This window comes from Impatiens glandulifera, chromosome 6 (genome assembly GCF_907164915.1).
Source record: "Impatiens glandulifera chromosome 6, dImpGla2.1, whole genome shotgun sequence".
Taxonomy (NCBI): Eukaryota; Viridiplantae; Streptophyta; class Magnoliopsida; order Ericales; family Balsaminaceae; genus Impatiens; species Impatiens glandulifera.
In genome coordinates this window covers 22,412,395-22,484,483 of record NC_061867.1, presented here as the reverse complement: position 1 = coordinate 22,484,483, position 72,089 = coordinate 22,412,395, and the positions used below count along the sequence as shown (strand labels likewise).

The 72,089-nt window shown below is 32.1% G+C and overlaps 3 protein-coding genes and 1 non-coding gene across 5 annotated transcripts; 1 reads left to right on the top strand and 3 right to left on the bottom strand.

Moving 5' to 3' along the window:
• Positions 1–30,608: 30,608 nt before the first annotated feature.
• On the bottom strand, positions 30,609–32,767 carry LOC124942604 (BTB/POZ domain-containing protein At5g03250). Of its 2 annotated transcripts, XM_047483137.1 has the most exons (5): positions 32,228–32,339; positions 32,013–32,084; positions 31,293–31,916; positions 31,161–31,230; positions 30,609–31,080 (listed from the first exon to the last, which is right to left on the bottom strand). In XM_047483137.1, the coding sequence occupies exons 3-5, from the start codon at positions 31,349–31,351 to the stop codon at positions 30,835–30,837; spliced, it is 375 nt and encodes a 124-aa protein (XP_047339093.1). In that variant the 5' UTR covers positions 31,352–31,916; positions 32,013–32,084; positions 32,228–32,339; the 3' UTR covers positions 30,609–30,834. The 2 variants fall into 2 exon arrangements, with proteins under 2 accessions (XP_047339093.1, XP_047339092.1); XM_047483136.1 differs by lacking the exons at positions 30,609–31,080; positions 31,161–31,230 and adding an exon at positions 32,510–32,767 and having other exon boundaries at positions 31,564–31,916.
• Positions 32,768–35,739: 2,972 nt separating this feature from the next.
• LOC124943365 (UPF0481 protein At3g47200-like) lies at positions 35,740–37,143 on the bottom strand. Its single transcript, XM_047483877.1, has one exon. The coding sequence runs from the start codon at positions 37,141–37,143 to the stop codon at positions 35,740–35,742; it is 1,404 nt and encodes a 467-aa protein (XP_047339833.1).
• An 11,750-nt stretch (positions 37,144–48,893) lies between these two features.
• Positions 48,894–56,344, bottom strand: LOC124942717. Its single transcript, XM_047483266.1, has 3 exons — positions 55,569–56,344; positions 51,781–55,481; positions 48,894–49,298 (listed from the first exon to the last, which is right to left on the bottom strand). The coding sequence occupies exons 1-2, from the start codon at positions 56,313–56,315 to the stop codon at positions 54,906–54,908; spliced, it is 1,323 nt and encodes a 440-aa protein (XP_047339222.1). The 5' UTR covers positions 56,316–56,344; the 3' UTR covers positions 48,894–49,298; positions 51,781–54,905.
• A 5,692-nt stretch (positions 56,345–62,036) lies between these two features.
• TRNAN-GUU lies at positions 62,037–62,110 on the top strand. Its single transcript has one exon. It is a non-coding gene; the product is annotated as a tRNA-Asn (tRNA).
• The last annotated feature ends 9,979 nt before the right edge of the window (positions 62,111–72,089 follow it).

Sequence of the window (72,089 nt, the reverse complement as noted above, 5' to 3'; positions counted from 1 at the left end):
AAACAAATATACAGACTCACCATTCCGTTCTTTCTACTGAAATAAACAACTAAGAAGTATCACCATAACATCTTATCAAGTTATTTGCACTAAATAAATACATTACTTAAGAAATCCAATAAAAACAAACAATATTTGAAGTCAACTTTTGTTTTCTCTATGGACATCATCAAATAGATAATTGCAAGAAACCTGCAAACTTAGTGATACAGATGAAACCAATTTGTGGGAAAAACTCAGAAACATACCTAGAAAAGTAGCAACTTCCACGACCCGCATATCAAGGCAAGCCCTAATGGTCAACGTTGTGCACATTTGATTCCATAACGAGGCCGAGTTCTAAAGAACGTCGTTAGAAAGACATTTTGTTTCTTCACATTCAATCGAAATATTGTCTTAAATTAAGAAGACATCTCTTAATTCTTTATTTCTAATTTGACTTTCTTATCGTTTCAAATTAATGATCAAATTATAAATGAAAGATTCAATACATACTAATAAAAGATAATTCTGATATGGAGGTCTTATATAAAACATCATGTTCATTTCAGAATTTAGGTTAACATCTTGAAGGTTATAGTGACATAGTATTATTAAAAATTCGAGCTACAATCTACCATCTACAATCTACAAAATATTGTTCCTAAAATCGTTTTCAAAGCCATACTTTCCAGATTGCATACTTCGACATATTACTTTCAAAATAGTGTTGGATCAAAAGTTTGGAATATGTCTAACTCGTGATTTGGTTCAGCAACATTCTGGTGCAGTTTTAAACATAAACTAATGACCTTAAAAATGCACTAATTTGGTTTAATAGTTTAGGTATCTTTCTTTAGTCTATTCAAGCAATATCTATTTCAGAATGCATTATACAACATAAACAACTTGTTAACATTAACTAAAAACGAAGATATTAAGATCATTTTATCAAATTCAAGCCTTCTAAAGTGAAATATGAGATTAGCTTTAGCTCACATAATCATCAAGGTCTGTTTCTCAATTTTAAATAGGTCATTCCATAATATCAGTATGCTAAAAAAATCACTAAAGGAGAGGACTCGCCTCAAGTAAAAAAGAGAATCCAAGCATTAAACAAATAGGCACAATGAAAAACTCATACAAATCTAAGAGAAAATAAGCGGGTGAAGGGACTATGCTATACGAAAACCTTACCATCTATATCTTTATCGAAGAGATTGTAGGCTTCCTTGAATTCAAAAATCTGGTCATCGGTGAGTTGATCTTCCATTTGAACTGACTTTGGAGAGGGAGAGAGCAAGAACAATCGTGGGGAAGAAGAGCATCTGAGATGAACTACGATTTTTTTTAACCTAACAAAAAAAATTGTCATCGGTGAGCTGATCTGCAAGTTTGGAATATGTTCCCATTTAAAACTATTGTTAGGTTAGAAAATGAAGAGTCAGATGTAGTCTCATTGATTAGGTTAGAAAAATAATGGTATTGGGTTTTTATTTTTATTTTTTGTTTGTATGTATACTGATTTTTAATAAAATTAAAAAATAATAGTATTGGGTTTTTCGATTAATAATAAAAACAGGTATTGGGCTAGAAATTTTATATGTATAATAAATCTTTTTTTTTTTTGTATGTGTACTGATTTTTAACAGAAACAAAAAATAATAGTATTAGGCTTTTCGATTACTAATAAAAACAAGTATTGGGCTAGAAATTTTATATGTATACTAAATCCTAATTTAAAAAAATATATATAAGTTAAAATTTTATATTTAAATATAATATAATGTTTAATATATTTATTTTTAATTTATATTATATTTTAATTTAAATTTAAATAAATTTAAATAATAATTCAATAAAAGACAAATAATAATAAAAATAAATAATACTGTAAAAAAATTTATTATGTCATATAAATAATAATAATAATAAAATTTTAATATTAATAAAATTTTAAGTCAAATTTAATTTTAAAAAAAAGGAAAATATAAAGTTTAAAATTAAAACATAAAAAATATTAAAATTTAGAATAGTTAGATTATAAGTTTTTTTTATAAAAATAAAATAAAGGTGGTATTATATATATAAAGGTTGGCAAAAGTTTTTATTTTTTATTTTTTACCCACGCATAATATGCGTTGGCATATAAGCGTCGCTGAAAGTATATTTTGTTGTAGTGAATGCCCAAGTTCCTATACCGATATATTTATTTATTTTTATATTTTCTCGTAGCTTGTTTTTGAATATTCTTCTTTATAGTTTATATTTATTTTGTATGCTTTCTCTGCGATTTCATATTTTTTTTGTGAAAGACGACGTATCGTCAATATAATAAAAGCCATAAAAAGGAAAAAGAGTTCCATGAGTTCAAATGAAATCAGAGTAAAAACAAACTGAATGAGGTACAAAAAAAAGATAAAAGATGACAAATGAGAATTGAGAATTAAAGTGCAATAAATCAGTGGTTAAAGTGACTTTCTCGTAAGCAATTTTCCAGTTTTTATAGATTAACCAGTTCTTCTCGCCTGTGGGAATACGTCTCCACGTTCGGATGAGGAAGTTGTTGTTGGTGATAATATTGTTCCAGTCTGTATCCGCATTGTTGCAGACACCTGAAAAGGCTTTAGCGTTCCTCTCCATCCAAATGTGATAAACAATGTTGGCAAAAAAACACTTGAAGGTATTGGAGCTGAAGTCGTTGCCCTTGGTCTTTTTGATGGCGAGGTCCTTGATGTCGGTCCATTCGTTTGGGAAGCTGAGGAGACTCATTGATGCGGAGAATCTGCGTCAAAGCAAGGAGGCAAAAGGGCAGTTTCCCAAGGAGGTGTTCAATGGTCTCCTCATTTCCCAAGCAAAGAAGGCAATTAGGATATAGAATGCTCATGTACTTCTTTATCCGATCACGGGTATTGAGTCTCTCACGAAAGGCGAGTCATAAAATGAATTGGTGTCCGGGGATCACTTTTGTAGACCACACTAAGTGGGACCATGGGACAACGTCCCCATGATCACGAACACAATCCCAAGCAGACCCTAAGTTGAACCTACCATTGTTCTCGACACTCCAAACACGAGAATCATCATGGTTATTCAGATGATAGGATGAAAGTGCGTCAAGGATTCTCGCACCTTATGGAATACTCCTTAGAAGGTGGTTCCAATCGTCGCTATTGACTTGTTGAACTGTGGCTAATTGAAATTCTCGCCTGATTTGAGTGATGGAGAAGACACTGTTATGAAGGATGGGTCTGTTTTCGAACTATGGGTCATGCTAGAACATAGTGTCATTACCGTTTCCAATTTGAATGTTGATCATCTTGCCCACGTAGTCTCTAAGCTTCCGAATTTTTTAAGGGATCACGCCATATCCATTCTGACTGCGCTGCGATTTCATACTTATATCTATTGCAGAGTAGACTTTAACCAAATTTCTTTAAAAGGTCACTCGAACTGCTGTTGGGTGGGTCCTAATTTAATGTGTGAAAAATTAAACTCTGAATGTAGTGGAAGCTTACCTTAATTTGATGAATCATTAATCTTCTTTTTCTTAGACTTGCATTGATGAAATGATTCTTTAATCTCTTTCCTTAAACTTTCCTTATATGGAATGGTTCTTCCATTTGATGAGTACGTCAATATGTTTCTCTCTCTGTTGATGGGACGCAAAGGAGAATTGTCCGTACTTCAAATGGGGACCATTACCGTTACATAACCAACCTTAAGTTAGTTATTATAGTTAGGTCATTTCTAATTAGACCCTTCATAAAATTAAAATTTTCACTTAGGTATCCTCACTTTATATTAATGACAAATACACTCATAAGTCATAAACTTAATTTCACATTAGATCACATTATTTTGGCTTATATTAAATATGACATTTGCACAATTATTTATTATACTAGTGACCCTATAAATTCCAACAATCTCCCACTGGGTCACATATGTACAAAAATAAATGTATCAACCATAATGCGCATGAAGTTTTATGTCATCTCAATCATATGTTGTGTAAACAATTTTATCAATTAAATATATCAATATATGACCAAATAACTTTTCGTTGTATTTAAGCACAACTAGACCCAACAATGATCACATAAATCAATACAATTAATTGAAAAATCATATCATGAATGTGAGGAATGAAAATTCCATACAAGGTGATCTTTTCATGTCAATTTTCAACTAGTCCTACTTAACTTTAGTGAGATCATACTTCAAACATAATTATACAAAGTGTAAGGAACTAAATAATAATTAATTTCTGATCAGAATAAAAAACCTTATAAAAATCTATAAAATAACTAAACTGAAAGACAACCAAACTACAAACTCCCGCTGAAGTTAGAGATTATTGATTTCTATGACACTCATACGAGCAATATTCTTATGAAAGACACTAGACGATAAACCCATTATCAAGATGTTCATAACCATAGAGTTTGTAAGTAAATGTTTTATAGAATTTTATCCAGTTTGTATCATTTCTTTCATAACAATAAACTTGATGTCAATATCACTTAATTTGATGTCTAGTAACATGTCATAAATTCCGCTGCAATAGTGGATGACGCCATAAGTGTTTGTTTGACACTTTTTCAAGAAACGACAAAACCATCCAGCGAAAAATATCATCCGAAGTAGATTTAATATTGTTTTGGCATCTAGTAAGATTGGAGTCAGAATACTCAATGATATCAAGACTTTCCGACTTTTTATATGTGAGCTTTTAATTCTTAGTTCTTTTCAAATATCTCATAACTATTGGCTACCTAATATCAAGATAAATTTGTGACAAATTAACAAAATATCACCCATATATAAAACCATAAATAGACGTTTACTCCCACTGAATTTGTGATACACAAATAATCAATTAAATTCACCTCAAAACCAATAAAGAGAATTGTTATTTTGTAAAATTTATGGTATCACTAACGAGACGCTTGTTTAAGTCTATAGATGAATTTCTTTAATTTGCAAACCATATTAATTTGGTCTCTCCACACAAAGTTTTCTCATTGCACCAAATTGTTTCTCAATGTCTTTATTGAAAAATCTCTTAACATTTATTTTGGTGAAGCTCCATATCAAAATATGCAACGAGTACCATAAATTATCCTTAAAGAGTAATTCAATTAAACTGGATTGTCATAAATACACTTCATTTTAAGGTTATTGAGTTTGTACCTAATGAATTTGATCAATATTGTTTTGTTACTTTTAATTTTTTGAACATTATCATCAATTTCAATAAAATCCTTACTAATGTCAAAAACATTTGAGATATAAATCAAATATTTCACAATAAAAATTATTAATCTAAATCATTTTTAAAGAAAAATCATTTCTCCCCTCAAACTCAATATCCTGAAAAAAATATTGCAATCTCGTCTAAAAAAAATTTCTTTAACTTGACATAATAAAAAATTATAGCATTTAATCACTTAGAATATTCAATAAAGTAGTTGCTCGCATTTATAAACTTAAGTAACAACTAAATTCAAATAATGATTTATCTCATCTCAAAATACTTAATGCAATATTAATATCAAGTATTTGGACAGTAATATTAATTGCTAATAGTATTTTGGTGTAATGATCCAATATTAATAATAAGACATGTCAAATAATCAATCTATCTTTGGATGGATTAATTATTCACATAAATAAGACTTTATAATTATTACATGTTTACCATCACAAGTATTCAATCACATGAATTACGCAATACTACCATTCAAAATTTTCTTAAATTAATTTCAACAAACATTATCACTTTGGGGATTATTTGTATCAATCAATACAATTTAAATAATGAACAATAATATCATTGATTTGAATTTAAATGTCATATTATTATATATAACCCAAATTAATAATATATAATTTAACAAAGAACATGTAATTTATTTTCTTATAAAAAATAAAATTATAACGTAGGACTAATCTTAGTTTTTGAATTTGAAATTGGTAATGTTTCAAATTAATTAAATAAAATAAAATTTATTTGACCAAATTTCAAATATTCTTATTGACACAAATTCAATTATTCATTAATTTATTAATAATGAATAACTTAATCTATTAATCCTAAAATAAAGTATATAATTAAAATTTTATTACATATTAATTTATGTATATATACTTAACCATAAACATTATTCTTTAATTTTCTCTTTAATTTATAATATATATTATATATTATTTAATCCCAACAAATTCCTCTTTTAAATAATACTTAAAGTGAATAATTAATTAATATTCAAAATTTATTGCGAAAAAAATCTTCAATTTCCTCAACATAAACACATATCAATTTTCTTCAATTTCCTAAATTTAAATAGATACTTTAATCATAACTTTAAGCTATAGTGAATCTTGATGATATATAAATATTGTAATCAATTATCTTCAATTTCCTAAATTTAAATAGATAATGTCATCATATATTGATAATTGCTTAACTTTAATCTATAGTAATTCTTGATTATATATAAGACCACCCACAGCAAGCAAGGGATTAAATGGTGCAGCAGGGTACAACTGGGTATCAAATTTTTAGGATTAAAAAATAGGTATCAAATTTTGATACCGGTGCAAATTTTATTTCCAGTTGTCGTGGCCCATTGACAGCGCGCCAAGTGGCAGCGCTGGTGGGTTATTGTTTTGTTTTGTTTTCTTTTTTAAATACTACTTTTGTATAATAATTGATTAAAATAAAAAATATATATATCATTTTTCGAGATCTATAAATAGAGACTTGGTTTGTGTCATTTGGACACCAAAAGATTTCTGAAATTTGGAACGTGACAAAACACAACATATTCAATTGAAGAAAGATCTTGTCATGCACATTTGGAATAAATTTGGAACAACTCTCGATTAGAGTTTTAAAAACACTACTTAATAAATTACCAATGTTTAGAGTGTGTCTTCTTCTTCGTTTTAAATAATATTTGTATGTTTGATTTACCTAGTGATGAATAACATTGTTTGTGGTTTAAAAAAATGAAATTATGTGTGTATATGCTTAAATGATGTGGAAGTGAGAGAAAGTGAAAAAATAATTTTGATACCTTGAATAACACTCTACTGTATGACATGCTAAAAAGTGAGTGTTAAAATAGGTGTTAAGCTGATGTGGCAAGGTATTAAATGAAAAAATTTGATACCCTGCTGTGGATAGTCTAACCGTTCCTCGTTCCTCTTTAACGGAACTTAAATACGAGAGAATCTAAATATCCATAACTTTAGGAACTTAAGAGATAGAATTTAAATATCCATAAATTTAGTAACTTAAAAGATAGAATCTAAATATCCATAAAAATCAGAATATCCATAGGATAAATCTTTATATCTTTATATTTCATGATTTATGTTTATAAATAATCTATAATTAAATTAATGTATATATATTCTTGAAATATCCATAAATCTATAGTAATCATATAACATCATAAAATTTAATCTAAATTCATAATATATGAATCTTATTTAGAGATATATCTTTTCGATTAAAATTTTCCAATCTAAGATATATATATATATATCTTTCATCAAATTTATTATCAAAACATCAATATATTCATAATATTATGGTTTGAAATTATGAAAACCAATCTATATAATCCGAAAATATCATTTGAACTTAATAGAACACAAATATCCCTAAATCTATAGATCTTAGGAGATGTCAAATATCTCTTCATATCAATCTTCATGATAAATTATACAATCTAATATAAAGATATATCAATCTTAATGAAATATAAAATATATATTCTCAATATTATTATCAAAATCAATATATTTATTTCTAATAATATTATTGATATGATTTGAAATTGTCAATATATATATTATTTGAACTTATCATAAATTCATACATATATATCTTAAGCCAAATGATATATATATATATATATATCCTCACAACATTAATTAGGAATGTCACTTAGGTATCTTCATTTTATATTTATGACAAATACACTCATAACCCATAAACTTAATTTCACATTAAATCACATTATTTTGACTTATATTAAAATATTTGCACAATTATTTATTATATTAGTGACCCTATAAATTCCAACACTGGTGAAAAAGGGGTCAAAACCGAGAGTAAAAACTCTCGGTAATGATCCTATATCTTTCGGTATAGACCTAATAGCGAAAGTTTTGATAACTCTCGCCATTCCTCGGTATTGACACTTTCGGTAAATATAATTGGGTGTTTACTGAGAGTTATCGAAGATTTTTCGGTTTAGATACCCGAGAGAAAAACTGAGAGTTAATTGGATAGCTTTCAGTTTTTCTCTTTCAAGAAAAACCGAAAGCTTTCTAATTAACTCTCGGGTTTTCCATGAAATAAAAAACCCCAAAAGATTTCCATATAACTCTCGGTTTTTCCGTTTCAAATAAACCCGAGAGGTATATGAAAAACATTCAGTTTTTCCTTTTCAAGAAAAACCAAAAGTTTTCCATATAACTCTCAGTTTTTCCTTTTCAAATAAACCCGAGAGTTATATGAAAAACTTTCGGTTTTTCCCTTTCAAGAAAAACTTTCGGTTTTCCCTTTCAAGAAAAAACGAAATCTTTTCAAATAACTCTCGGTTTTTCTATTTAAGGAAAAACCGAAATCTTTCCATTTAACTTTTGGCTTTCCCTACAAAACATACAAAATATGTCGATTGTTTTGTGCGCAACCAAAACCTATTTAGCCAAACCAATATATTACAAATAACATTCATAAACCAAATGACCACTATCATTCCAAAATTCTAAACTAAACCAATCATCCAAACAACATGTTATCATTCGAATTAAGACATACTCAATCATTCATAAACCTGTTATTAGTCGAAACAATCAATCAAAATGTACTAGAATTAGCTGGTGGGGGGAGGGGGTGATATTGTCTCATAAACATTTCAAATTCCTCCATTCTTGTCCTCATTTATATCTTTTCCGCTTGTATTTCATTAATCGTTCGAGTTATTTCTTCATCACTCTTTTCCAATTCCTCCACTTTCATCGCCAATATCTAATTCTCCTCAAACAACTGATTAGTGGATCGTTGTGAATTGTTGTCACTTTGACGATCCTCTCGAAAGTGTGTGGGTCGGACGCTTGATCCCATACCGATCACTCTCCCATGCTTTTGGCGTCCGAACACTCTCTCCGTCAAGTGGAAGTCAGATATATCGGATTCATTGCTTATTACTTCCTCCATCTTCGCCTGCACATTTGAAATAAATTTTCATTTATATAATAATAAGATAGCTTTATGTAATTTATTTAAATTCAATTAACTTACAATTTTTTCATGCGCTCGTTCATCCAGGATCGGGGTTGGGTTTTCTTTCGTTGGTTTTGGGGTACGGGTCTTTTTGAATACTTCAACCACGGAGGGGTCCGTCCCATTTCAAGCGTCTATTGAAATAAATGATTTATAAAATTAATAACATTATTTATATATTAAGTTATTGAAAATAATGTACATACCAACTCTTCCTCCACTTGAGCAAACGGTCTACTTCCAGATTGATGTAGGAATTTCAGCTTATTTATGTTAACAACATTAGTACGACAGTTTTGTTGTATTTGAAATAAAAAATTAAGTTAGAATAATTGATATCAAATTTTATTTGAATTATGAAACCGTACCTTAAATTTTCCATGAAGTAATGTTTTCGACACACGAACTCCCAAACATTCGATCGTAGTCTTGTGGAGGATTGGCCAGTACCGCCGCCTCGTCTCCTTGATGAATGCGGATATAATCTCTATTCAAATCTCAGCGTCATCTATCCCATATCTGTTTGGCGTGTGCCAATCCGGACGTTCGATATTGATCAATAGAACCATCAGTACACTCAAACGGATCCTGAAAAATAAATCATTCAAATGTTATAAAAAAAGTATTGAATGATTAATGTATAATAAATTAATGATTACCGTCATAGCAATCCAAAGTGAATCCAATTGGTCAACACTTAATGTCTTCCACTTCAGGAGACGGTGTGAGACGGCTGAGGGGTCCCTCACAACCGACCCCAAATGTCTAGACCACATTTTTCTTCCACCACCAACACCATCGGGCCTCCCATCTACCTTTCTAAAATTCAGAGCAATTTTTGTCCCCGGTGGCCTCCTAGATAGCGCGATATTCTTGTTCTTTCCCTGTCTCTTGTGGGCGGAAGATTCTTCAAAATTATCAAATTCATAATTATATGTAAATCAATACAAACAATAACTAAGTATAAACATGTTACCTGTCGATGATGGGTCGGGAGTGAAACGGTGCTCATGATCCTCCTCGTCATCCTCCTCGTGAGTCTCCTTGTGGTTGTCCTCGTCATCCCCCGCTGATGCAAACGTACTCTCAATAAACTCTTCAATCTCAGCATCAATATCATCATCATGTGTATCACGTGCTAGGGGAGCAGTAGCTAACGGGTCCACAACTAATGGTGCGTGATCTTTAGAAGACTCTTCTTGGAGCCTTAGGTTTTCTGAATGTACAAGTAGGTTTTGGTATGGCCTCGACAGTTTGCTGGGTGTTTTCCTCATACTCTTCAAAGTAGTTTTCGGACCTTCAGACATCCTTAATGCATACCATTAATAAATTGGAGAATAATTGAAATAAAGTAGTAATAAGAATAAATATAAAGTAAAAACATAAAAACTACCTAATTAATCCTAACTATATATTCGTAAACCGATGATTTATTTTTGTCACGATCTTCCAATTGGGTCGTGCTGACATATCAGGGGCGTAAAATACTTGTTTTGCTGGACTCGCCAATATATACGGGTCCTGACTTTGAATTTTCAAAATTCGGTTTACATTTATACTTACGAAGCCATATTTATCCACTTTCACTCATAATTTTCCCGAGTGTGTATCAAACCATTTACACTTAAATAAGACAACTCGTTTGTGAGAAAAGTATTGTACTTGAATTATATCCGTTAAAACTCCATAGTATCTGACCCATTGTACCCTTCAACAATCACTCCACTATTTGGAGTGGTCAAACCTTCGTCGTGTTTTTATGTACAGAATTTTATCCGTTTACTTTACACCAAACATACATACACGAGTACATACTTGGACCTTCACCTAAGATCTGGAGGTCTTTTGATATGTCATTATTTTCTGCTAAGTGAGTGATCTCTATATATATACATTCTCGAAATTTAGTCGTTAAAATAAATATAAAGTTATTATATATGGTTTCGAATCCACTCACTCTATGCTTGAAATAGGTGACATACGTTTCTTCATGGGACTCATTGTTATTGCAATACTGCATATAATCATTATAAATAGATCGAATATTAAATACCATACTCTTTAATGCTAATTAATAAGATGTACTATAACAACAAAATATTAAATCTTACATGTAAAAAGGTTCGGCTTCGGGACAATTTTAAAAAATTATGTATGAGCTGTCACTCGATCGCTATAATCCAAGTTGTATATTTTTTCGTTGGATAGGTCTTCCAACGATGAAAATATTTAAATGTCCGAGATTTCAGTTTGTGCATTTTCTTGGTCTTCTTCCTCCATATACCTGGCACATAAACTAATACTCACATTTACAAGATAGCTCTCGCTTATTAAGTATTTAGGGTAGTTTTTTATTCCGCAAATATCTTTTCATTGTACTCATGTAATGTTCAAATGGATACATCCATCGATACTGGATAGGTCCCCCAAGCATAATCTCAAATGACAAGTGAACCGGGAGATGCATCATGATGTTAAAGATTGACGGTGGAAAAATCATTTCAAATTTGCAAAGTGTCAATATAATATCCATGTACAATTGTTCGAGGTCCGCTGCAATCAACTCTTTGAAGCACATCAACCGAAAGAACTGAGACAAATTTACTAAAGCATCATACACATTATCTAGAAGTAATTCACGGGTTGTTAAAAGAATAAGATATTCCAATAAAATGTGACAATCATGACTCTTTAATCCCGTAATATTTTTCTCTTCAAAATTTACACAACCACCGATATTTGAGCAAAAACCATCAGGCAACTTAAGATCTTTCAAAAATCTTACAAAGATGTTTTTTATGATCGGAGGTCAAAGTGAAAGGAGCTTCAGGATAATGACCCACTCCTTCATCATTTATAGGATGTAATCATTTATATATTGTTTTATTGGAAAACTTTCGCAAATACCCCTTCCCAACACTTATAAATTTTTCAGATTTTTCTAAGGAATGGTCAAACTCAAAAGTTTATTGGAAAACTTTCGCAAATACCATTTCGCAACACTTAGAAATTATTCAGATTTTTTTAAGGAAGGGACAAAAGCGAAAGTTTATTGGAAACCCTCACAAATATCCCTTCCCAACACTTAGAAAATTTTCAAATTTTTTTAAGGAAGGGTCAAAAGCAAAAAGTTTATTGTAAAAATTTCGCAAATACCCATTCCCAACACTTAGAAATTTTTCAGATTTTTTTAAGGAAGAGTCAAAAGCGAAATTTATTGGAAAACTTTCGCAAATACCCCTTCCCAACACTTATAATTTTTTCCATTTTTTTAAGGATTGGTCAAAAGCAAAAGTTTATTGGAAAAAGTTTCGCAAATACCCTTCCCAACACTTAAGAAAATTTTCAGAATTTTTTAAGGAAGAGTCAAAAGAGAAAGTTTATTGGAAAACTTTCGCAAATACCCCTTCCCAACACTTAGAAATTTTTCCAAATTTTAAAGGAATGGTCAAAATCGAAAGTTTATTGGAAAACCTTCGCAAATACCCCTTCGTCAAAAGCGATAGTTTTTCAATAAACTTTCGCAATTACCTTTTTTGAAAAGTTAAAACCGAGGGTTGTTTGAATAATTTTCGCAATTACCCTTTTTTCCCATTTTTTGACAAGAGTGTAATCGAAAATGTTCAATAAATTTCTCAAATAAAGACAAACTAATATATAGAAAAAATTCATGAACCCCATTAATAAACCAAAAGATAATTATAATTCATAATTCTAAACAAAGATCAAAACGTACCAAATTATCCAAAACATCGAACGAAAACGTTTACAAATTATCCAAATTATTCAAAAACTTTAATCTAGTTAGTAGATGGGGGAAGGGGGTGGTTGATTCTTCCTCCTGAAGAATTCAACTTGTTATTCAAGATTCTCCAGTTTTTGCGCCATTTGTTCTCTATCCGCTTTAATTTCAGTAAGCAATTAAGCTCTTTCTGCATCCCTCAACTGAATTTGCTCAAATGCCAACGCTATGGGTCTCGCATCCTCCTCATGTTTAACATTCGCAGTAGTCATTGGGTCCTCCACGATAGACTCTGAGTCCTAACTAGATTGGGCAAGCAAGTTCTGGAATGACTAAGGAGTTTCTCTGGTGATTTCCGAATACGCTTCCAATTACTCATCCTGCAAGCATTTCATTCATAAATTTATGAATCTAACCACAATACATATAACATTAATAAACCTAATCTAACATGAATCATATTAATCAAACATAAATCAAACGAAATAACCTTAATCCAAATTTAATATAACTTAAATCAAACACAATAACCTAATCCAAAATATATCAAACATATTACAACCTAATCCAAACATATATCAAACAAAATCATACATATATTTAACAAACAAAATATAATCTAAACTAACCTAAATCTAACTTAAAACTAAACAATAACAAATCTAAATCTAACCATATAATTATCAAACAAATAATCTAACATAAACAAATTATAACATAATCCAAACATTTATCAAACATATATTTAAAAAAATCTAACCAATATATAACATATATAAACAAAATATAATCTAAACTAACCTAAATCTAACATAAAACTAACCAATAATAAATTTAAATCTAACCATATAACATAACCAAATAAAATAAAATTTAACCTTAATTGGCGGCGGCGACAATTGAAGGCGAGACGGTGGTTCCGTCGAGAGCGTCGGCGCGGGCAGAAGGAGAAGAGAAGAAGAAGAAAAGAAGAAGAGAAGAAGAAAATGTGGAGGCGGCGCGGGCGGAAGAGAAATCGAGGAGAGAGAGAGAGAGATGGGGGAAAAGAGAAACGGCGAAAAGAAGAAGAGAAGAGGTGGGATTTTTATTTAAATAGATCATTACCAAAAATTATATGAAAATTTTCGGTTTTGATCATACACCGAAAGTTTTCATATAAATGAAGGTTTATAAGAAAACCTTCAGAATTAATCTTTCACAACACTTAGAATTATTTTTAAAAATTTTAGGATGAGTCAAAACCGAAGGTTTATTAAAAAACCTTCGCAATTAACAATTTTAGGAAAGGTAAATCCGAGGGTTCATTGAATAACCTTCGCAATTACCCCATTCTCAAAACCTAGAATTATTTTGGTTTTTTTGGAAAGGGCAAAACCAAAAGTTTTTTGTAAAACTTTCAGTAAAAAGTTATAAAACCTAAGATTTTACACGACTCTCGAAATCTATTTTTAATAACGAAAAATTTATTCCTTTTGGAATCATTTCCTAGAGTTTTATAAAACCTTTGGTAATATCTGTCGGTAAAGATCGTTTTTTTACTAGTGCAACCTGGAGGTAAATCTAAAAATTTAATAAATGAGAGAAATTCTTAAAAATTTCAAATGTTCAACATTTTGTTAAATTGTTTTTTAATAAATTCTGACTTTAGTTTGGAAGCCTGGCCCAAGTTCGATAGGAATCATTGCGATTTCTCGTGGTTGCACCGGTGTGGTAGATTGAACTTGCGGCTTGGTGGGCGTTGAGCCTATAAAAAAGAGTTTTCTGTTTATTATTTATTTCAGAAAAAAAGTTTGATCTATTTATGTAGAAGATAATTGACTGTGGGATTTATCTGTTGTAGAAATGTTCAAAATCGACCATCATGGAATTGTGATTGCCCTGCATTGCATGTTCTAATTGTCCCTATTTGGAAACCTCTTTGTTTTTGTATATGGAAACATCCAAATAGAAAAATATAAACAAGGCAATGTTCTCTTTATGTTTTTAAAATAATTCAAATAAAATCAATTTTTCAATCAATTACTTCTCAACAATCAAATCACTTATTTCATTAACTAAAATACTAAAATACCTTATATTTTAAAATATTATTTTTTATTTAATTTATATATCAATACCCTTTAAGTCTTTTTACTAAAAATAATTACCACCTCCTCAAAATCATCAACAATTATTTTTTTTCCCTCTAGGTTATTTGAAAAACCCAAATCCAAACAAGGCCCAAAAGTAAATTCAAATGGTTATGTTTATGGAAAGTAATTTCAGGTTTGATCTCTTAACAAGACTTAAAATTGGCGTTTTGTTAATTCAAATTAAATTTTATGATACTGACACTAGTTGAACTAGCAGGATTTCAGGTCATCTCCTCCTCTGTCACGTCGTCGTCACCTTACTCCTCTTCTCGTGCTACCTATACCTAAGAGAAAGGATAATCTATTTAAAAAACCTAGACCTAAAAAAATGAGATACGATTGTACGCGAGAATTTGATGAGAAATTAATATAAAATGTGTAAAAATAGAAAACTAAATTTTAAAAAAACTTTTCTAAATCCACGGAGGGCAGAGAATCCTCGGCTTCCTCTTGATTTCAAATTCTTGTCTTTCTTCAAATCAAGATCGAATATTTTCTTTTGGGTCTTTATTTCGTTGTGGTCGCCCTCCTCCTCTTTTGGTATATCCTATACCTAAGAAAAAAAGATAATTAATTTAAGAAAGACCTAGACCTAAGGAGAAAGGGGAGACAACTGTACCGTGAAAATTCACACATGCATTTACATAGAGACTCACAACCACATTCCTCCATCAATCACAAATTCACACACCAGAGACTCGAACTCTTGTCGCTAATATGAAATGTGAACACTTTAACCATTAGACCACTTGTGATTTTTGAATTTAATTTAAAATTTTATATATGTATAAATATTTAATCATTGTTAACTAATAATAGATAAAAATATATAATGAATAAAAAAATTAATTACTTAATTAATTATATAAATAATAAATATGTAAGAAGGTATAAAAATAAATTTTTAATAAATTATTTGAAAATTTGAAATAAGGACTAAAGTAAAAATATTTTTAAAATTTAATATATATATATATACTTATATTAAATGAATCAAATAGGTTAAAATAATTGAATAATATATAAAAAATATAATGAATAAAAGAAAATTAGTTATATAAATAATAAATTTATAGATAATATATAAAATTATTTTTTTGATAAAAATGGAGAATTATATATATACATATATATATATATATATATTTAATCATTATTAATGAATAATAAATAAAATATATAATTAATAAAAAAAAAGTTAATTGTATAATTACTAAATAGGAAAAGAAGGTATACAAATATTTTTTAATAAATTATTTGAAAATTTGAATTAAAAACTAAATTAAAAATGTTTGTAAAATCTAATATATAATTAAATTAAATTAATTAAAAATTTAAAATAATGAAATTATAGATAAAAGATATAATGAATAAAAGAAACTTAATTAATTAAATAAGATATAAAATTATTTTTTTAATAAATTATTTAGAAATTTTAATTAAATATTAAGGTAAAAATATTTTTAAAACATAATAGATAATTATATTAAAATAAAAAAGAGTTAAAATAATTGTCCATATAATAAATATGGTGGGAAAATAAAAAATATATATTTTAATTAAAAATTAAAAATTATTTTAAAATTAATTTAATAAATATGGAAACTAATCTTAATGGTTATATTTACCATTATATAATGATTTAGCATATGTTTTTAATAAATATGAAGAATAATTTGTAATTATATATATATATATATATATATATATAATTAATGACAGAGAAATTAAATTATAAATATGTATATAATATCAGAGAGAAAATAATAAAAAAATTAATTAGGAAGGTAAATTAATATATATAAATTTTATGTGAGAGAAATGTTATTTGTTTTTAAAATATTTATTTATTAATTAAATTAATATATATATAAATATATATATATATAATATTTTATTTTATTTTAAAAAATATAAAATTTATTTGTGAGAGAATATGAAAAAAGTTGTATTTATATAAAATTAATGATAAAATATAATTTATATAGATTTTAAGAGGGATAAAATTTATAATTTTTTATTTTATTAAAAAAATATAAAAGTTATATGTAAGAAAATATGAAATATATATAAATGAGTAAAGAGAAAATAAAAAATATATTAATTTTTAGAGTTACAAAATTTATATAAATAGATGATGAGTTAGAAAATAAAAAAAGAAATTAATTATGAAAGTTATATTATAAATATAAGAGAGAAATGTATATTTAAAAAAAAATATAATTTTATTGTGAGTTTAATAAATTATATTAAAATTTATTATATATATTATAAATATTTATATATATAAATAAATAAATATTAAATATTAAATATTAAATATAAAAGATAAAATAATAATAATAATAATTAAGAAAAATAAATTTGTAAAATAAAATATAATTTTTTAGGAAAAATAAATTAATAATTATAAAAAGAGAGATAAATTAATAATTATGGATATATAATTATGATAAGAGAGATAAAATCTGAAAATGTGAGAAATATGGTAAATTGTGTATATGTCACCCTCGATTATTTTTATTAGAGACTTATATCAGCGACGGTTTTTCTTTTTGCCGTCGTTAATATTTTTTATTAACGACGACGACCAAAGAACCGAAAGCTTTCGTAATAAATTTCGTCTCTATAAAGGAGGGACTTCTGATTTTCTCGCAACATTTTTTGAAATATTATCAGCAACGACATCATGTTATCGTCGTTGCCGATAATACAGCACACACGACAATGTCGTCGTTGATATTCATTAAATTGAATATCAAAATTCAGTGAAGTTTTGTTCTTCGTAGAGAAAATTGATCAATATCAACAACTATGGATACACATTTGAGCGCATTACTTCGATCACGAATTGTCTCAAACTACATCGCCTTCTCATTCTGTTTCTGTTTCCGCTACATCTTCCATCCACAAACGAAAGTTGGTATCAGAAGGTCATTCGCCTCCTTTCCCCTTCCTCATTCTCCGACACTCGCGACGAGCTCTCAAATCACACGAGGACCTAGAGAGCATCAGCGCACGAGGAGCCGATTCTGATTCTGAGGATGAGTCCGAAGAAGTCGTCGATGATGATGAGGAAGAATACAACGATTTTTTTTTATGTGAAACTTCACGATATCTCGGTTGGGGAACTCTAGGGACGGACCCAGGATTCGGAGGCGGGTGAGCTTAAAAAAAATATGATGTGCTTAAATAAATAATGAGATTGTTTTTATGTATGTTTTACCATTTTTTTAATAATTACATAAATAAAATAATAAATCATATTAAAAAATTTAAAATATTAGGGTAATGTCACATTTTTACCATTATTTTTTGGTGGGCTGATTCGTCCTGGGAAACTGTTGCTAGTGCGAGAAATACAAAGTCGAAGACTAGGTTGAGCCATCTGATGTAGGAAAAGATGATGGTGGTACTGCTACTGGTGAGCCGCCACCTGCGGTTATTTCAGTTCCTCTTGGTGCTGCAGCGAAGGAGACACAGTGAAAGTTTGTTTGTTGAAAATATACAGACGAGTGGTGTTTATAGGGCGAGGGGACCAAAAAAAATTATAAAACTCTTAATAGAAAAAATAAATTGCAATATATAAAGTGGTTCTCGAGACAAATATTAGTATAAACAAAAGTTTTCTAATTTTAAAGACCTAATAATTAAATATAAAAACAATGTTTAGCAACTTGTATAATAAAAAATATTAAAGTGTAGTTTTCCTTTCCATTCAATACAATTACAAACACATGCGACATGCCACATGTGAAACAAGAAATGGACAAAAATCTGTATAGAATAATTAAATTAAATTGTCATGTATAAAAGTTTAATAGTTAATAATTATTTTATTATGCATAGATCCGTCTTGTGTATAATGATAGACATTGCTAAAAAAGTAAATGGCCATCTCTTTTATATTTTGATGGGTAATATAAATGTAATCAATATAAGAATCTTTTGAAACTAATTCACTTCTGTAGTGACTAATTCACTAATAATATGTTAGTTGCGATCTTAACAAATATTAACCATTCAAGTTGTGTTTCCAACATCTTCTATTTTCTTGTTTTTGTTAGTAGGAATTAAACTATAAATCATGTAACCATTTTCTTTTTCATTTAAATTATTATTGTGAATTATTCTCTCATTATGTCTTGTTTTTCGAAACAACGTGATAACAACATGTTAATGAAATTGTTTTATATTTTTTTTTTAAAAATGCATCATTTGAAAATATAACAACATAAAAAAATTTTGATAAGGGAGATCATATTAACTTAATCTTAATTAGATAAGAAAAGTTTTTATTTTTTATTTTTTCATATCGGATATCTCCCATTTATTGATCTTTCATTTGGATCATGATGGATCCAAAACTAAAAGAAAGTTACATTTTCTAGCTAGTTTTTTTAACTTTGGGTTTGAAAATTTTATAAAGAAACAATGGAGTTAGCTGGAGTTTCAAGTTAAAGTTTCTAATCATGTGACATTAATTGGTTTTCAGCATTACACTTTCAGTTAGTTTTTAAGGTACTAACAATTTTAGTTAAACTAGGAGAATACCCATGACTAACTATGTAAATGAACATAGTTATTTGAATCTCGACTCGTTAAATTGCTCAGTCGAGCTCGTTTGTTAGTCTTAACGAGCTGAGCTCGTTTAAAATCTTAAAAATTTAAACGAGTCAAGCTAAAGTTTTTTAATCTTCGGCTAGTCAACTCGCGAATATTTTCATTTAAAGGCTCGTTTAAAACCTCGTATAATATTTATTAAGAACATAATATTTAATAACCGTCAAAAAGATAAATTTTTCACCAAATATGAAACATGTTGTTTTTGGCACTATTAGAATCCCACGTTGGAAGATGATGGGAATAAAAAAGTTTCTTAATATATAAAAGAAACTATATTCACAATTAAAATAAATCCCACATCGGAAGATGATGGGAGTTGGGGAAATTTCTTAGTGTATAAAAGAAACTCTTCCTTCTTTGGTTTATTACACCCAATATTTGTATTTCTTCTTTCTTATTAATTGATAGACTTAGTGCTTGGAGGCGTAGACAACATTTTGGTCGAACTCCGTTATTAAATTATTTTAGTGTGTTATTTCAGTTGTTTTTTTCTTTTGTGTTTTTGTCAGGGTTTTTTTCTAACAAGTAGTATTAGAGTCTAAGGTTCGTCCTTGGCATGATGGAGTCTTCAAAATGGGCGTCAACTCCTTCGTCATCCTAGACGAGGACACCGATGTCAAATTTGAAGTTTGCGGTGGAAATCTTTGATGGAACTGGGCATTTCGTCATGTGGCAAGGTGATGTTCTAGATTGTCTTTTTCAGTAGGGTCTAGATGTTGCTATTGAGGTCAAAAAGACATATAATATAGAAGAAAAAGAATGGAGTATCATGAATCGGTTGGCGTGCGGAACAATTCGATAATGCCTGTCCAAAGAGCATAAGTATGCCGTGAAGAACGAAACTTCTACACAGAAACTGTGGCAAGATTTGGAGGAAAAATTTCTGAAGAAGAGTGGTCAGAATAAGCTCCTTATGAAGAAGCGAATGTTCCAGTTTGATTACCAGTCAGGTACTACTATGAATGAACATATAACTAAGTTTAATCCATTAGTAACAGATCTGTTAAATCTTGATGTTAAGTTTGAGGATGAAGATCTTGTTTTAATGCTGCTATCGTCCCTTCCTGATGAATTTGAACACTTAGAAACAACATTAATTCATGGGAAGGGAAATGTTTCTTTTGATGCTGTAATTTACGCTTTATATAGTCATGAATTGAGAAAGCATGACAAAAAGAAAAACAAAATAGGTACAGCAGATGAAGCATTGATGGTCAGGGGCCGTCAGCAAAGCAAATCAAAAGGGAAAGGAGGAAGATCTGAAAGTAAAGTTGTCAAATATGAATGTGCTTTCTGTCGTGAGAAAGGACATTAAAAGATTAACTGTCCAAAGTTGAAGAAGAAAGATAAAGATTTTGAAGATGCAAAATGTTATAGAAAACTAAGGTGATGTAGATTCAGAATACTCTTTATCGATGTCACACACAACATCACATTCTGAGGCGTTGATATTAGACTCAGCCTGCACTTATCATATGACACTAGTTCGAAAGGGGTTCTTTGACTTTAAGGAGCTAGATGATGGAGTTGTTTAAATGGGAGATGCTAGTACATGTAAAATAAAAGGGATATGTTCAATCAAGTTGAGAAAATGATGACGGATCCACCAGAATTATCAGAGATGTTCGGTACATACATAATATGAAAAAGAATCTCATTTCTATGGGGGCCTTGGAATCAAAAGGCCTAAATGTAAAATTGGAAAATGGAGTTCTTAGGGTAATCTCTAGATTGTTAGTGATGTTAAAATCTATCAGGAAAATAATAATTTGTATTACTATAAAGGTAGTACAATTAATGGGACAATAAATGTATCAACTTCTAGGAGTAGTAACTAATTTGAGGCAACAAAGCTATGGCATATGCGATTGGGACATGCTAGTGTGAAATCTATGCAAACTCTTGTCAAACAAGGATTGTTGAAAGGTACAAAAGTTTGTAAATTAGATTTTTGTGAACATTGTATTTTGGGAAAATAAAGGCGAGTAAAATTTGGCACTGCTATCCATAACACCAAGGGTATTTTAGACTATGTGCAATCAGATGTCTGGAGACATGCCAAGACTCCTTCTCTTGGAGGTAGACATTATTTTTTACTTTTATTGATGATTGTTCCAGAAGAGTATGGGTGTTTACTATGAAGAACAAAGATGAAGTGTTTGAGATTTTTCTTAAATGGAAAACTCAAGTTGAAGACGAGACAGGAAGAAAGATCAAAATTCTCTGGATTGATAACGGTGGAGAATACAAGAATGATCTATTCCAGAAGTTATGCCAAGAGTGTGGCATAGTTCGACACTTCACATTCAGAAAAACACCACAACAAAATGGAGTATCAGAACGTATGAACAGGACATTAGTGGAGAAAGTTCAATGTATGTTGTCTAATATTGGGTTAGACATGAAATTTTGGGCAGAACTTGTGTCATACGCTCAATATTTGGTAAATCACCTACCATCATCTGCATTTGGTAACAAGACTTCATTAGAGGCATGGTCTGGAAAACCTGCAACTGATTATGATTTTTTTTGCATATTTTTGGTTCTACTTTATATTATCATTTAGTTGAATCAATGTTGGATCCACGTGGAAAGAAGACTCTTTTTATGGGATTTACTACGGAAGTTAAAAAATATCACACATGGTGTTTGGATGCAAAGAAAACCATTATCAGTAGAGAGGTTATTTTTTATGATTATTTAATGTTGAATAAGGTAACACCAGACAAGATTGATTGTACTCCACAACATGTGGAGTTTGAGCAGATAAAGATAGGTCCAACTATAAGTGACTCTCCGACGATAAACGAAGAGTTAATTGAGGAAGAGGTTCTGACCCAAGAACCTTCAGAACAACGTGGATCAATTGTTATGAACAAGCCAAGACGAGTTATTCAAAAATCAGGTCGGTGTGTTGACATGGCGGCCTATGCACTTCTAGTCGTAGATGATGTGCCATCCACTTTTTCAGATGTCAGTCGAAGTACTAAAAATGGAAAAAGGAGAGGTGTTATGAAAGATGAGATACAATCTCTTCAGAAGAATGAGACATGCAAGTTGACGCATCTACGAAAAATGAAGAAGGCTATTGGTTGTAAATGGATCTTTGCTAAGAAAGAAGGATTTCCTGAAAATTTTGATGTTCTCCACACGGCAAAATTGGTAGCTAAAGACTACGCTCAGAAGGAATGAGTTGATTATAATGATGTACTTTCTCCTGTTATTAAACACTTTTTCCATTAGAATTTTGTTGGCCTTGGTAGCGCAGATAAATTTAGAGCTAGCTCAACCAGATGCGAAGACCGCAGACATACACAGTCGTTTGAACAAGGAAATCTACATTTATCAACTAGATGGAATCAAAGTTGTTGATAAAGAAAATTGGGTTTGCAAGTTGAACAAATCATTGTACGGGTTGAAGCAATCGTCGAGACAATGGTACAAGCGACTTGACAAGTTTATGATGGAACACAAGTACAAAAGAAGTAGATTCAATTCATGTGTGTATTTGCGTAAATTAAAAGATGAGTCTTATATCTATCAACTCTTGTACGTTGATGATATGTTGATAGCATCAAAGAGCCAATATGAAATTGACAATTTGAAGGCTCAATTGGGTAAAGAGTTGGAGATGAAAGACATGAGAAAAACCAAATCTGAACATTATTTAGATTTGGTAAACATATTCCGCGTTTGAGTCAGCGCTGAAGAGCGCCAATTGAAAACACTTAGGACTATTTTTTTAATATTGAAGATTAGTATTTGAATATTGTGCCAATGTGGAGATTTGTTATTTTTGGCACAATTAGAATCCCAAATCGGAAGATGATGGGATTGAAAGAAGTTTCTTAGTATATAAAAGAAATTATATTCACAATTAGAATAAATCCCACATCGGAAGATGATGGGAGTTGGGAAAGTATCTTAGTGTATAAAAGAAATTCTCCCTTTTTTGGTTTATTGCAACCGATATTTGTATCTCTTCTTTCTTATTAATTGATAGACTTAGTGTTCGGAGGCGTAGAAAATATTTTGGCCGTACTCCGTTATTAAATTCTGTTAGTGTGTTCTTTCGATTGTTTTCTTTTTTTGTGTTTCTATTAGGGTTTTTCTCAACAAAACATTCTTCTAGATTCACTACAACAAAACAGGTTTCCCATTACACATAATTGCCAACGCATATTAAACTAATAGCGGTTGGTTTATATCGTTCCATTACTTGGTTGTAGGTGTTGAAGAAAGACTATTTGCACAACCACAGTAAGCAGAAACAGATCTAAAAGTGAATAATTCGATCCCTTGACGAAGGTTTGTGTAGTTGTTCTTCTAGATAGTAAATATTTCATGTATATGTCCCTCTACACTAATCTATCTGATTCTGAAGTCATTTGACTTGTTTCGATCTCCAACTGTAGCCAATCCCATCTGGTTCGTCCCGCCTATAACCTATTCATATACTAGAACAATTCTAAAATCAAGCTAAGGTTATTCCCACTAAAATATGTTTATCATGATGTTGCCTTTAAGTGTTTTCCTTGAGTTTCTCACTAATAATTTATTTCTTTGAATTAGCCTTCTTACTAGTAGATAGATATCTAATTACAAAAGTTGCTCTACATTCTTGAGTTCTATCTATTGCTTGTTTATCTTAGGTTATTTGATTATTTCCAAATAATTTCTCATCACATCATATATATATATATATATATATATATATATATATATATATATATATATATATATATATATATATATATATATATATATATATATATATATATATATATATATATATATATATATATATATATATTCAAAAATCAAATTACTCATTTTATCAATTAAAATATCAAAATACTAAATAATATAAACAGATAATGAATAGATTTTTCAGAAAGCTCACACAACCCACAATAATGAGTTTTAAAATTTTTAATTATTTTTAATTTAACTGTAATGGAGATCAACGTAGTAAAATTCAAGAGAATATATTAGTTTATATCGAATTAATAAGAGAGAATTAAATTATATTTATTTAATTTGGGTAATTTGGATAACCCTAATCCAATTCATACTCAATCCAACTTAAATTAACTTACCCAAAGATTTGGGTTTGAATCAACCGAAAGATATGCTCATCCAAAGACTAAGATACAATTTTTAGTATCTAATTTGTATTTTGGACAATTATAAATTAGAAAATAAATGAGCAGAGATGTGTTTTTTTTTTCTTTCTTAACATGACAGTTTACTCTATATATTTTTTTTATTTTTTTTTTTTTGTTCATTCTTAACATTACAGTTTGCTCTATCTTTTTTTTAAACCAGCCTCCTAAAATTTTCGCTAATCTTACTGTCAAGATCGTATTTTTTCCATTCACACCCAAATATTTATAAACAAAATAATTATAATAATTAGAAGTTAAAATAAAAGGATAATTTTAAAGAGACTCATGTCCAATATCTCCCTTCTAGAAACACATAAAAGTTTTAATAGACCATTTAAGGATGACAATTTGAAACCGTTATTTTTTCGGTTTGAGTAGTAGTTGACCAAAGATGTGGAGGGGATGGTATTTGAGTCTCCCGTCCCGATCTGCCCCTGAACACTATAAACACAATTAAATATATTTAAAATCACCAACACATTTATTTATTCATTATATTATATAAGAGTTTTAAGTTTAATTTCTTTATAATAATATAAACTTTTAATATATTATAATATATATATTATATATATTAAATCTATTCATATAATTTTTTTCTAAAGAACATGGTATAAAAGCTGTTCCGCGGGGATTCGCCAAAACTTAACGGGACAGGATGATATTAAAAAAATCTCAGAAGTAAAAAGGTCGGGGATGATAATACATTCTATGCCTCATTACCATCCCTAAAACCGTCGTACCCTACGATTTAAGTTATGTTTAATGATTTTAAATGAGTTCATAAACACTTATATAGGCAATATTTTATCTTACAATAACTAGCCTCTCATTTATCATTCAAAAACTTAAAATCTAGATTATTCTAGCATTTCAATAATCACTTTTATTTAAACTCTAAGAATGATGATGGTGAATATGTTCAGGATCAAAAGGGTGTCCAAGATCTGGCTATCGATTTCTATAAGCAACTTATGGGTACAAGAAAGCAGCATCAAAGTCACCTAAATACCTTGTATCAAATTATTGATAGGAAAATCTCTGCAGAAGATAGTCGAGAGTTGATAAGGGTGGTCACGGAGGTTGAGGTTAAAGAAGCTCTGTTTAGTATTGATGGGAATAAAAGTCCGGGTCCTGATGGGTTTAATCCACAGTTCTTCAAAGATAATTGGTCGGTTGTGGGTAAAGATGTTACTGATGGGGTTCTGGAGTTTTTCAAAAACAGGAAAATGTTAAAGCAATAGAATACAGTGGTCCTAACCTTGATCCCCAAAACTGCGGTACCTGAGAAAGTACAAGATTTCAGACCAATTTCTGTTGCAATGTGATTTATAAAATAATTTCAAAAATCATTTCTAAACGTTTTAAAAATGTAATAGGAAAAATAATAAATCTTAATCAATCTGCATTCATCCTTGGTAGGACAATCTCTCATAATATTCTTCTCATGCAGAGCCTATTAAAAGGCTACGGGAAAAAGAAAATATCCCCGAGAGTGGCTTTCAAAATAGATATCAAGAAAGCTTTAGACTCTGTTAGATGGGAAGCCATTCGAGACTTTTTGGTTGTTTCTGTTTTTCCTATGATTTTTATCAATTGGATTATGCAATGCGTTTCATCATCCTACTTTGTTGTTAGCGTCAATGGAGTCCACAGATGCTATTTCAAAGGTGAAAACGGGGTAAGGCAAGGGGACCCCCTCTCTTCTTACCTTTTTGTAGCTATCATGGCGATCTTTGAGAGCATCTTCGCCATGTTCCGATCGTCCATACATCTTTCACCCATTTTGTGAGGTAGAGGAGGTAACACATTTATGATTTGCTGACAATTTGTTCATTCTAGCGCACGCATACGTTGATTTCATTAAAACTATTAGGGATGCACTAACGTTCTTTTCTGAGGTAATAGGTTTAACTATTGATGAAAGCAAAAGTGTGGCATTTTATGGAGGCGTGAAGGACGAAACAAAGCAGGACACTTTCAACATCATGGGAATCAAGGAAGGCAGTTTTCCCATAAGGTACTTAGGAATTCCGTTAACTGCGATGCAGATCGAGATCTCACACTGCAAGCCGCTGATTGAAAAGGTAAAAAACACGATATCTGGCTGGGCAGCGAAAAAACTTTCTTATACAGAGAGGATCGAACTTATCAAAACCGTGGTTATGGGCATAGTTGGCTATTGGGCGCAGCAAATGGTCATTCCGAAGAAGGTAATGAAGGAACTCGACACGCTGATAAGAAACTTTATCTGGGGTAGTAGTGGAAGAGGAGGAAAGAAAGTCAAAGGGACCGCTCTCTGCAAACCGAAGGACGAGGGAGGCATCGACTTGAAGAACTATATCGAGTGGAACAAGGCTCTAACTTTCAAGCATCTGTGGGCTTTGGAGCGCAATCAGGAGTCACTATGGATCAAATGGGTGCATACAAGGTTTATGAAACACGAAACTAGCATCTGGACCTGCAAAATTCACGAAGGTATGAGCTGGTCTCTGAAAAAAATTCTTAAACTAAGAAGCGATATTGCAGATCTTTATGACATCCGACTAGAGGACGGGAAATGCACTCTATTCTGGCACGACCCTTGGTTTGAAAACCAGCCTATCATCGACAAAGAGGAGTTTCAAAATACTCGTATCAGAAGGGACTGCGCAAAAGCGAAAATCAGAGACATCAAAGACGGGAATTGGAACTTGCTCTTGAGAAGAATTCCAGAAGGAAAGAGGATACTTGATTATATAAGTAACATACAACTACATGACAGACCGGATATTCATGAATGGAAAGCTGAGGACAATGGGAAGCTGGTATTGAAGAAAATATGGGAGGTGATTCGGGAAAAAGCGCAGAAAGTAGAATGGGCTCCTCTTGTATGGTCAACAAAGATTATCCCTCGACACCAGTTCATCCTATGGCTCGCCTTCTGGGAAAGACTCAGCACTCGTGATCGTATCAGTAAGTATATGAGCATCCCGGACGCGAGCTGTCTTCTATGCATAGGAAATGAAGAAACCATAGATCACCTATTCGGGAGCTGTTGTATTGCTTCGGAGCTTTGTGACAGATTCTATAAAAGCTTAGAGCTGATCAGTTTCCTGAGTGAATGGAATGAAATCAAAGAAGCAGCACTACTCAAAGCCAAGGGAAATAAATTTGCAACAAGCGTGTTCAAGTGCGGCTTTGGAGAAGTGGTGTATAACATTTGGCAAGAACGGAATGCAAGGGTATATGACAGAACCCACAAGAGCATTGACGAGTTATGGAAAGATATTGTATCGGATTGCAGCGCCCTAGCGGGAACGTGGAGAAGAATTCTAAGCACGAAGCAGAACTGGAATATCTGTAGGAACTGGAATTTGTCATTTTTTAAACTCACTAGAATTGAAAGCATTGTAAACAGATAATTCATTTACGTTTTTAGCTTTTTAGTTTTTATTCATAATGTTACGACTTCAAAATCATTCTAGGCTTGTCTAGAATGATCTCTTAAACTCGTGGTTTTTTCCCGTTTTAGAGAATTTTTAATGAAATGACGCTAAGTCGTTTTTCCAAAAAAAAAAAAAAAAAAAAAAAAAAAAAAAAAACTCTAAATATAATCATCCTGTCCTAAATTGTAACCACTTGAACATTAGTATTGTTCAACTGTTTGTGTAAGAGGCCTTATTACTCCTGCATCCTCTTTTACTCCAATAATAAAAAAACATCTCCAATAGCTTACAAATCATTCATTCTTTTAATATAACTTTTCATTTTCCTAAACGTGTACAACAACCTTTAATATATCTCCTACATTCTCTGATCTAACTTAAACTAAGAATCATTCATAGTAATAAAAAAAAACCGTCCCCAACAACTTATGAATCCTAACTTTTCATTTTTATAGATGGATACAAATTATAACATTCCTCATAATCTCGATATTCTTCACGAATACCCTCGTATCACTATCTTTGTTGAACATTATAGCTCCTAGACATGATTCTGAATTTAATATATTTGTAGGTTCTTTCAATAAATTATAGCATTGTATCATACAATCCAAATAACTTATAATTTCTTACAACTTGTCTATATTGTTGAGTTTATAACAGTTACTAAAGGAAATGAGAGTAATACAAAATGGAACAAAGTTTTCTGTAAAAAAGAAGAAATTATTTTATCTATACAGACATTAATGATATATTAAAAATAAAAGAGTAAAAGAATTTAGGAGAACTGGTAATTAAAAATTTCAATTATCTGAATTTCAGTAATTAAATTAATGTAATTAAATTAATAAAGGTATCTTTTATTTATTTATTTATAAATGTCACGTAAATAATAAATTAACGCCGTTAAAAATTGTGAAAATAAAATATCGTTTTGTATAACTTAAAAATAATGATTTTCAAATTGTGAGATTTAAAAAATGTTGGAAATCTCAATTAACCCTATAAAGAGCCCTAATTTGACAATTTGAACAATAATAATATAAAAATATTAGTATAAATTTTTGAATAAGTGAACAATATTAAGATAAGTTGGGTTAATAATTTGAATTTTACATTTTAAAACAAAACTATAAAATGAAACAATGGTAGTACTTCAACATCTACTTAAAAGAATTTGATTTAACTTAAAGAAAATGACTAGCATAACAATTTACACAGCACACTACTAAAACCAACGCTTACATGCCGGTACTGTCCTATCTATACGCCTATCAAATTAGTTGAATAGTTTGGGCTTAATAATCTTGCATCATTCTGATTTATTGATCTATATTATTTTATTGAATATATGAAAATGGTTAAAAATTTTAAACTAATTATATAAATTCTATTAATGAATAAAAATTAGAAGGTGGGTAATAAAATTAAATCAAATTCACATTAAATTTAAACGTGAATTAAATGGTGAAATTTGATTCAAATATATAATTTGAATTAATTAATTTAAAATACCTTGATGACCGATTGACAAAATGTTGTTAATCTCTAGTGAACGATGAGTGTATTATTATTAATTGTTTGATAATTTAATATTATTATTAACAATTGAAAAAAACTATGCAAGTATTACAAGATGATTGTCTTCATTAATTTTGACAAACAATTATCATTAAGAAGAAATATTAATACAATTGAGGCAAATAAAGAGGCAACCCAAAGCCATGTCAAGCCATTTGATCAATTGAGACAGTTTATTATTTTAACAATAAATATACATTCTATCCAACACCATCTTATATCTTTTTTCATTTTTCAATTCATTCTTGATTATTTTCTCACTCTAGAATTTCAAGAGCCCTCTTCTTGTTTTTGTAAGTGTTCTTCGTGTTTTTCGTTTTCTGTTGAAACTCGATGATACTTCAGAGACTTTATCAAGTTCGTTGCATAGTGATTTTAGTGTTGAATCACTACTAGATTCGTTGTACCCTGAAAGACAATCATTAGTGATAAACTCCAACACAAGGGGAGACGGTGAAACTGTTTTAAGGGAAATGTACTAAACACATTCTCAAATAACATTATATTTGGTGATTGCCTTCTTTATATTTTATTTATTTCATTTATTTGTAACACCATTAATTATATATATATATATATATATAATAATGCACATGATTTTTTCACAAATTATCATAATATGAGTTATATTAGTAATCCACACACAATGTTGTTTGAAAATATATATCATAATGTCGTTCTCTTTTCATTACTATCAAGAATAGAGACTGGCCAGGTAAGAAGAGAAGAATCAGCGTACTCTTTTATCGACAACGAATCAATGCATCTCCAGACAATTTGAATCTTCTCCGCATAGGGTAGAACTTCCTGACACGATTCGAGTGCGTTCAGTTCGCAAAGATCTCGTTCAGAAAAGATTCCGTTTTCGCGACTAAATTCCCCTCCCCAACTCCTCTTTCACTTGAAGATAATCCTCCACGCAACGAACACTGACAACACTGACAACGTTGACAACGTTCAGCTCTATTTTAACGCGATAGCAGAATCTAGCGACAAACTCAAACGCTTTCGCCCCGCCCGGGACATCAGTGAGTTGAAGAACAGTGATTGGTTGGTTTGCATCGTCCTCTCCGTTAATTCTCTTAGCGAGAAGCCCACTCCGAGAAAGCAAAGGAAACTGAATGCAGAAAAGGTTGAGAAGATTGACCAGATTTTCGAATAAAACCAACCTGTATAATAATAATAATAATAATATACCTTGTGAAGTTGAAAGGAGACATCCCCGATTTCTATAGTAATGTCACTGGGTAAGCCTGTAGTGCATTGCCTAGTGAAACAGATCATTTGAGATTAAGAAGAAAAGTAAAGATATGAATTCGTTCTTCTTACCATATCTTGCCTTGGCGATGAAATGCATCAGATTTAGAACCGATTCTCAGAAATGCCATGTATTATCTGCAATTAATTCTGAACATGGAGCTGAATATCGAGTTCAATAGCAAGAATAACAACAAATTTGGCCTGAGAAGGAAGGAGATTGGTTCCTAGTCTAAAGGAGAAGGAATAGGTGATGTGAAGCTAATAGTAACAACAGAATCGCTTCTATAGGAATTCAAGCATATAAATATATACATTATATCAGCCTGAAAGGAGCAAAGTCTGATCACGAAAAGAACTTCCAGCTCCATGTTAATCTGAGCTCATTCGAGCATACAATTTAGAAACACACTTTCGGGTTTGGACAAGAAAATGTCAACAAATTTATGAATACATGTTATGTTTCTAAGGATGCAGCTAATGAGTGTTAAGAAAATTTAAACTGTTACTCAACAAAAGAAAACACAACATAACTAGGGTTCGAATGAATCATCTCGCCTTTGATCTAGGGATAAAAAAAAAGAAGGAACTTTGTGTACAAGCCTTTAAAGAACGATTTGTTTAGTTGCATTTAAGCTTCTCCCCTTCGAGTTCTTGCATCAGTGTTTCAACCCTTTCCAACAGATCCATGTTCTCCTGTTAGTTTGATAATACATACATACATACATACCATATCACCAAAACAACAAATAAGATCAAAACTAGTTGATTGAATATTGAAGAATCAATCACCTTCTGAAGCAGTTCCAGCCTCTTGTTCAAGTAACTATTTGCACCATTTTCCTCCATCATCCTCTTTTTCGTCTGCGAAAACATGAATTTGTATACTCTATTCAGCTTGAACTATTAATGGATGATATGTTTAACTAATAACCTAACAAGCAATGGGAATGAGATAATCAAATGAAATGAAGAATTAGGGCTAAATTGAGAAGATTTCTTCTCACATTGTTTAATTCCTTAATGCACATAGAAGCCCTTTCTACTTCTTGGTCGTACATTCGTCTCCAGTCAGCAGATTCATCCATTGCTTCCCTGTTAGCAAGATCAAACTCCCGCCTGCAAAGAGTTGGGCAAGAAATAAAATAGATTCATCAGCAAGATTCAATAATCAAGTAATAGATCAATCAATTTTGTTCCTGGAATCGCGAACAATATCTCCGAGAAAATCGAATATGGAAGACCTAACGGACTGTAAGCGAGAAATGAGGATGTAAAATGAAACGTGCCTTAAAAGTTGAGCTTCATCGGAAGACATTCTGTAATCAACAGACCAGAGCCTGAAGTAGACGGCGACACCGAAAACCATAACCACGGCGAATGCTAGGAAGACTAATCTTCTCTCTTTCTTCATTCTTCCCTTATTTTCTCTGAATCCAAACCTTCTTCTTCTTCTTCGCGCTGAATGAACGATAGGAGTATCAGATAGATTTAGCGCCCGCCATTTTAACTAGGATCAAGGCTTTGGCCGAACTCTAGACTCAATAATTTCTATACATTTTAATTTCCTTATAAATCATTTTAAGATGAAAAAAATAATAAGGAGAGCTAGGGAAATTTGATGAAATGGCCCTATAAAGGCCCTAAATACATAAATGGACCGGCTTTATATTGTTGGTAAAAAGGGTCATTTGTCATGTGAAAAGTCTGTAATACCCTTCCCTTCGTCCGCCTGATTTACCGCTCAATTACGAAAAATGTCATTCACGTATTTTCATCTAAAACGCGTGAGTTCATAAACGCGTTATAGATGAAAAGCGTGAGTGGCATTTCTTGTAAATGGAAAGTCGAGAAATGACTCTCATGCGTTTCATCTAAAACGCGTTTATGAACTCACGTGTTTTAGATGAAAATGTATGAATGACATTTCTCGTCTTTCATCGTATATATAATTTTATTGCGCTTATTAAAAAAAATATCCCCATTCACGAATATCGACTCTCTCACTTTCCCCACTCCGACTCTACTCTCAAACCCAACTTCCCTAGGGACCACGATCACGACCACGAGCAGCAGCTGACGACGACGACGACTACGACCACGACCTCTCCGTTTGAAGTCGTGATCCACTACTCTTCGTTCTCAGAACGGGTATGTATTTTATGTTCTTTAGTGATTATGAACACTAGGTTGGTTATATTATAGTATAGCTAGGTTGTTACGCGTATTATAGTATAGCTCCTGAATGAATGTGAATCAAAGACAAATGTTACGCGTATTTCACTCATGCGTATTGTTTCCCACTCACGCGACATACTTATTGAGGAGGAGCTTGCTGGTATGTTTCGTGGAAATACAATGTGCTAAGAATTGTCCACAAGTTTGCTTCAATAGACCTATTAGATAGGGGGCTCCTATCCCATTAGATTCATTGAAGCAAACTTATGGAAAAGTTATTGCATTGGATTTCCTGAAACTCTACCAGCAAACTCCTCATCGGTTATTGTTCACGCCATCTTCAAAAAGCAACAACCGGAGTAATTTTTGTAATGTTATTGAACTGTTTTCAATTGCAACTTAAGTACTTCTTTACTTTGATGGAGAGTGGAAAACTACGGATGATGTTACTCATTTTTCTGCAAAGTCAACAACGATATAATTGTTCCCCAAAATTATACTTATTCCCAATTAGTTGATCTAATCTATTCTGCTACTGATGTTGACAAATCTAGATATAATTTATTGGTTCAAGCCAAGTATAATGCTCCTAGCATGAATGTCAAATTTTCTTATATAACTGATATAAAAGAAGATGTGGATGTGGAGTTCTTTTTACATGAAGCAGTTTCAGTCCACAACCACACTCCATTGTGTGTATCCTTAGTAGAGAAGTCACTACCTAGAAATTCAATAAACCCAACTCAAGAAAGTGTAGTGGTTTTAAAAATTGATGATCCTGACGTATTCCCAAAGCAACAGGAGGTTTTCTTTGAAACTAAAAATAACATTGAAGATGAACCATGTTTACGTCTAAATGAGGGGATGATGATTGGGTTCCTATTACCCAACCTAGTAGTGCTTCTTGGGTTGCTAGTACCAATCCAAGCATTGCCTGGGTTCCTAGGATTGGGTTCCAACCAAGCTGCAGTGATTGGGTTGCTAGTAACATACCTGACATTGAAAATCCGATACCTGAGTCATTAACTTTGGAAATTGAAGTCAGTTCGTTGTTTGAGAATAAAAGAGAACTTCAACTGATGTTACATAAATATGCGATGGCTAATCATTTTGAATTCAAAGTGGCGAAGTCAAAAAAATATATTTGGGTGGTGAATGTTTGGATCAAAATTGCAAGTGGAGATTGAGTGTTGTGAAAGGAAAATCTTCGGAAATGTTTAAGATTCAGAAATTTGTAAAAGATCATACATGTTCAATTGTGACAAGGCGAGAGAATGAAAGATAAGCACCATCATGGGTTATTGGGGAATGCATGAAGAGAAAGTACATGGACCATCACCATGACCACATGCCTAAGAAAATAATGGAAGACATGCAGACAACTTATGAAATAAAGATGAGTTATAATAAGGCTTGGAGGTCTAGGGAACAGACCCTAATGGTGGTGCATGGAACTGTGGAGGATTCATATGGTAAATTGTCATCATACCTCTACATGTTGGAGATGAATAATCCGGGTACCATAATAGACATCCAGACGGATGAGCACGGTCATTTCAGGTATATGCTCATGTATTTAGGTCTCTCAATTAGGGGTTTCAGAACCAGTTGTCATCCTGTATTGTGTGTTGATGCCAGTTTTCTTAAGCATAAGGTTGAAGGTCGACTATTGGTGACTATAAAATTGGATGCAAATGAGCAACTATATCTTGTTGCTTTTGGCGTCGTTGATTCAGAGAATAATAACTCATGGACATATTTCATGCAACAACTAAGATTGACAATTGGATCAGTCTAGGATCTTGTCTTCGTGAATATATAAAGAATATTAAATTAAATTATAAAGACACATTTTAAATATTTTTTTTTTTAATTTTTATATCATTACTCGTGCAAATGCACGAGTTACATGATAGTTATGTTAATATCCCTATATTGTAGCGATTTTGTTTTCTTATTATAGTAGTGAGTTTTGCAATTTATTGTTGTTCAATTAAAACAAATTCAATTTTTTAACATAAAAGTCATTATAATAAATTCAATAAAAATGAGGAAACAACATTTAGAATTTAGAAGTCAACCTTTAAGTTTACACTCAATGTTGATTATTATATATCACGATCCCTTAAAAGATTTGAACACACTGCTTTATCATTGTCTCCTTTATTCTTTTATTATTAATTCATGTGTACAATCATACAATTTATGAGAGTAGAATACAATAACCTTGTATCATGTAAATGTTCTTGGGTACATTTGAAACAAAATTTTATTTGAAAGCAACAACCAACAAACACTACCATTTATAAGATCATTTCATCCATTTCAGAAGACATCATGATCATTTTTTACCTTTTCTATTATAGTCGAGGATGGCGAAAATAGTCTGCGTTACTGTAAAAATAAAGAGCATCACCGTGTTCATCAAATCCCATCTTGCCTCGAAATAGTTGCGCGCTATATAAGCTCGAAGTGGATGGATGTTACTTCGGCAATATCTTTCGAGTTGATGAGAAATATTTGAGAATTCGTTTATGCCATCCATGTCGGCAGCCAAAGCCAAACGGTTAAAGAGCAAGAGAAACTCCTTGTCGTCATTTACCCATGACAACAACATGTTATTCCTCGTGAATATCTCCACATCCTTGTTATCGCATATGAGGTTATCCATGAAACTAATATAGGATATGAACACACAACCATATTCCTTAGAATCAGAGCATTGCTCCAATGCCAATAGATTCCAGAACAATGATGCGGTCGAGTCAAGTAGGACCACGGTTGGGACATATAACACCCCATCGCGAAACATTATATCAGTCAGGTAACCGTCTTTCTTAATACACTTGGTGAATCTAACTCCCGAGAGATCTAGCTCTGATGCACTTCTGACATCCACCGAATTCTCCCCATGGTTCGAAGTTTCTCGCAAGACTCTATCGATGTCAACTGAATTCTCTAGATAGTTTTCTCCTTTTAGTAAGGCTTCAACATTCAAAGGACTCTCGGGAGGGTTCCCTCCATGCAAGGCTTCCGGTTCAAGGGAAGGTCGAGGGAACAAGGAGAACATCACCAAGTCGAGGAGATGTTTGGGCTCCACGTCGGTTATGACGCGGCGAAGCTTCTCAGTTGGAGCAATGCTGTCAAAGAAGTTGATGACCGAATCAATCAACGCCTGACGAGGATCGCATTCTTGAACGAGGACTAATTTGTATAGGGAACAAAGAACAAAGAAAGGAAGTTGATTTTCTAGTAACAATAGATCTTGTTGCAAGTTATACAACATAGCCCATTTTGCCCGGCCTTTGAGGAATATTGGATCACCTTGATCCGCCTCTTTCTTGTTTCCATACCTCCATAGTAATTGAAGGATGAAGCATCCGTCAATTAACATGAGCCTTATAAACTCGTCACAAGTTAATGATATATTCTCGGCGTAACAACCCCGAGCACTTTCCTCCAAGCCTTGTAACACACGGATGACATCCTCCAAGAGCACGCCTCGAGGGAGCCGGGAAAGGAAGGAATTCAAATATCGGGTCTTGATCACATGCATGGAGCTTTGTGTTTCGACGTGTAGAGGGCCAATAGATACCGTCTTCGGAGTGAAGTACTTTTCATTTCCAATTCGGAGTTCCCTGGGGACCTTGTAAATGGAGGCAGAAGAGTTTACGGGAGGCAATTTTTCTAAGTATTTGATAATAGTATCGGCTAGTTCTGAGGGATTCGTTGAAGTGGAAGCCATGAAATTTAGCAAAAGAAATGAGTAGGGAATGAGAATGAAGTTGGCCTACAAATAGAATGTTGTTTTAGGGGTCAACCATTTGGTTTGATTCATTGATAGTTACATAAAAAAATTAAAGATTTATTGAGATCTCAAAAAAGCTTCCTCCCTTTATTGTTGGTATCATGAGCTCATGATCATTATCATCATCATAAATTGAATAATAGAAATACATATTAAGACTTTGTTTAAAGATTGTAATTTACATCAAATACTAACTCGAGATTTGACTCATTAAAATTGTAAATCTTACAATTTTAAAAAACTTAGGATGATAATATGTTATGATTTTAGAGTTCATAATTAATTTCAATTTTACAATTTATAAATTTTAAAAATTGGATTAGAAGTCATGAATGAGAGGAGTAATTCTAACTTTTTAGGTTCATTTTTTTCAAAATACTTTATTATTTATTAAATAAATTAACTATGTAAATAATTTTATAAATGTAATTATTTTTAGTATTAATTAATTTATTATTCTTTTTAATTAATTTATACTTAATTATATATATATAACTAATTAATATTTGTTAAGATATTAGTAAACTCTTAATTTTATAAATTTACAACTAACTACCTAATCATTTGAAATAAACTCTTCTATATTTAAATTGTATACCAGCTTTTCATAATCTCAAGCAACAATTTCAAATATATTTATACAATTAAAAAATTATTACAAGTGTGTATTGTTTTTGACCTCAACTCTTGAACTCACAGTTTATTTAAGTGATAAATGGGGCTAAGATGATAGAAGTCATCTCAATAGAAGTCATATATTATCATATTATTTAAAAATATATATATATTAAATGATATATAAAAGTGTATATTTTAATTTTACAAATTTATACTAAAATATAGATTATAAATGTGGACTAAGAGGAATAGAATAGAAGTCAGATTAATAGAGATCATATATTATCATATTATTGTTGACTTGGCACAAGAGAAACATGATATAAATAAAATGGTTTAATTTAGAAGTTGAAAATCCTTTGATAAACTTAATCATCCAACGTCTTTGTATTTTGTTTTAAATCCCTTGTTTTTTATCTCTATTTTGTTTTGATTACTAATTATTTGTTCTTAAATATAAATAAAAGTTCTAATTATTTGATAATTATTTATTCTTTTCATGCATAGCCTTTTAAAAGGTTACGGGAAAAAGAAAATATTCTCAAGAGTGACTTTCAAAATAGGATATCAAGAAAGCTTTCGACTCTGTTAGATGGGAAGTCATTCGGGACTTTCTAGTTGTTTCTTCTTTTCCAATGATTTTTATTAATTAGATTATGTAGTGCATTTCATCATCCTGCTTTGTTGTTAGCGTCAATGGAGTCCACAGAGGCTATTTCAAAGGGGGAAACGGGGTAAGGCAAGTGGACCCCCTTTCTTCTTACCTTTTCGTAGTTATCATGGCGATTTTTGAGAGCATCTTCGCGATGTTCCGAAAGAATCGTCCATACATCTTTCACACATTCTGTGAGGTAGATGAAGTAACTCATTTATGCTTTGCTGACGATTTGTTCATTCTAGCGTACGCAGACATTGATTCCATTAAAACTATTAGGGCTGCACTAACGTTCTTTTCTGAGGTTACAAGTTTAACTATTAATGAAAGTAAAAATGTGGCATTTTATGGAGACGTGAAGGATGAAACAAAGCAAGACATCTTCAACATCATGGGCATCAAGGAAGGCAGTTTTCCCGTAAGGTACTTAGGAATTCCGTTAACAGCGAAGTAGATCGAGATCTCACACTGCAAGTCACTGATTGAAAAGGTAAAAACACGATATCTAGTTGGATAGCAAAAAAACTTTCTTATGCAGGGAGGATCGAACTTATCAAAACTGTGGTCATGGGCATAGTTGGCTACTGGGCGCAACAGATGATCATTCCGAAGAAGGTAATAAAGGAGTTCGACACACTGATGAGGAACTTTATCTGGGGCAGTAGCGGAAGAGGGGGAAAGAAAGTCAATTGGACCTCTCTCTACAAACCGAAGGACGATGGAGGCATCGACTTGAAGAATTGTATTGAGTGGAACGAAACTCTCACCTTCAAGCATTGTGGGATTTGGAGCGCAATCATGAGTCACAATGGATCAAATGGGTGCATACGAGGTTTATGAAATACGAAATCAGCATCTGGACCTGCAAAATTCATGAAGGTATGAGTTGGTCTCTAAAAAAGACACTCTATTCTGGCACGACCCCTAGTTCGAAAACTAGCCTATCATCCACAAGGAGGAGTTTCAAAATACTTGTATCAGAAGGGACTGCGCAGAAGCGAAAATCAAGGACATTAAAGACGGGAATTGAGACTCACTCCTGAGAAGAAATTCAGAAGGACAGAGGATACTTGATCATATAAGTAACATACAACTACACGACAAACCAGATATTCATAAATAGAAAGCTGAGGACAATGGGAAGCTGGTATCGAAGAAAATATGGGAGGTAACCCGGGAAAAAGCGCAGAAAGTAGAATGGGTTCCTCTTGTATGGTCAACGAAGATTATCCCTCGACACTAATTCATTCTATGGCTCGCCTTCTGAGAAAGACTCAACACTCGTGATCGTATTAGCAAGTATATATGAGCATCCCGGACGCGAACTGTCTTCTATGCAGAGGAAATGAAGAAACCATAAATCACATATTTGGGAGCTATTGTATTGCTTCGGAGCTTTGGGACAGATTCTATAAAAGCTTGGAGCTGATCAGTTTCTCGAGCGAATTGAATGAAATCAAAAAAGTGGCACTACTCAAAGCCAAGGGAAATAGATTTGCAGCAAGCGTGTTCAAGTGCGGCTTTGGAGTAGTAGTGTATAACATTTGGAAAGAACAAAATGCATGGATATATGGCAGAACACGCAGAAACATTTTATGGAAAGATATTGTATCGGATTGCAGTGCCCTCGCGGGAACGTGGAGAATAATTCCAAGCACGGAGCAGAACTAGAGTATTTGCAGGAACTAGAATTTACCATTTTTTGAACTCGCTAGAATTGAAAGCATTGTAATTAGATAATTTATTTATGTTTTTAGCTTTTATTCACAATGTTACGACTTCAAAATCATTTTAGGCCTATATAAAATGATCTCTTAAACTCGTAGGTTTTTTTCCCGTTTTTGAAAATTTTTAATGAAATTACGATAAGTTGTTTTTCCAAAAAAAATATAAATAAAAGTTATAACGACTATATATATATATTGTCTATGATCTTGTTTCCATTGATTTTGTTTATTCATTCTTCAAATACTATGGTTTTATTTTAAAAAAAAAAAAGATTAAAATATTGTTGAATAAATTAAACCTAGTTGTATATTAGATTAATACCCAAAAAATTGTTATTGTTATTCTTTTTAAAAATAAACATGTTAGAGTATTTTTGGATAAGTGAAATTGGAATTGGCATTGAAATCTCAATTCCATTCTATGAGAATTGAGATTGAATTACAATTCAATTCCTATGTTTAAATTTTAATACAATTCAATCTCAATTCTTATGTTTGTAAAATAGAATATAATATAAATTTAATTTAATTCTCTCTTGTTAATCCAATATAATCTAACTATCTCCCACTTCAATATATTCTCTTAAAATTTACTACGTTGATTTCTATTATAGTCGAACACGTTTTTGGCACGTTTAACACGTTTTGACACGTTTATGACATGTTTAACATGTTTAGCGCATTTTTTACTCGTTTAACACATTTTTCACATTTTTGGCACATTTAAACACGCTTTTTGACATATTTAACATGTTTTCACACTTAAAACACATTTTCACACGTTTAACATGTTTTTTATATTTTTAGCACGTTTAACACGTTTTTGACATTTTTAATACATTTAACATGTTTTTCACACGTTTAGACAAGTTTAACACGGTTTTCATGTTTTTGACATGTTTAACACGTTTTTGGCACGTTTAACACGTTTTTTGTACGTTTAACGCATGTAACATATTTTTCACACATTTAACATGTTTTTCACATGGTTAACACGTTTTTCACACGTTTTTCACGTTTTTGGCACACTTAACACGTTTTTGGCACACTTAACACGTTTTTGGCACGATTAACACGTTTTTAACATGTTTAACACGTTTAACACATTTTTGGCATGTTTAAAATATTTTTAGCACATTAAACATGTGTTGGCACGTTTAACACATTTTTAGCACATTTAACACGTTTTTCACATTTAAACACATTTAACACGTTTTGACACATTTAATACGTTTTGGCATGTTTAACACATTTGACAAGTTTTAACACGTTTTTGCTATGTTTAACACATTTGCCAAAACGTGTTAAACATGCCAAAACGTGTTAAACGTGCCAAAATGTGAAAAGCGTGTTAAATGTGTTAAAAACGTGTGAAATATCTAAAAAATATATTAAAAGTGCCAAAAATATGAAAAATATTAAATGTGTAAAAAAACGTGTTAAATAAGTCAAAAACGTGTTAAACGTGCCAAAAAATGATAAACATGTTTAATGTGTGGAAAACGTGTTAAACATGTCAAAAATGTGGAAACTTGTTAAACGTGTTAAACATGCCAAAAACGTGTTAAACGTGCCAAAAATGTGAAAACATGTTAAACATATGAAAAACGTGTTAAACGTGCCAAAAACGTAAAAAAAAAAATGTGTTAAACTTATCAAAGCGTAAAAAAATTTGGAATTACAATTCCGACCAATAAATATTGGAATTGAGAACTATAAAATTACACTATATTGAATTTTATTGGAATTCTAATTCTAAATATTAAAGTGTCTATCAAACATAAGAATTAGAATTGGACCCTCCAATTTCAATGTCAATTCTAGGGTTACCAAAAACATTTAATTGCTAATCAATCTATATCAAGGATGTAGAGTTTTCTTTATCATTTGTAATTTTTCATTTCAAATTATTTAAATTTAAATTCAAATTTAATCATTTATAATTTGTTTTCTCAATTTTCAAATAAAATCAACAACAAATAAGAGGGATGGTGTAAAAAAACATATAAACATAATTCAATTTCAACTAAATACCTTTCACTACAACTTATCATTATTTAATTAGAATTCGTGATATTCAAATTTTAATATTTCAAACAAATTTTGTCAAATAATAACTTTAAACATTTCTTATAGTTGTCATAAAAATAATAAGTGGCATGTAAATGTGTATAAACAAATATGAACAACAAATTCTTCCTATCAGATGGAAAAGTATAAATATATATATATTTTGTGTCTGTTAAATTTATTATAGATATACTAAACTTTTAAATTTATTACGTTCATTTTTTAAATTTGTTTTATAAATATAATAAGTAAAATATCTTTTCATATAAAAAGATATATGAGTGCACATTAATAGGGTTAAAAAAATTCAATTTAGTTTTAATATTTTTTTTAATTTATTTACATTTATATTACTAAGAAAAACCTCATGAAAATGGTTGTTAAAAGTGAAAACATTGTTTATGTCCCATTTTGAATATGTCACCATAGTTTTGTTTAGATTTGACATTTCACCCAATTATATAATTCTCCTTCCGTACATATAGGAATTTTATATCATACCAGTTGCAAATAAATAATATTGATTACATTCTATTCTTAATGGATAATGACAACTCTAATGTTTTAAACAAGTTGATCATGTCAACTTTAGTTTTCTTTAAATGGAACAAAATAAAAATCACTAGTGGATAGCTAATCCAACCCAATAGTGAAGTTCAATTGACAAATGTTTTGTGTACACATCTCAATTAAAATTGAAATGGAGTTAAAGAAGGCCAAGAATTCTAAAATATTAATAATGACAGCTCATTTTTTTTTGTGCTAGTTGGTGTCTAGATTTGTTTAGTTTCAAAATAATAGTGTAGAGATTTTATTAATTTTGAATTGAATTATCTATGAATATAAGTCATTTAATTCAAATAAGAAAGTTTTATATGAAGAATTAATTGTAAATATCACAAAATAATATGTATAAAATCTAAATGAAATAATTTAAATATTAAATAGTATTATAAATTTGTAAAACTAAAATTTTAAAAGAGAATAATGTAATTTCAACTTTATAATGACAATTGAATAATTAGAGCAAGCTATCTTAAAAATTACTATCAAATTAAGAGTAAATAATCCAAATTGTATCGTTTTAGGTGATTTTTCTTCGAGATGATATTTGTATCTCTGTCGCGGACAACACCGATAAATGAAATAAAATATATGATATAAAAATATTAATTTATTTTTGTCTGTAACCTAGGAAATCCCTTTGTTCTGAAAAAATTCAAGGCTCAAGAAATTTTAATAATGATTTAGGTGTTAAAAATCTTTTAAAAATATATTAGTTAAAAGATTTATACGAAAATGTATTTTGATATTTAAAATTAATTATACTAATAATTAATTTGTAATATCAATTTAAAATAATTTTTGAATTTTAAAATTATCAAATAAAAATTTGATTAAAAAAATATATTTTAATTAATTTAAAAGATTATTTATGTGATGAAAGAGTCGTGAATTAATTTTAATTTTAAATTAATAAAACATTTTGTATACATATATAAACGTATATTTTATTAGAGATTTTTTTAAGTTCGATATTTGGTAATACTCGAAAAAAGTTTTCGCACTATATCCTTCATACCTACTAAAGAACGGTCTCTATTTTATAAAATCTTAATTTTTGAAAATTTGGTTTTATTACACTTTATTTAATCAATTATTTTTCAAGTCTTAAACATGTACAAATTTTTCTTACATTTAAAATTGTAAAATAATATTTAAATATCAGTTAAATTAAATGCATTATAATTTAAAAATAAATTCAAACATGCTCTTATCAAAATGTTTTTTATGAAAATCATCTAAAGATATTTTGAAATTGTTTTCTTTTTTATTCAATTTTTAGAAATTGGTTTAGGGTATCTAATTAAAAAAAAAAATTAAAATCTCAAACAAACGGGCCCTAAGGCCGATCGTAGGTGTTGATCCATCAGTCGCGGGTGATGGTCCCTCGGTTGCAGGTGTTGGACTTTCGGTTGGATCTAGAGGATCTCGGTCGAGGCTAGGATTCCTCGGGTGTGGGGAATTCTCTGTCGCATGTGCTGGTCCCTCGGTCGAATGCGAAAGATCCTCGGTTGGGACAAAAATTCTCCGATCGGGTGTAGAGGAGGGTTCAATTTTCTTAGTTGGAAATCAAACCCAGATGAATTCCTCGGTCGGACGCTAAGAACACCAACGACAGGTTTGGTGATTTCGATTGAAGTAACTATTCTTCGATTTGAAGGGATGGAGAGCTTCGTCTGACCTCAATGATCGTTTATAATATCATCATGATGCATCATTCGATCGGGATGATGACCCATTTGATTCGAACAATTCTTGAGCAAAAATCGGGATTTTGATTTTAAATGTCTGATTGGGTATAAAGACTTTACCAATAACTTTCTTATACATGTTATAATAAAATAAAACCAAAACTTGAACACTGACGGTTCATTTTATCCAATTCAAGAACTGAAATTATTATTTTTATAAAAAAAAAACAGATTTTAATCAAACATGATCGGGATTACTTTGAATTGATTTGAGCATACTTCTAACACCTCTAGAAACATGTTAGGAAGGTTTTGGGGTTACTGTTCTTGAGTTATCTCAAGAACAGAAACTTGATTTTGAAAATTTTAAAAATTAAATTTAGGTACTTTTGATTTGATTCAAACTAGTTTTGATAGAAAACTTGCAAATGATCTCAAGATTGTATTCCCATCAAGAAATTGAACAATCAAACAATATTTAAAACTCGTCGAACTGAAATGTAAGAATTTAAAATTGAATTCGTATGTTGAATTATAACGTGAATTGAAACTTACAGTGAATTTTAGAACACTCCTGAACTCTTTTGAAAGCTTTATGATTATCCAGAACTGAGTTTTAAGAAAAACTTAGAAATTTTAATGGCGGATTTTGTGTGAAGTGGATTGAGGGCTTGGGATTCTGATCCTTGGTTTCGTTTAGGCTGAGGGGAACTATTTGTATCTAGCCAAAGTCGGTTGATTGATCAAGTGGATCAAATTTCAGACAAAAGAGAATTAATGACTTTTGTTTGTTCTTCATCCAACTTGATCGTTCAGGTCATGATTGAGCCTATGATTATAGGTGAAATAATCACCAAGTTAGGGTAATCATTTCAGTCTTTGAATCAGGCCATTTGGTGGAGTATCGACCGAGTTTCATCTTTGAAGAATCAAAGATTTTGGTCGATGTTTATCCAGTTCGTCGTGAGGAATTAAACAAACCAAAGTCGGTTAACGTTTTTCGTTTGCACCTTCCGTGTTTAAGCACTAAGGGATTCTTGAAACGACATCATTTTTGTCCAAAGCGCGAACGCCTAGACGTTCCATCTATGGTGGGCGTTCCGTTCGCGTCTATGCTAACGGCATTGAGGCGCGCGTTAGTAAATCTGCTACTTCGCGAACGCGTCTTTCTTCCGTTACATCGGGCAACGCGGCTAGCTGTTGTGCGTTGGATGAGATTTGAGCGTTCATCTGATGATTATGTGGTTTGGTGTAGTCGTTTCTCTTATATTCGGTTGCACTGGATAATAACCCTTTTCCATATTTTGTTTGAAATTGATTTTTTTTTCAATTTCATTTGGTTCCATTTTTAATCTACAAAGTACATAAAATATTTTTAGTAGACATATTATATATTTTGTCTATTTATTTATTTGTTTTTTTTTTATATTTTAGGGCTTTATAAATAGTTAATTTAGGATAAAATAATTATAACATTTATCTAAAATTATTTATTTTAATTTTTTGAAGCTCTCTTAAAATTAATTTGAGATAAAATGAATATAACATTTATCTCAAATTCTTTTATTTTTCCCGGTCTTTATTTTAATTAATTGGAATTTAATTAATAAATTAATTATTTAATCATAATTTGACCTTGATTTTAATTATCTTAAATTTATTTATTTAAAATAATTATTTAAAATTTATAAATTGAATATATAAAATTTTAATAGTTATACTTTCATATTTTGTAAGAATTTTAATTTTTTATAATAATATAAATTTTTAATATATTATATAAAACCAAATATAATTTTATCAATATTTTAAATTATAGTATAAACTTTGTCTATCCAAAACTATAAATTGATCGGGAGGGTAGTAACATAATATTCCCATTGGAAAACGAGACCTCCAAATTATAAACTGATCGGGGAGGTAGTAAAAATATATCCCAATGTAAAACGAGATAAAGATGATAAGTCCAGACAATCAAATATAATAAAATCAATATGCTCATTGCTCCTGCTGCCATGTCCAAATCCTTCCACCACTACTTCCCTACAATAATCTCTATTAATTAATTAACTATTTCCTACTTAATTTTATCTAAATTCGTCTTAATTATTTTTATTTATTTTAAAACTTTATCTTGTGAGTATTATTTAATTTTTTCTGTTCAAAGAAATTTTTAATTTTTGTTTCTATTTTCTATCATTTCAGTGTTGTTGTTCGATAAAATATTCACTTGACTAAACTAAATAGTTTGAATTTATCTTAAAATTCACTCTCCAAAAGAAAGAGTTAAATATAAATTGATAAGATTTACAAAAATAAGACAAGATTTGAATTTGTTTTCATTTTAATGCAAAAAAATTATGAGAAAAACAAATCTACTTTGTCAATTTCTTTAAAGAAAAAATCTCAAAATATTTTGACTGTTGTTATTACATTTGTTTCTAATAGTAGCATTCAAAAGTGTGGAGAAATTGTTTATTAAAGTAAATATTTTGTTCAAATAAAATTGATGTTCCTTATCTTCATTGATTAGATGTCCAATTAACTTGAATAGTATTATCACTTTAATGTTTTTAATATATAAAGTGACTTCATTCTATTAAATATTAAATGATATCTACCAGTTTCATATGCAATTTTATTAAAGATTTTACAAACTAATATATTATTAATTTAAAATATGAATTGATATATTATAAACTTGATATTTAACATTGACAAGTATTTGAGATTCTATATTGAACGAGATTTAATTAAAAATATAAATATATAATCTATTATAAATGATTTTATATTTTCAAATCTAGTAAATTCTACTGTAATGTCTTATTTTGATATATATTCCAAACACTAAGAACACGCATATAACTAAAATATTAAGAAATTACGATGACTTTCTTTGAGAAGTAAAAGGTTATTTATATATAGGACTAAAATATTGAGAAATTCATAAAAATTATTTAAAAAAAAAAATACTTGCAAAAAGATTTTGAAGTAAAACTCAATTTTAACTATTTTTATTAAAAAAAAAAATCAGATTAATCTCAAATATATAATTATATATATATATATATATATATATATATATATATATATATATATATTAAAAAATCAGTTCTATAAATTAGCTAGAAGAATTTTGAAAGTTGTTGCTCATTTTCTATTGGATTAGATAATGATATTAGTGTGCGAAGTATCTTGCCTTGTTCATGTCAAATCTTGTGAGAAGTGTTAAAAATAATATATGTTTAAGTTTGGACTTATTGTTTAGAGCGAGGATATAGGTTGAACCTTATTAAATCTTTTGTGTTATTTAGTTTACAAAAATTATGTTATTATCGTAATTTCCCGACAAAATGATCAACGATATATTTGGACTGAGATAAATAACTTATACGTGGTTTCGACATAATCAAATGAATTAATACAATATAAAAAATAGAAAAAGTGACATATTTAACTTTAACTTACAAAAATCGAGCCAAGAAGTGATGTTCACAAATAGTATGCTTTGCCTGGGGAGATTGTCTAGGACCAAAAATTAACTTATAAAGACGACACACATGAGCAGGAAAATTTGCATTAGTGAAACTATCCTACCTTATAAATCGTAAGAATAGACTTTATAATTATAATGGTATAAAGCTCTTAAAATCGAGAGTACATATAAAATCGTTGGCCAATTATAAACTCTAAAGTTTAAATGAAATCATAAAAGTTTAATTTAAAAAATACTAGTTATATATTATTATTATTTATATATATAATTAAATAATTTTTATAGAATCAATTTTAAATTTTTATATATTTAAATAAAAAAATTAATAAAATAATAATAAAAATAAATAACCCTATAAAAAAATTATATTTACAAATTAATAATATTAATTTATTTATTTGAATAAGTAATATGGTTTTTTTTAATTTATAAATATAAATTTATTTATTTTTAATGTAAAATCGTATAAACTTGTAAAATCAAAATTATTTATAAACTCGTAAAATCGTATTATCGAAAATTTAAAATCGTAAGAGTTTACATATTTAAAAATTTATTTAAAATCAGACTCATAAACTTTATCTAAAATCGTAAAATTTTAAAAGTTAACTCGAAATTTTAAATTATATTAATACCTCAAATGGAGACAGTGTTTAAGTGTAACTGTTGAGAGAATATTTATTAGACGTTGTCACAAATGCTTCATATCCCTTGTGTTTGATAAAACTAAAAGAAAGAATGAATCCTTTAAAAGGATGGAATGTAAACATAAAGAAAGAATCCTATAAAAGGAGAAAAGGAAGTAAAATTCATATATAAGCTACTAAGGAATTCAAAAGGCCGGTTTGTTTTAGTGTATGTTACTTAATTTTCTTTTTCCTACTTCTTGTGTATTTTGTTCTTTGCTGTATTTTGTAATCAAATGACCTTTTACAAAAGGACTGTTCTATGAATTTTAATTAAAACTACAATTCTTGTCTTAAACAAATAAAAGCATTGGCAGAAATGAAGACGAAACATGTCTGAACTAATAGATTAGAATACAGACCTGCATAATTGAAAAAGAATGATAACAGAATCCCTTGTGCAGCATTATTACCCTCGAATGTCCCTTTCAGGATATCCAAGCTCTCAAGACCTGAAGAGAATTTCGATGCTTAGTTTAGGATATCTAAAAGAGTTTTGGCAAATGAATGCACTAAAATTGTGATATTGGTGGTCGCAGCCAAGAAGTTGAAGATTGCACCATAGCCATAAAGAAACAAATTCTGCAGAAAATGCAGAGTTCCCAGTTAATACCAGTAGAGTGTTCAAGGGAAGAGAGTAAGAGACAGATTCAGATAAATCGCAAATTGATGTATAGATGCACAGTTCTACAAAGGCCTTGAACTTGCCTGAAGGTAAATGCTAGTGTCAAAATAGATCTTTAAAGCATACTTATTGTATACTGAAGCCAAAGATGGAACAATGACCTGAATCAATGCAAAGAAAATTAGTCATAACTGTAAGGAGAAGACCATAATAAGCAAATTAATTTTTCATTTATGATTGCAGAAACAAGTGGAAACATTACACAACACTTTGATATGATAAAAATGCGATCATAAATCTTTTAACAATCCTAGCTTCTCTGACTCCATCAGATATGCTAATATCTAACCTAGGGCATTACCAAATCCCAAGTATAATAATAAGGAAAAAAACTTGTCTAGCCGTATGTACTTGTAAAACTAGCTCAATTAGACGTATGAACTATTAAAACCGTATGAACTATTGAAACCGTATGTACTTGTACAACTAGCTCAATTAGACGTATGAACTATTACAAGTTCATTAGACGTATGAAACTATTAAAAGTTCATTTAAGCGTATGTACTTTTAAAAATTGGCTCATTTAACCTCTATAGTAAACTCTGTTAAATTTTTTTAAAATTTTTAATATTTATTATTTAAATATTCATTTTTCTCTCTCTTTCTTCTTTATTAATTAATTAATCTATTTATCTCCTTTTACTATTTCTTTTTTTATTAATTAATTAATTAATCCATTTATCTCTTTTTATTATTATTTTTTGTTATTTGAGTATTTTTTTCTACTATTTTACTTTTTTTTATATAACATAATATTATGTATAAAATTGTTTATTATTTACTATAATATTTAATTCTATTAAAAAATATAAATCATAAATCAAAGATTAAACATAAAGACTATTAATTTCATTTTTGTTTATATTAAGAAAAAAATCACAAACAAGTTGTTAAATCTTTTTCACAAAATTAGAAGACATGTTACAATTAAACAAACCCTTCTCAAAACATTATAGTAGAACAAAATTAAAAAAAAAAAAAATTGTTAAATACTTTTCTCAAAAGTAGAAGGCCTATTACAATAGAACAAACTCTTCACAAAACCTCCAAAAATAATTTCTCAAATACATCTAAAAGATCTCAAACCCTTCGCTAGCCTTATCCCAATCCATTATAGACAAATCCAATTGAGGCACTTCTGATTCACATCCTAATTGTAAAGGCGATTCATCATGTTCTATCATTTTTAACCTTAATTTTCTGTCATAATTATCAACAAAACAATTATAAATATTTTAACATAAACACAAACTAGTCATAAACATGAGTGAAGCTTTAGAATTAAAGTTTTAGTAAGCACACAAAGAAAATGGTAGAGTTTGAACATAAACACTAAAGTGGGAGAATGATAACTAACCTTTGAAGTCGCAAATAGAGGATTGAACGAGCTTCTTTGGTTGAACAAACTTCTTTGGTTGAGCAAAACTTCTTTGAATCGAAAGAAAACTGATTGAGAAAGAAGATGAAAAGAGGGAAAAGAAAGAAGATGGAGAAAAGGAAGATGAAAAGGGGGAAAAGAACGGAGATGAGAGAAAGAAGATGAAAAGAGGTAAAATAAAGAAGATAAAAAGACAGAAGAAAAATATAATTAATAAAGAAGAAAGAGAGAAAAAAATGAATATTTAAATAATAAATATTAAAAATTTAAAATAAAATTAACAGAGTTTATTAGTTTACTAACAGAGGCTAGATGAGCCAATTTTTAAGAGTACATGCGCCTAAATAAACTTTTATTAGTTCATACGTCTAATTGAGCTAATTGTACAAGTACATACGGCTAGACGAGAACTTTTTTCCTAATAGTAATTCTGCAATCCTAATATCGGCCTTGATACAATTTTAGGGGTCAAAGACTGAAAGAAAAAATGGCTGTTGTTTTCTAAATGAAACTAAATGAATAAGAAGCTGTAAGGGTAAAGGCAGAAAGATAAATTTCAAATAACTTGTTTTTTAAGTCTGTAAGTAAGGGTATTATGACTTGAACATGAACCTGTCATTTGTTTTTTGCTTATAGATGTCATAAACTAGATGAATTATGTAGGCTTACCAAAATAAGTAAATATCAAAACCTTTTTACCCATAAACACAAATCATTGAAGTTCAGTAAAAAAGCATACACACAGACACATCATAGAATAAAAGATAAATTAACCCATAAAGAAGTGACCCTTCAGAATACTACAGCAGACAATATCAACCTAAAATCTAATTCTGTAAGTCTTCTAATCCAATGTCTACTACCAGAATGTTGACTCTATACTATTCAAATTTTCCAAACATTATTTTCAAATTAGTAGTTTCAACCTAAGGCCTTGCACAAGCTAACAAACTCAAACACAAACTAAACATAAAAATAAGTCTATTCATCTACATACTTACAAATATCACCGTATACAAATATGCCCCTGTTGCAACTGGAAGACCGACCCATAGCAATCGTACCCTCTGGAAGAGAGCACAATTGGTTGACACTTTGTGGATGTTCGGTGAATGTTCTTTATGGAAAACTGTGAGGAAGTCCAGTGATGTTCTTTATGGTGCTGTTTAAGTTTGTTGAGAGCTAAATTTGCATGGTCTTCTAAGATAAAAATAAAAATAAGTCTATTCATCTACATACTTACAAATATCACCATATACAAATATGCCCCTGTTGCAACTGGAAGACCCATAGCAGTCGTACCCTCTGGAAAAGAGCACAATTGGTTGACACTGTGTGGATGTTCTTTATGGATAACTGTGTGGATGTCCAGTGATGTTCTTTATGGTGCTGTTTAAGTTTGTTGAGGGCTAAATTTGCATGGTCTTCTAAGATTGTTCCAAGACATAGAATTATTCTTTGGATAGCTTTTCATGGGCGAATCACGAATGATGACTAAAGGCAGAATGAGTAAGTTCAAGATCCTAATTGTGTTCTTTGTGAAAAGGATATAGAAACTTGGGAAGATCTTGATTGTAATTGTGCTGTCACAAACCTATTTGGAAAAGGCTACTCAAATGCATGATGATTGATGGTGCACCAGGGAAATGGAATGAAATCAAAGGCTGGATGATTCAAGAGTTTAAAGTTGAGAACTTTTGGATTCATGTGTTTTAAATCTGGAGTGAGCGAAATGAAGGGTTTTTTCCTAGAGTTAGAAGGGAGGAAGAGGCAATCTGGAAGGCAATGAATAAAGTAGGGAGGGATTTCATCGGTTGTTGGAGAAATGTTCCAAACAGACTTCACAATTGGTTACTATGCCAAGAATGGGGCATCAACAGCAATCAGATTTATAGAAATGGGACTTTGGAACGAGGTTTTAAAATGAGAAGTTTTATTTGAATGTAAGACATGAAATGTGTTGAATGTTTTTCTTTTCTTTGTGTTTGAACTGTGATCTTAAGGGCATGTCTTTCATTTCTTTGTTTTCTCTTGTCTTCTTTTAATGAAATGACTAATATTTTCTCAAAAAAAAAAAGTTTGTTGAGGGATATTTTTGGGTAGTAACAAAGACAAGAAATTTATCAGAATAAAAAATAGCAGAAAGAAAAGGCATTCTGCAGCTCCAACCAGGTCTTTCTTCCGAAGGAACAGATTAACGCAGATTAATGCAGAAAATGGGTATGTTTGTTCTCCAACTTAATAAATCATCCAGATTAAGTGAGGTTTATTCAATAACATCAAACTACATAAAATTATAATACTAGGAACAGAATTCAGTCAATTCACATAACAAAAAGATTAAAGTAGCTGAATTTTTTTAGCTTCATGAATCCAGTCAATCAGAAGAAAGTGAAACCAACTGAAATAGTAAGTAGCTCAAGATCGACATCACATCATAATCAATCATCAAGAAAGAAGAAAGAACAAGAAATCTGAAACGCAATCGCTGAACTCTATTGAAGGCGAAGTCTAGGGATAGGGATAGGGATAGGGATAGGGATAGGCTATCTTGGTCACAAAAGGAGACTTCTCGAGCGGTTTCAGCGTCACGGGAGCAGGAAGGACCAAAAGAGGGTTCTCAGAGAAGGCCCGACTAAGGCTAGGGCTAACGACAATCTTGAAATGGTGGGTCGTAAGAAAGGAGAAGAAAAAGAGTGAATTGGGTTCTGTAAAGATAAGAAAGAGTAGACATCTAAGAGAAGAAGTGAAAAAGATGGGTTCCGTTTGATTTTGGTATGGCAAGAGTTTAACTGGGTAGGAAGATTTCATCCATGGGTTGCAAATTTCACAAAAAGAATTAAGATGGGTTGCCCAAACAGTATATTTTAAGGTAGGATGTAAATATGACAAATATTTTCAAGGAAATTTGAAAATATGGTATTCTTTCCTCACAAGTAGTGAAAGACTCATTTACTACAAGCAATGCGTGAGTTTTATTTAGTGTCAGAGGTGTTGAGATTGCTGGGTGGAAAGTTGTGTAGTCAACAAAAGCCCGAGGCATCAATTCAAGAAAGATTGATGATAAAGGACTAGCTAAGTAAATTTATACATATAATGTCAAGTGTCTTTTTTACATGATTCAGGTTGAAACTATGGACCATAGCATGTGTAATTGTGCATTCTCTTACTCTATTTGAAAAAGGGATGATGTAATGGTCCATTCATTTACTCTATTAAACAAAGGGTGGGCAAGGGCTCACCGTTGTTTTGTTATGCATTTGGTCTAAGATATTTGGAGAGAAATAAATTCAATAGTCTTTTCAAAAGATAAAAGAAAAGAAAAGAGGTTGATGCGAATGCCAACCTTAGTGCCCTTTTCAATACATGGATGAGGATCCCAAATACGTTATTGACTCATTTGCAAAGAGTATAACAATGATAGTAAACAAGTAATGGAGAATATTAATCATGAGAGAAGATAATTTTGTTATGCATTATGTAGTGTTTGCTTCAAAATGTATTCAAGTTTTAATTCAAATTCAATTGAATTTTTCTTTAGTTTTTGATGTGTTGGAGGCAAAAGCCTACTTTGCTCTCCATTTCAAGTTTAAGTTATAAACTTTTCTTAGATTACTAATAAAATGTTGCTGTTTCCAGAACAAATAATGAAAAAAGCTATAGGAACAGGTTTCAGATCCCAAATAAATTTGTTCCTTTATCATTTTCTCCATTTGAGAGATGAAATTGCAGTTGCTTTTGGCAAGTGAAATTGCTGGAAGTGGCCATAAGGATGTACTTGATATAATAATGGAGGGAATATTTCTTGAAGATAAAAAGCTGGAAACTACTCCCTTAAGCATTAGATAAAAGATAAATAAATAAGCTTTTTCATGTCTATTTTTACATAATTAATTACCTGTTACTAGTTACCGGTATGTATCTGTCTGAAAAGCCACAATGTATAGTAAATTACAAAAACCACCTCCTCCTCCTCCTCCTACACATGCATTGCGATAATTTCTTCCTCCGCGCATTCTCTAATGCGAATCACCTTCGATTTACGACTCCTAGACGATAAAACATCACAACACTTTCTTCGAATAGGCTTTATCTGAAACAAAGAATCACAAGTCAATGCCAACAATTAAAAGAAAACAAATGTCTTCAAGAATTTTATGAAACTATGTTGTACCACTCTATGCCCACTTTGTGAAACAACTCTCAGCCATTCTAAACCGTCGATTTTTCTTCTTATCGAGCAATTCCCAATGTTATATCTCGTGTAGACACTCGAAACATTTCCAAAATCTAAAGAAACACTTCTCATGAAAAACACAGCAGGCCGTAAACATGGATCACTTGGGAAATCATCGACTGTCTTGAACATATATAGGTTTGATGCAAATGACCTATTTCTCCTCCATGGTCTAAACGTTCTCCTCAAATGAAGAAGATTCGGGAGAAGAACATTACCATCAAACACATGAACAGCATAACCCCATGAAACCAAAATCGTCAAAGAATTTGTCCGATCATAACAAACAGTTTGCTGAAGAACACTGCTTGGATCAACATTTACACCTTTGAATAGATGTTCAATTGCTTCTGACCTAGTCATGTTAGGAAATATAGGGTTTACAGAATCCAAATGGTGAAGGGACAGTAAAGGTGATAAAGGATGCCCCAAAAGCATCCCTGAGATATCTCCACGAACATCAACCTAGAATAAATGGATAATCTCAACAATATGATAATCAAATGATAAGAGATCAATTTCTGATTTTTTTATATTTTTTTATAATCTCACCTGATGAAACCCTGGTTCGTGAGTTAATCCAACGCCAAGCTCTGCCAAACAAGAGAAAACCCTAGAATCGCTCCCGTAGAGATGAGGGTATCTCATTAGGCAAGAATCAATAACCCTAGAAAGAACACTAGCAAGAGAACTGCTAATCGCAAACCCACCTCCACCGAAGGCCATATCAAATGAATTAATCAGATTCTGCTCATAACTCTCTGAACTGCTTCCCACATAGTACCACTCATTATGGTCATACTTCGACAGCGTCGCTACTAAATTATCTGCAATGAACACTGTATCATCGTCGCCAAACACGTACCAACGAACTCCAGAAACGTTAAGATCGACAACCTCCTTCACGATTCTTGCGATTCGAATTGCGGCGCGGGAACCTCGGGGGAAGGAGTAGGGGAAACGAGAGGTGCTGCCGGAGATGATGAACGGAGGGAGGGTGGGATCGTTGACGGTGGTAGATGGACGGTCGAGAAAGACGGCGGCGCGTATGGAATTGGAGGTTTGGGAGGGGCGATACCAGAGGCGGAGGTAGGATTTACGGTTGGGAAAGGAAGCGGATGAAGCGGCGATGGAAAAGAAAAGGTGGCGGATGGCGGTGGGAGAATCGGAGGAGATGGCGGTTGTGGAGGGATGAGTGAGGAGATGAAAGGAGGAAGATGAAGAAGGGTCATGGTGATGAAGGAAGAAAACTATGTAAAAGAAGAGTAATGAAAATAAGAGTAAACTGAGGTTTTTCATGCGAGATGGGTTTTTTAAGACCTTGAATATGAACATTTTTAAGATGATAAAACAATGGAAGTGATTAAGAAATAGCAATGGAGATGGTATTTATTAAGATAGAGGGAGGGAATTTAGTGAGGGAATGACGTGACATCACTTTTATTGTGGTTGGAAAATGTAAAAGTGGGAAGAAAGTGAGAAAAGAGAGAAATTATTTGATTTTTTGAGCGAATAAGATTATGGCACGTCATTCCCTTATCAAATTCTTTCACCAAATTCTCTCACCTAATCATTCTCTTAAATATTATATTAATTTTTTATTTTATTTTTATTTTTAATTTAAGAAGTTAACATGTTACTTAAAGTGAATTGAGATAATCGTGGTGTAATAACTCATCATTTAGACTAACAATTTCGTATGTAAACACTTTCAAAATGTTAGTATATAATTGTTGGTACACTAGAATATGTGACACAAGCATCATTGATTAATCCATTCTAGATATAATCCTATGTCGTGGACCTTTCCTTCATCTGAAGAACAGAGAAAATCGTGTAACAACATCCCAACTGCATTTACTCGTCTCATACAATACCGATACTGATACCGATAGCTTATTACAAACCAATTCGTATGCAATAGAAATCTCTCCTAGAATTCTAGATCAATATGTCTCGATTTGAGTATTGAACGTTAGTTCATATCATAACTATGATATGTTATATATCAATTTGTTTTAGGTCAATTTGGTGTTCTTGTTAGTATAGTATTTATGACTTTAGAATAGGTTTCTTTACCTAGAAAATATTAATTAAAACAAATGTTTGGTTTAATTAATCTAATCAAATATTTATTTAAGAAATTTTATTTTAAAAAAAAATAAATAAAAGCTGGAATAGCTCAGTTGGTTAGAGCGTGTGGCTGTTAACCACAAGGTCGGACTATTAAAGTTAACGAGGATGAAAGTTTATCGCTAATGAGTGCATTGATTGGACTAATTATTCTATGTCAAATGGTGCATTCGTCAAACTAAACATCAAGATGATGATAATGTTAAGATTTTATGTTAAATGTTATGTTATTTATGCGGAGATGGGTCAGATAAATCATATTTTCCTTGTTTGACATCTATCTTTTTTGTTATCATTAAAAGTGATGCGAAGGGTGTCTTTTACTCGTATAAACGTAATTTCAGAGATTATTTTGAGCTCGGTATTTGGCGACACTCGGGAAATGACTTACGCGTTATGTCTTATATGTCCGTCAAAAACGATCTTTACTTCATAAATTTTTTTGGTTATTTAGAAATTAGATTTTTATATTTTATTTATCCAATTATTTTTTCCAAATTCTATACATTTATTTAGATTTGACATTTTAAATTTTTAAATATTAAAATAAATGTCGATGCGATTGATTTTAAAAACTGTTGAGAATAATATAATAGAAATATTAATTAAAAAAAGTTAGATTTAAGAAATAAATTCAAACGAGTCTATAATAATATATATAAAGACGTTTTTTCTTTATTTGGATTTTTTAAAAATAGTTGAGTGACTTTAAAGTTACAAAAACATTTAAAACTCAGGGAGTGAAAACAATGAGGCCCTAGAGTGGGCTAGAAGGACGCTAGGTGGATCGTCCATCGAAGTGGCATAGTTTAAGAGCTATCTAGGCCGATTTGGACACGGTCTGGGTCGGGTTCAATGCGGTTTGGCTTTAGTCAACATAGGGCGAGACATACACGGGTGGACCAGGCAAGGTGCGATCGACTTAGGCCTTGGAGGCCGAGTTTTTGCCGAGTTCAACTTCAACCTCCAACCACACCAAAATTGTTGGCTTGGGTCTTTGTCTAGGAGGCTCTAATTACGAATCCAAGTACGTGGAGAACTTTGTCTCCCCCATTTAGAACATTTTAGAACATGTTAGTTGTAGGGACGGACTCAGGATTTCGAACTAGGGTAGGCTTAAAAAAATTTAAGGTGGGCTTAAAATAATAATGAGAAAATTTTGAAAAAAACAAATATATAAAGTAAAAATTTACCATTTTTTTAATAATTAGATAAAAAAAAAATGAATTATATTAATTTTTTTAAGAAATTAAGGGTAATGTCATATTTTTACTGTAAAAAAAAAAAACTTTATTTTTTTCGGGGTGTGCTTCAGCCCACCCGAGCCCCTACATAGATTCGTCCCTGACTTAGCTGTATCTCGAAGTCGTCGTTCAACTAGTAAGAGTCTCAACAAAGCTCCAACATAAAATATTATTTTTAATCGGAAAAATGAATTTTGATCTTCGAGGCTTTGATTTGAAATTCAAAGCTTAACAAAAGCTTTCTTAGGTTCATTAGAACCTAACCCAACCATTGAAACATGACTATCTGTTTATCTCGGTAGTTTTTAAAATTCAAACTCAAGGCTTTTAATTTGGGAAAACAAGCCTTAAACTCCCCGAGATCAATTTGAAAACATTTCGATAATCATTTAGAATGGGTTAGGAAGCTTTCTAAGTGACCGTTCTTGAGTTGGAGCTAAAAAACATTCACTATATTTTAAAAAAATTTTAGATTAAAATTGGTCGTTTCTTATTTTGATTGAATTGATTGAATGAAATCGATAGAAAACTTGTAATCAATATCAAGATCAAATTCCAATTCCAATTAAGAAATTATATAATAATGCGACATTTAAGAACACATGAATGAAAATGTAAAAAAATTGAAATTTGTTAATGATATGAACTACAATAATAATGTAAGACTTTTGTATGTTCTTAGTTTCTTGTGTGGATAAGGTTCATAGAGGAAGCTTCTTAGGGCTTAGCTTTCTTTCCTAACTAGTGGTAGGCCACTAAGATAACTGATGGTTTATGATTAGGAGAATTAGATAAACGGAATATATTATCACCTCTAGCTTCTAAGAATTCACCTCAACTTCACAGTAGAATTAATTACCTATCGGATTACTTGCTATTAATATTTACTACTATTATAGTAGTCAAGGATCTCTTTTATAGTCGTCTTAGTTAGTTGATAGCCTAGGTCGATTCGAATTTGGACAAAACCATTAATGATCTTACCACTTGCTCGATCGAATTTTATCCTCTCGGCGAGTAAGACAAGCTACAAACGTAGGGAAAATAATCATATAGTTACTATGATCATTTACTTTCTTCATCTTTCTATTTTGGTTGAATAATGATGAAGTTGGACTTAAACATTATTCAAGGAAGTAGACGGTTCTTATCTAGGCGTCGCGAGGAAGAAGACGAAAATCAACTGCCAACGCACATTGGGTGTTGTCTATGAGTTCCGTCATTGTCCCATGAGGCAGCATTCTGTGCCATGACCGTTAGTTTGGGTCGTTAGCCTCCTGCACTAGCTGATCGATTGGTTTAAGTAGCTTGATGCATTGTTTGATTTGGGCTAAATAGCTTTGACACTATTTGGCCCCTTTGCCTTATAATTTTATTACAGGCAAAATATACAAAATTAATATATACAATTTTTACTTTTGCCTATTATTTTTTATTTTGTCTCGAGTATTTTATGGTTTTATTTTTAATTATTTTAAGATTTAAATGGTTAAAATATTTTCCCAAAATAATTATTTTATTTATTTTGACCTTTAATTTAATTATTTTGGGATAAATAAATACAATATTTTTCTTAAATAATTATTTAATTTATTTTTTGCCTTTAATTTAATTATTTTGGGATAAATGGATATAACATTTTCTCAAAATAATTATTTAATTTATTTTTGGGTAAAATTTTAATTAATTTGGAATTAGTTGATAAAATAATTTTCCAAAATAATTATTTAAGTTATTTTTTAAACAAATTTTAATTAATTTAAATGAATGAATACAATATTTTTCCAAAATAAATATTTAATTTATTTTTAGACCGAATTTTAATTAACTTCAGATTAATGAATAATGCATGGTCAACCATTTGAAGAATTTGCTTTTACACTAAACTGCGAACAAAAGGGGAAAAAATCAAGTTCATTTTGAACGGAAGACATCAATTGAGATATCCCCGTCCATTGACTTCTCGACTGTTTTATAACATTTTTCCAAATAATTATTTAATTTATCTAAATTTTTAAATAGTCTATAATATTTGGATTTTTTTTAAGTACTCATGATTATTTGAAAACTTTCTATAAATTTGAGAAGTCAAATTTTAGTGTTTGCAACACTTAAATTAAAAAATTATTGAATCTTCTTTATTGAGAACTGTCGGGAGGAGTAGGGGAAGCGAAAGGTGCTACAAGAGAGGATGAACGAAGGGAGGGCGAGGTCGTTGACGGTGGTAGCCAGACGGTTGAGAAAGAAGGCGGCGCGTGTAAAATTGTACCCGAGGCCGAGGAGAAAGACGGCGGCGCGTGTAGAATTGTACCCGAGGCCGGGGAAATGAAGTGGAAGAAGCGACCATGAAAAAGAAAACGAGGCGAATGGCGGTGGAAGAAACAGAGGAGACAGTGGCTGTGGAGGGATCAGTGAAGATAGGGGAGAGGGAGAAGGGTCTGGGGAATAGAAAAAGAAAAGTACGTGAAGGCGAAGTAAACAAATGTTCTTTATGCGAGATGGGTTTTTAGGACTAGAAAATGAAACAGTTAAAGTGATGAACATGATATAATGTCTTATTAAGACATTTAATTTATTTATTATTAATTTAAAGAACCCGTTAGGCCTACGCATCAAAGCTTCGGTCCTAAAATATTTGTGACACCTTTTTTCTCGGCCCTATGGTGCATAAGGACCGATTTACGTTTTTTTGTTGAATAATTCTGTTTTGTTTTCTTTCTCTCTTATTTCTCTCAAACCGAATTCTGTTATTCTTTTAAAGTTGTTGTAACAAGTTGGTAACCGAATACTCTTAGATAATTCAGCCTCTTTAAATGCTGATGCCCACCCCACTTTTTGTGCTATGAATTTAAGTTTGTGAAACTTGTTACTCTAATTTATTCTCCCGGTCTTGGACCCCTATCTTGGACTACTAGGTGTATTCTAGTACTAAGTGTATTCTAGTAGTATTTCTCTTCTCACCTTCGGCTTTTCTCTCCTTAACCTCGAATTCTCTTCTCATTCTATGTCCGCTGCGCTTAAATATTGAATTCCACTATCGGTCCCATCTATCAAGAACCCGTTTCTTGAATTAAAGAACTCGAAAGACTCGGTTATTGTTTCAAACTTAACAGAATCAAACACTTCTAAAAGTTTTAGCATATAAATGTTTGCACACTCAAATATGTGACAATCAATAATCTTTAGTTAGTATTTAAAGAATTACACATTCTCACATTTTGCGTATTTTCACACATTCATCATTGTATAAAGATTCATCCTTCTACCCATCTCACATATTAGCGATAGCTTAAAGACAAAGAATATGTTGTCTACATGAGATTTGAGTATTTCATGTTTGTTTATATGATAACTATGAAATGTTATGTATCAATTTTTTTAGGTGAATTTCGTGTTCATGTTATTATAGTGATTTTGACTTTATAAACTAAATTAGATTGATTTGAATTTGATTTTAGAAAAAGTCACTTCAAAGGTTTCTTCACATACAATACTTTTACCAAAATATTCGGTTTCGATTCACTATTTATCACGACAAATTTACTATTGACCTTTTCACTTGTTTAAGACTGATCCAAGACACCAATAACTGATCCAATCAATTATATCTTTAATATTATCCGATTTAAATTTAAAGACCAGAGCTGGAATAGCTCAGTTGGTTAGAGCGTGTGGCTGTTAACCACAAGGTCGGAGGTTCAAGCCCTCCTTCTAGCGTTTTATATTTGATTCTACTATACCATGCTCTGGTTAGAGCGTGTGGCTGTTAACCACAAGGTCGGAGGTTCAAGCCCTCCTTCTAGCGTTTTATATTTGATCCTACTATACCATGCTCGAATGACTAGTTTTAACCCCTTTCTTTATACACCTTTTATTCATGTACAGTCTTCAAGTATCTAGGTTCAAGCCCTCCTTCAAGCGTTTTACATTTTTAACAAACAAAGATATTCATAAGGGCACTTTATATAACTAGTCTTAATAAAGTATGTTTTGATCCTACTATACCATACTCAAATTACTTTTTTTTAGAACGTTGGGTTATGATTCTCTTTTGTAGTGCGACTAATCCATACGGGTTAAGCACATATCCCGCAAACACACTTAATCATTTAACCAGACACAAAATTTGTTGTCTGACGGACTCGAACTCATGACCTAAAGGAGGCTAGGGATATCCACATTTTTTAGCCACAGAGCGAAATGATGAACTAATCGAATGAAAGTGCAACTACAAATGTCATGTATGAAGTTGATAAACTTCCTCATACGATTAGAGAGAATCTTAGGAACCCTCGTAAGGTTCAAGCGGGAGGATCCAAAACTACCAAAGAAAGGGGAAGATCAAGAGATGTTATTATTGACATTATCGTTAGGTTGGAGAAGGTAAAACTCACTATGGCTAACAGACAAGATAACTTCGGGGACCTAGATGAACACATCACCGAGATCGAGAAGGAAGGAGACGAGCTCCGAGAAGGGATGCAAGGTGCCTTGAACAAGGAGTTATCTAAATGTCAAGAGAAAACTCAGATTGTGGAGCAGACCCTCCTTTTTTAGATCAGTACCTTGAACAAGAAGCTCAAGGGAATGACATCCAAGTTACAAACAACTGGAGAAGAAGTGGTGGTACTCAAGAAGGGGGTTACACAAGAGTGCAGACATTTGTCTATAGGAGTCCCTAATCCGACAAGGATAGACTTCTAAGAACTAAAGAATATTTAAGTGAGAGGAATGCAAAAGAGATCGACAACTTTTTATGGGGTCTGGATCAGTACTTTAAAGTACTCAGCATAGTGTAAAAGGAAAAAAATAGATACTGCCACGACATACCTAAATGAAATTGCAATGATGTGGTTGAGGCAAAGGAGTAATGACATAGAAAGAGGTATATGTTCTATCAATACTCGGGGAGACTTTAAGGAGGAACTCAAGAAGTAGTTCTATCCTGAAGATGCCATTCGGAAATCAAGGACCAAGTTGCAGAAACTCTCACATAGGGGGAGCATCAAGGAGTATGTCAAAGAGTTCATCGCTACCCTCCTTGAGATCCTTAACTACTCGGACGATGAAGCCTTGTTCTCCTTCACTGGCGGTCTACAAATGTGGGGAAAACTAGAGTTGGAACGGTGTGGTGTTCAAGATCAAAACACCACTATCGTCGTGACTGAATCTCTTGTTGAACTTAGAAGGCAAGACAAATCAAAGTCGACCCACGATAGGAGTGACAAGGGGAAGAGTGGTGGAGACCGTTTCTACAACAAGGATGACCTATTTAAGTTTATCAAGCCCAACGATGGAGGAGATCGGGACGAGAAAAGTGGAGAGAAACCCTAGATAAAGAGCTTCTTTTGCGAGGGGCACACAAAGTAGGAGAGTTTTCTACGAAGAACAAGCTATCTGCATTGATGGAGGAGAAAGAACGCCTTCATAAAGAGGCCCGATTGGGGTCGTTACACCTATTTAGTGTCGTTAAAGCAAAGTTTGAGGAGCCAAAATATGCGAAAAAAAGACGACTGTTCGCAAAAACAAAAGTGGAAAACCACATGGTTAAAGCTTTGTTGGATATGGGAGCCAACAACAACTTTCTAGAGGCAAAAGAGGCGGGAAGACTGAGGAACATGTACACTTAAGAGTAGAGATGGCTTAAAGTAGTCAATTCGACACCAAATGAAACTTATGGAGTTTCTCGTAATGTAAAGGTCAACTTGGGAGGGTGGACCGACCTCTTGTATTTTTCCATCGTTGACTTGGATGACTACAAAATAGTCCTCGGCATAGGATTTCGACAAGGTAAATTCCTTCATACTCTCCTTTTCCAATATTATGTGTATCATAGAGCAAAGTAGTATTTATATGATACCTTTAATAAGAGAGAGCAATATAGAAGCTAGGAAGCTCTCTGCCATGCAACTCTCAAAAGGTGTGAAGAAGGCCCACCCAACATTCCTTGTTACCTTGAAAGAAGATGAAAAAACTGCGTTCTAAGAGAAGACACCTCCAGAAGTCACGAATTTCCTAAAGAAATTTCAGGATGTAATGCTTGCTGAATTACTAAAGAAGCTCTCTCTTAAGAGAGATGTGGACCACATAATAAAGTTAGTCGAAGGGTACTAAACCATCGACGACAATCCTTTATCGCATGGAACCTCCCAAATTAGAGGAGCAGGGGAGGCAACTGAAGGAGTTGTTTGTCAAGAAAGAGAAAGGTGAATTCGCCAAGGTTGTCAAAAGAATGAAGAAATGGACGGACAAAAAGAGAAGACACATGGAATTCGAAGGAGACAGAGTGATGGTAAAACTCCTCCTCCATCAAGGGAGACGATTATACAAGGTTCACATGGGGCTTGTGAGGCAATACGAAGGCCCTTTCATTGTGGAGAAACAAGTTAGAAAGCTAGCCTATCGCTTGAAACCTCCATCACATTTGGAGATGCACCCCACATTCCACGTGAATTTATTAAAGTCTTATCCTGAAGATAAAGAAGATCCAAGTAGAGGTGAATCAAATAGAGCTCCCTCAACAATCACAACCATACCTTAGGAAGAAGCCGAAGAGATACCGGCACATCGAGTCATACTGAGAAGGGATTTCTATCCAAGTTATGTCGAATATTTTGTGAAATGGAAAGAATTACCAAAAGACAACACTAGAATTAGTGTTATGGAATTTCAATGACATCATCCAAACCTACAAGGGGGACACGAAGAGGATGTTGCCGGAATGAGTGAGGGAGAATGTCACGGTGCCCTAATCTTCCTAGCCCAAGGGGAGGCCCACTCGTCTAAGTAGGCCCAACCCAAGGAATATGCTACAAACATTGGAAGGATGGTGGCTTAGGATAATTTGATGAAATGCCCCAAATTAGTGCGGCATTAATTGGTAGTTTGAAGGCATAACCTATATTAATGTTATTAATTGATAGTTGGAAGGCATGCCCTAGATTAATACTTTATTAATTGACAGTTGGAAGGAATGCCTTATATTAGTGCATCATTAATGTGGTAGTTGGAATAAGTCTTTAAAATACCTCAAATGTATTACCTTCTATTTATGAAGTATTCAAGCAATATAATATTACTTTTTGTAAATGCTTACTTTCTCTCTCTAGAGTTCTTGTGTCTATTGAAACAAACATCGAGTGTTGCTTCAAGTATGGCTAATTAGTTACTCATTCTCACGAAGATCGTAATTAGTGCCGCACAGATCGCTGGTGGAAAGACCGAGCCCGTGACAATTGTTTTAACCCATAAAGTGATTTCTTCAGTTTATACACTTTTTTATTCATGTCCAGTCTTCAAGTATCTAAGTTGCTGCTAAATAAACACAAACTCATTTAAGTATACATACAAAATATTGATTAGACATCTATTTGATATATTGACCAAGAACATTAAGAAGCTAGTGTTAATACTAATCTAATTGTGTCATGTCTTGTTATTGTATAGAATACTTAATACATTTTTTCTAATAATATACTCAAATATACCTTTTTAATAAATGAAGTATGTTCATAAGGTCACTTTACATAACCATTCTTAGTAAGTATGTTTTGATCCTACTGTACCATGCTCGAATGGTTTGTTACAACCCATAAAGTGTTTTTTTTTTAAGTTTATTCACTTTTTAATAATGTTTGGTACTCAATCATCCAAGTATCTAAGTGGTTTCTCAATGAACACATTTAAATAACCACAAAAAATGTTGACTAGACATCTAGTTGATATAATGACCAAAAACATTAAGTATATAGTGCTAACACTAATCTAATTTGTCATGTCTTGTTATTGGAGATAATACTTGATTATAATCAATACAATATTGTTGCTTGTAACCTTTAACAACCAATCTCACTTTATATTAGTCTATTTCACCATTTTTTTAAACATGGTCTTGAACACTCATTTCACCCCAGGACATTTGTTGAACAGGAAGATCACATAACTCCCCTATATCATTTTTTCTATTGCGTCAATCTCTTCCTCCATAGTTTTTTTTGTCAATCTGACTTTAAGAAGCTAGTGCTGACACTAATATAACTGTGTCATGTATTGTTATTGGAGAGAATATATTGAGTATAAAATTTCGGGAAAACCCTAGAAAGAGAGAAAAAACACTAGAGATTTTTAAGGAAGCGCGATCGGCACAAGCAACACATCACGACACGATCGGCATGGCGACACGATAGGCACATACGACACGATCGTCACAAGTGATACGATATTTCCTTGAGTCGGAAGTCATCAAATCGGCACTGAAATCACCATTAATCAAAGGAAGCGTGATCGGCATAAGCGACACGATTGGCACAGGCGGCACATCCCGATCTGCACGAACGACACAATATTGTCTTGCGTCATAAGTGAGCCATTAAGTTTCTATAGTCTAGGGTTTCTTGTGCATTTGTAATCATCACTGAAATTTTCCCTCGATTGCGGTTTATCTATGATCATTTCTTAGGTTTTCTGCAATTACTCTATTCTTTTTCTCTGTTTCTGCCATCATGGGGAAGGGAAAGAACAAAAGTAATAAATCTGAAGAAGTTAGGGATTTTGTGTTGGAAGGAATCAAGGAAGTATCCGTCAAAAAATTGAAAGAATTGTTGAAGAAGTTATCAAAGAACAGCAGGATACAAACACAAGCATGCAATCTGCTCCAACTACTACTAGGATCAACTTTATCGATAGAGACGGGGGTTTGGCTAAGGATAAAGGCTTATGAAAAACGGTTTGAAAGAAATCGTGTTAGGGATTTAATTCGCTTTCTATTCTACGCAAACACTTGTAAACACTTGAAACAGATTCAAGGCGGAATTGTTTACTTGGGTTTGAAGCTCAAGATGAAATATGAAAAGATGACAGAAATAAAGAACACATTAGTTTGTTTATGGATGTTCGGAGAAACTCTCATACGTCACCCCTTCTTCCAACCACCGGAAGGATTCACTATAATATGATTCGAATCAAATACAGTTTACACACACACTTAGCTCACTATTGAACAAAACACTTTCTGTTCAATTACAAGATGAAGAATATCACTCAGCTAAAGGTGTTTTTGATTCTAGCTCTCTCTTGATTCACACACAGTACAATCAGAAAGCAGCTTCACAGTATGAGTTCAGTAAGCAAGATGGTTGAGTAGTTTCTCTCTCTGCAAAATCAGATTGTTTGTTCGTTGTGTTAGGCTAATTCGTAAGGTTGATTGTCCGTTGTCCTTGAGGTTTGTTAAATACTGAGCAGGAGCTAACGGTCGAATCTTTTAGAATGATATGTTGCACTCTTCCATTGGAAAGCCTCCATTGTACACAGCAGGTTCTGAGCACAAGGATCGTGACCGTACATCACTGGTAGTGCGCCAAATATTCCATCAGGGATGTACCTGCAAAACAAGTAATGTGAGGAAAATTCTCTTACGTGGCATTCTTTGGTTGGTTGCATATAGATGTTGTACTAATCTTCATTAGAAAGTGGAGCAGGAGTAGGGTACATCTATAGCACGTGGGTAGGTGAAATGCTAAATTCAAGCGTACTGCATAAATTAAGCATTAGACGTATTTCAGTTAGACGGATTGTAAAATCACACTAATGAAATCACACATCTCCTTTAAATAATAACGTCTATTAGACCGCTTGGTCTAATAGAATTAGACTTATGTCTAATTACAATAACCATTAGACGTTACGTCTAATTCCGGTTCTACCTCAGACTTGTCTGAAGGAGTTAGACGCACGTCTAACTTTCACTAATTAGACCACATGTCTAATTATCCAATAACCATTAGACGGTACGTCTAACTCCACTGAGTTAGACTACACGTCTAATTCCGGTTCTACCTCAGACTTGTCTGAAGGAGTTAGATGCACGTCTAACTTTCACTAATTAAACCACACGTCTAGTTATCCAATAACCATTAGACGGTACGTCTAACTCCACTGAGTTAGACTACACGTCTAATTCCGGTTCTACCTCAGACTTGTCTGAAGGAGTTAGACGAACGTCTAATTTTCACTAATTAGACCACACGTCTAATTATCCAATAACCATTAGACGGTACGTCTAACTTCACTGAGTTAGACTACACGTCTAATTCCGGTTCTACCTCAGACTTGTCTGAAGGTGTTAGACGCACGTCTAACTTTCACTAATTAGATCACACGTCTAATTATCCAATAACCATTAGACGGTACGTCTAACTCCACTGAGTTAGACTACACGTTTAATTTCGGTTCTACCTCAGACTTGTCTGAAGGAGTTAGACGCACGTCTAACTTTCACTAATTAGACCACACGTCTAATTCCGAACAAATTAGACTATCCGTCTAATTGTAAATCTATTAGACTACACGTTTAACTCCGATGAGTTAGACTGTACGTCTAATTCCGTGTATTCATTAGACTTACGTCTAATTCTTTAAATTCATTAGACTACACGTCTAACTCCGATGAGTTAGACTGTACGTCTAATTCCAAATATATTAGACGTATGTCTAATTCTATGCATTCATTAAACTACACGTCTAACTCTGATGAGTTAGACTGTACGTCTAATTCTATGCATTGAATGCCAAAATTGGTCTAATGACCCTAATTAGAGCCAAGTCTTATGAAATATTGTTTCAATACACCTGCATCAAAACTCATAGGTCATTTCATCATCAAAATCTCAGTGGTTAAATTATTTCAACACTTAGTCAAAATAATTTGACCCAACAATTTCCCCATTTTTGATGAAAAAATTGGAAACCTACATACATATACCAAAATATGCATTCATCGTATATATAAACAAAACCCTTGTTCACTTACATCATACATCCAAAACAAATATTCGAAAAACCATCCAAGAAACATTGTTTGATAAAAGTATAAGAAAAGAGATCATTGTTCTTCCCTTTTAACTCGAGGATCGGTTGGACTCATTTCTTGACCGGGAAGCATGTTGAGATAAGGAGGATATCCGCGACCACCACGAGCTCCTGCACTTGATCTTCCACCGCGTTCACCACCACTGGCACGACCGCCTTGATCAGCATTGGATAGCCTACTCCGGCCACCACCACTTCGACCTCCACCTCTCTTGGCTAGCCTAGGATTTACATCTGTGCTTGGGGCTCGCTTGGATCTAGTGCCGGTTGACACACCATCGTTTCTTCTACTTGACTCGCCTTGAACGGGTCGAGATTGAGCACCTTCAGCATTGGCCATTGCATTGCTTGAAACTTTCTAGCAATGGAGTCAGCAAATTCCTGACGTTCATTATCATTCCTGCTCAAACAACCCTGAATTTCCACCATCTGATTCTTCACCAGACTGAATTCTTCCATGGTTTCCTTGTGGCGTTCATCATTGATTTGCCTTTCAATATCCAATAATTCGGTTTGACGATTGACAAGTTATTTTTCAAACTTTGAAAAGTTTACATTTGCGATGTGAGTCTCATATGTGTTCTTCTTCAAAGTGTTATCCAACTCAGTGAGAACTTTGAAAATCTTGTTAAAGCTCTCTCTTTCTTCTTCCTTTGAGTTTAGGGCATGTGACATGGTTTTCTGAATCGATGAGAGCATGGACCTCATAGATTTTAACACCTTGTTTCCTCCGGCAGATGACTCTTCATGAGATGAGATTTTTTCAGACTCTGCTGCCATGCTCTGAATTGGCTCAAAGTTTGTATGAATCTGCAAGGATTGCTCCGGTTGATTCATTTCAGCTTTTCTAGCAGCTTCATCTCACTCTTCTTCTTCAATTTCTTCTTCAGCTCTCTGAAATCTCTCAAGCAGATTTCCAAAGTAGTGAATGGGATTATTGATATTTTCGTGAACATTTCCCACAATGGTGTCGGGAAATAGACGGGGCTTAACAAAAGTTTCTTGTTGATCCTATTCCTCCTTAAATGAGGAACTTTCTTCTTCATCGACCTTCTCTTTAGAGGGTTCCCCCTCAGTTCTGGCAGTTTCTGGCTGAGTAACCTCGGCCACTTTCTCTTGAACAACCTCTGTTCTCGCAACAGGGGTCAACATCTCATTTTCTTCAATAGGAGCTTGAATAGCATCCTCAATCACTTCTTCCAAAAGAACTTCTTCCTCATTTATCTCAAGAGCTTGTTCAGGCTTTGGACAATCACTTCTTCTTCTTCATTAGGGATCTCCTGAATAGGTTGATCTAGAATGCGTCTCTCTTCGGTAGAAAGATTTCCAATTCGATCAAGAGAGCATCATCTAGCTCATCATCATCATTCTCAGCATCTAGAATATCCGTAACTTCATCATCATTGAGAGGTTCTGCGCCAGAGCAATCAGCGCCATGAATGTATCGAGAAGCTACAAAGACATAACTGTCTAGGATGTCGTTCAACTTTTTCAACACCTTTATTTCCACTTCAAATCCTTTCTCAGCAGGATTGAAATTAGCTTTCTTGGCTTCAAAAATTGAAAAAATAGCTTTTCCAAATATGCAAGCTTCCACCAGTTCTCTTCTCTTCAGAGCCTCAACAACCTTTGAAGTTCTTGCCCATTTCAGAACTTTCTTTTCGTTTGCCATCCTCTTCTTCCATTCTTTAGTTATAGCAGAGTTTGACAAAGAATCGTTATACTTGGAAGACAGTCTCTCTATGGACCAAGATTAATAAATTTCCAGTTTCTCAGCACTAAGAACTTTAACTTGCTCTAAAATGAGGTCAACAATCCCTGTTGCCTCCGATACATTTTCAGGAGCTTGAATTGCAATATCTTTACCTTTTCCAACAACCTCTACGGGTTTTGGAGCAGATCTTGGTTCACCGATCACGATTCCATCTGTTTGTCTTTTGGAACGCATCAGTTCAAACGCAGATTGTGGTTTCTTACAGAGCTCAGCAGGAAGCTCCATACGAACAACTTTTCCAGCTACCAACGAATCATTAGGAACTGGAATGATGGGTTCACCAGCCACAAGGGTAAGAACAACACCTTGTTCTGGTTGAGATGACTCTATAGCACCAGCGGCTATGAGATCAGTTTGAACGACATGAGACTCAATCCTATCAACAGTTTCATCATTTGGACCGGCTGACTCAACAACAGGCCCTTCAGCAGATTCTCTCAAAGGAGAAAATATAGATTCAGCTTGTTCCACTATGGGAACATCAAATTTAGGCTCAACGGCCAAAGATTTGGAAGACTTTACCTTTACAGATTTAGACGCGCGGGGCGCCCTTGTCTTCTTCTCCTTTGAGGCACAAGACCTCGAAGGTTTCCTCAAAAAGGTTGAGGGAGTGGATAATGAGGACATTGGAGTTGCAGCAAGTACGCTTGGACCTTGCCTCAACCTTGAATCGACAGATTCAGAGTCCTTCTTGTTTGGACTCTTCAGATTTAAGGAAATGGCCTCCGATTCATTCACCGTTTTCGTTCTCTTTGCCCCTGTTGACAGAACAGAAGTAGAGGGCTTGGATTGGGTAGAAGGTTTTCCACCGGTTTGGTAACTCGAAGCACCAGAAGCAGATTCAAGGTTTCTCTTCAATCTCATAAGAGTGTTATCCACCGTAATGGCAGTAAATACTCTTGGAGAGTTGATCTGCACCGGTTCACCAACAGGAACCCCCAAATACTTCAACAGATGACTTAGTTGAGCCGCATATGTTATACTTTCCTTGTTCGCCTGACAGATAGAAACACACAAGTTCTGGAAAAGGGTATGAGCCCAGTTTACCTAGATTCC

Bases quoted from the DNA above. Each gene is read 5' to 3' on its own strand.
- LOC124942604 (XM_047483136.1), bottom strand. From the start codon at position 32,634: ATGAAGAAAGAGAGAAGATTAGTCTTCCTAGCATTCGCCGTGGTTATG. The intron at 32,340-32,509 runs GCACGTTTCATT...AACTCTTTGCAG, and splicing joins GATGAAGCTCAACTTTTAAG to GCGGGAGTTTGATCTTGCTA. The intron at 31,917-32,012 runs GTGATTGATTCT...TCAAACTAACAG, and splicing joins GGCTGGAACTGCTTCAGAAG to GAGAACATGGATCTGTTGGA.
- LOC124943365 (XM_047483877.1), bottom strand. From the start codon at position 37,143: ATGGCTTCCACTTCAACGAATCCCTCAGAACTAGCCGATACTATTATC.
- LOC124942717 (XM_047483266.1), bottom strand. From the start codon at position 56,315: ATGAAAAACCTCAGTTTACTCTTATTTTCATTACTCTTCTTTTACATA. The intron at 55,482-55,568 runs GTGAGATTATAA...CATTTATTCTAG, and splicing joins ACGAACCAGGGTTTCATCAG to GTTGATGTTCGTGGAGATAT.